Consider the following 51,903-nt stretch of genomic DNA (forward strand, 5'->3'; position numbering starts at 1 on the left):
AAGTATTTACATTTTTTTTTCTGTAACACACGTAATCTCAATTGAAATATATAATCGTAATTGTATAATCGGTTTATGTGGATCGTCCACATTATATTATACGTATGATGTTGTATTGTTTATTGATTCTAAACCAAAACCGTATAATTGAAAATATTAAAAATTAATCAAGTGCATTAATTCACAATAACGGTCTTCTGAATAAGGGCTACACACCCTCATATCTTGATGTGTTTCAGGTAGGAATCAACCCGTCAAATATGGGTCTGTTTTATATCCTGTATTTACAGAACTCGTAGATCTGTTTAAATCATGTGTATTGAATGTATTTAATATATTCATATAGAAGTATTGACATCTTTTTTTCTGTAACACACGTAATCTCAATTGGAATATATAATCGTAAGTGTACGAGCGGATTATGTGGACCGTCCACATAATCTTATACACATTTCATTGTATTGTTTATTGATTATAAACCAAAATTAGGGTTTTAAATTTATCAACTATATTAATTCAAAATAACTGTGTTCTAAGGAAGGACCCAGCGCCAAATATCGACAGATTCAGTAAGGAATCAACCCGTCAAATATGGGTCTGTTTTATATCCTGTATTTACCGAACTCGTAGATCTAATAAAATCATGTGTACAGAAGGTATTGAATATATTCATATAGTAGTATTAACGTCTTTTTTTTCTTTCTGTAACACACGTAATCTCAATTGGAATATATAATCGTAAGTGTACGAGCGGATTATGTGGACCGTCCACATAATCTTATACACATTTCATTGTATTGTTTATTGATTATAAACCAAAATTAGGTTTGAAATTTATCAACTACATTAATTCAAAACAACTGTGTTGAGAGTAAGGACCCAGCACTAAATATCTACAGATTCAGTAAGGAATCAACCCGTCAAATATGGGTCTGTTTTATATCCTGTATTTAAAGAACTCGTAGATCTAATTAAATCATGTGTACTGAAGGTATTGAATATATTCATATAGTAGTATTAACGTCTTTTTTTTCTTTCTGTAACACACGTAATCTCAATTGGAATATATAATCGTAAGTGTACGAGCGGATTATGTGGACCGTCCACATAATCTTATACACATTTCATTGTATTGTTTATTGATTATAAACCAAAATTAGGGTTTGAAATTTATCAACTACATTAATTCAAAACAACTGTGTTGAGAGTAAGGACCCAGCACCAAATATCTACAGATTCAGTAAGGAATCAACCCGTCAAATATGGGTCTGTTTTATATCCTGTATTACCGAACTCGTAGATCTAATTAAATCATGTGTACTGAAGGTATTGAATATATTCATATAGTAGTATTAACGTCTTTTTTCTTTCTGTAACACACGTAATCTCAATTGGAATATATAATCGTAAGTGTACGAGCGGATTATGTGGACCGTCCACATAATCTTATACACATTTCATTGTATTGTTTATTGATTATAAACCAAAATTAGGGTTGAAAATTTATCAACTATATTAATTCAAAATAACTGTGTTCTAAGGAAGGACCCCGCGCCAAATATCGACAGATTCAGTAAGGAATCAACCCGTCAAATATGGGTCTGTTTTATATCCTGTATTTACCGAACTCGTAGATCTAATAAAATCATGTGTACAGAAGGTATTGAATATATTCATATAGTAGTAATAACGTCTTTTTTTTCTTTCTGTAACACACGTAATCTCAATTGGAATATATAATCGTAAGTGTACGAGCGGATTATGTGGACCGTCCACATAATCTTATACACATTTTATTGTATTGTTTATTGATTATAAACCAAAATTAGGTTTGAAATTTATCAACTACATTAATTCAAAACAACTGTGTTGAGAGGAAGGACCCAGCACCAAATATCTACAGATTCAGTAAGGAATCAACCCGTCAAATATGGGTCTGTTTTATATCCTGTATTTACCGAACTCGTAGATCTAATTAAATCATGTGTACTGAAGGTATTGAATATATTCATATAGTAGTATTAACGTCTTTTTTTTTCTTTCTGTAACACACGTAATCTCAATTGGAATATATAATCGTAAGTGTACGAGCGGATTATGTGGACCGTCCACATAATCTTATACACATTTCATTGTATTGTTTATTGATTATAAACCAAAATTAGGGTTTGAAATTTATCAACTACATTAATTCAAAACAACTGTGTTGAGAGTAAGGACCCAGCACCAAATATCTACAGATTCAGTAAGGAATCAACCCGTCAAATATGGGTCTGTTTTATTTCTTGTATTTACCGAACTCGTAGATCTAATTAAATCATGTGTACTGAAGGTATTGAATATATTCATATAGTAGTATTAACGTCTTTTTTCTTTCTGTAACACACGTAATCTCAATTGGAATATATAATCGTAAGTGTACGAGAGGATGATGTGGACCGTCCACATAATCTTATACACATTTCATTGTATTGTTTATTGATTATAAACCAAAATTAGGGTTGAAAATTTATCAACTACATTAATTCAAAATAACTGTGTTGAAAGGAAGGACCCAGCACCAAATATCGATGGATTCAGTAAGGAATCAACCCGTCAAATATGGGTCTGTTTTATTTCTTGTATTTACCGAACTCGTAGATCTGTGTGAATCATGTGTATTGAATGAATTGAATATATTCATATAGTAGTATTAACGTCTTTTTTTTTCCTGTAACACAGGTAATCTCAATTGGAATATATAGTCATAAGTGTACGAGCGGATTATGTGGACCGTCCACATAATCTTATACACATTTCATTGTATTGTTTATTGATTATAAACCAAAATTAGGGTTGAAAATTGATCAACTCTATTAATTCAAAATAACCGTTCTTATGAAAGACCACGCACCAAATATCGACAGATTCAGGAAGGAATCAACCCGTCAAATATGGGTCTGTTTTATAACCTTTAATTACTGAACTCGTAGATCTGTTTAAATCATGTATATAAAGATTTATATTAAAAACAGATAACTTTATCAAAAACAAAAATATATTTTTGCATGTCATACGGTTTACCTTTAGGTTAATATATTCTTAACAAAACTTTATTTGGGAACATTGGGAAGAAAAAAATGTAAGCAATATCAACAACCCTGGTTACATGGGTTAGGATTATTATAGGAAAACCCGCAAGAATAACCCTAATCCTTAAGCCTTAATATTAGTATGATAATACTGTTGACCGTTCACATGACTGTCTTAAAAGCAGCTTGTTAAGAAAGATCACAACCAAAATATTTTCTTTGGTTAATAGAATGTATTTGGATAGTAGTATTAACGTTTTTTTTTTTAGTAACACACGTAATCCCAATCGGAATATATAATCGTAAGTATATGAGCGGATTATGTGGACCGTCCACATCATCTGAGACACACGATATTGTATAACATATTGATTCTTAAGCAAAGCTCATCTTGAATATATTCAGAAATGATCAGCTAATCTTATACCCACTGACAGCCTTCTGAACAAGGGCCAAACCCTCAAATCTCGAAATATTTCAGTTAATCATCACTACGTCAAACAAGGGTCTGTTTATATCCTTTATTTTCCGAAGTTATAGATCTGTCTATATCATGTGTCATTGAGCATAGAAATATTGATATTAAAAATAGATAGCCATATAATATTAAATTTGTGCATGGAAGTCGGTTTACCTACATTGTAATGAAACTTGATCTCAACTTTAATTGGGAACATTGGAAGTAAACCACTCCTGTAAACTGACCTCAATGACTACCGGTGCAAAGTTATGGATGGTATTGCTGCCCCCCCCCCGCACCCTTACCCCCCGACTTAAAAAGCCTGTGAAAATAAAACTTACTACTACCCTTATCCTGTAAGATAATACTCATAACCATTCAAATATTAATTGTTCAAAACGAAGCTGTTAAGAAAATAGTGTGTATTAGGATAGTAGTGTAACGTGAATGGTTTTTATACTCATCCGTAGTAAGCGGTGCACTTAGCTACATAGCCAGCCATGTCATGAATATTTATAGTCAAGTGGTATGTAATTTAGGAGGGTTAAATGCTTATTGATGTGTTTTATAGTCTAATTAAGAGAGTTATGGGTTTAGTAAAACGGTATAATCAGTGAGTTAAATGTCTACAACATATTTGCATATGTTTAGGGGGATAATGTTGTTGTTGTTAATGAAATAGTTAAAGAGATTTTACGTCACATGTTGTATTGTTTTATTGCTTATTATATGTACCAGAGTGTCACCACGGCATCAATTTTTGAAATTAATCTATTATATAAGTTGTATTCACATTTACTAAATATTTGTACCCAGAGATTTTTTATTTTCTTGTTACTGTAATATGGCCTGGTCTCTAGTTACCACGGTTAACCATGCAGGTAAAAACAGAATCTAACCACGACATTTCCGTAAAGGAACATCTGACAGTATTCTCTGCTGTGCTAAAGAGCCCCCGGAATGCAATAGTAGTGTTGAGGTTTTTGTTTAATATTCCACGTCATCCTAATTGAAATATATAATCGTAATTGTATAATCGGTTTATGTGGATCGTCCACAGTATATTATACGTATGATGTCGTATTGTTAATTGATTATAACTAAAATCGTAATTGAAAATATTAAAAATTAATCAACTACATTAATTCACAATAACGGTCTTCTGAATAAGGGCTACACACCCTCATATCTTGATATGTTTCAGGTAGGAATCACCCCGTCAAATATGGGTCTGTTTTATATCCAGTATTTACCGAACTCGTAGATCTGTTTGAATCATGTGTATTGAATGTATTGAATATATTCATATAGAAGTATTAACGTCTTTTTTCTGTAGCACACGTAATCTCAATTGGAATATATAATCGTAAGTGTACGAGCGGATTATGTGGACCGTCCACATAATCTTATACACATTTCATTGTATTGTTTATTGATTATAAACCAAAATTAGGGTTTAAAATTTATCAACTACATTAATTCAAAACAACTGTGTTGAAAGGAAGGACCCAGCACCAAATATCTACAGATTCAGTAAGGAATCAACCCGTCAAATATGGGTCTGTTTTATATCCTGTATTTACCGAACTCGTAGATCTGTTGAAATCATGTGTACTGAATGTATTGAATATATTCATATAGTAGTATTAACGTCTTTTTTTTTCTGTAACACACGTAATCTCAATTGGAATATATAATCGTAAGTGTACGAGCGGATTATGTGGACCGTCCACATAATCTTGTACACATTTCATTGTATTGTTTATTGATTATAAACCAAAATTAGGCAATAAAAATTTATCAACTCTGTAAATTCAAAATAACCGTTCTTAGGAACCACCCCACACCAAATATCGACAGATTCAGTAAGGAATCAACCCGTCAAATATGGGTCTGTTTTATATCCTTTATTTACCGAACTCGTAGATCTGTTTGAATCATGTGTATTGAATGTATTGAATATATTCATATAGTAGTATTAACGTCTTTTTTTTCTGTAACACACGTAATCTCAATTGGAATATATAATCGTAAGTGTACGAGCGGATTATGTGGACCGTCCACATAATCTTATACACATTTCATTATATTGTTTATTGATTATAAACCAAAATTAGGGTTTAAAATTTATGAACAACAATAATTCAAAATAACTGTGTTCAAAGGAAGGACCCCGCACCAAATATCGACAGATTCAGTAAAGAATCAACCCGTCAAATATGGGTCTGTTTTATAACCTTTATTTACCGAACTCGTAGATCTGTTTGAATCATGTGTATTGAATGTATTGAATATATTCATATAGCAGTATTAACGTCTTTTTTTCTGTAACACACGTAATCTCAATTGGAATATATAATCGTAAGTGTACGAGCGGATTATTTGGACCGTCCACATAATCTTATACACATTTCATTGTATTGTTTATTGATTATAAACCAAAATAAGGGCATAAAAATTTATCAACTCTGTTAATTCAAAATAACCGTTCTTAGGAAACACCCCGCACCAAATATCGATAGATTCAGTAAAGAATCAACCCGTCAAATATCGGTCTGTTTTAAAACCAGTATTTAACCGAACTCGTAGATCTGTTTGAATCATGTGTATTGAATGTATTGAATATATTCATATAGTAGTATTAACGTCTTTTTTCTGTAGCACACGTAATCTCAATTGGAATATATAATCGTAAGTGTACGAGCGGATTATGTGGACCGTCCACATAATCTTATACACATTTCATTGTATTGTCTATTGATTATAAACCAAAATTAGGGTTTAAAGTTTATCAACTACATTAATTCAAAATAACTGTGTTGAAAGGAAGGACCCAGCACCAAATATCTACAGATTCAGTAAGGAATCAACCAGTCAAATATCGGTCTGTTTTATATCCTGTATTTACCGAACTCGTAGATCTGATTAAATCATGTGTACTGAATGTATTGAATATATTCATATAGTAGTATTAACGTCTTTTTTTTCTTTCTGTAACACACGTAATCTCAATTGGAATATATAATCGTAAGTGTACGAGCGGATTATGTGGACCGTCCACATAATCTTATACACATTTTATTGTATTGTTTATTGATTATAAACCAAAATTAGGTTTGAAATTTATCAACTACATTAATTCAAAACAACTGTGTTGAGAGGAAGGACCCAGCACCAAATATCTACAGATTCAGTAAGGAATCAACCCGTCAAATATGGGTCTGTTTTATATCCTGTATTTACCGAACTCGTAGATCTAATTAAATCATGTGTACTGAAGGTATTGAATATATTCATATAGTAGTATTAACGTCTTTTTTTTTCTTTCTGTAACACACGTAATCTCAATTGGAATATATAATCGTAAGTGTACGAGCGGATTATGTGGACCGTCCACATAATCTTATACACATTTCATTGTATTGTTTATTGATTATAAACCAAAATTAGGGTTTGAAATTTATCAACTACATTAATTCAAAACAACTGTGTTGAGAGTAAGGACCCAGCACCAAATATCTACAGATTCAGTAAGGAATCAACCCGTCAAATATGGGTCTGTTTTATTTCTTGTATTTACCGAACTCGTAGATCTAATTAAATCATGTGTACTGAAGGTATTGAATATATTCATATAGTAGTATTAACGTCTTTTTTCTTTCTGTAACACACGTAATCTCAATTGGAATATATAATCGTAAGTGTACGAGCGGATTATGTGGACCGTCCACATAATCTTATACACATTTCATTGTATTGTTTATTGATTATAAACCAAAATAAGGGCTTAAAATTTATCAACTACATTAATCCAAAATAACTGTGTTGAAAGGAAGGACCCCGCACCAAATATCGATAGATTCAGTAAGGAATCAACCCGTCAAATATGGGTCTGTTTTATATCCAGTATTTACCGAACTCGTAGATCTGTTTGAATCATGTGTATTGAATGTATTGAATATATTCATATAGTAGTATTAACGTCTTTTTTTCTGTAACACACGTAATCTCAATTGGAATATATAATCGTAAGTGTACGAGCGGATTATGTGGACCGTCCACATAATCTTATACACATTTCATTATATTGTTTATTGATTATAAACCAAAATAAGGGTTTAAAATTTATCAACAACAATAACTCAAAATAACTGTATTCAAAGGAAGGACCCCGCACCAAATATCGACAGATTCAGTAAAGAATCAACCCGTCAAATATGGGTCTCTTTTATAACCTTTATTTACCGAACTCGTAGATCTGTTTGAATCATGTGTATTGAATGTATTGAATATATTCATATAGTAGTATTAACGTCTTTTTTTCTGTAACACACGTAATCTCAATTGGAATATATAATCGTAAGTGTGCGAGCGGATTATGTGGACCGTCCACATAATCTTATACATATTTCATTGTATTGTCTATTGATTATAAACCAAAATGAGGGTTACAAATTTATCAACTACATTAATTCAAAATAACTGTGTTCTTATGAAAGACCCAGCACCAAATATCGACAGATTCAGTAGTGAATCAACCCGTCAAATATGGGTCTGTTTTATATCCTGTATTTACCGAACTCGTAGATCTGTTTGAATCATGTGTACTGAATGTATTGAATTTATTCATATAGTAGTATTAACGCCTTTTTTTCTGTAACACACGTAATCTCAATTGGAATATATAATCGTAAGTGTACGAGCGGATTATGTGGACCGTCCACATAATCTTATACACATTTCATTGTATTGTCTATTGATTATAAACCAAAATTAGGGTTACAAATTTATCAACTACATTAATTCAAAATAACTGTGTTCTTATGAAAGACCCACGCCAAATATCGACAGATTCAGTAGTGAATCAACCCGTCAAATATGGGTCTGTTTTATATCCTGTATTTACCGAACTCGTAGATCTGTTTGAATCATGTGTACTGAATGTATTGAATTTATTCATATAGTAGTATTAACGCCTTTTTTTCTGTAACACACGTAATCTCAATTGGAATATATAATCGTAAGTGTACGAGCGGATTATGTGGACCGTCCACATAATCTTATACACATTTCATTGTATTGTCTATTGATTATAAACCAAAATTAGGGTTACAAATTTATCAACTACATTAATTCAAAATAACTGTGTTCTTATGAAAGACCCACGCCAAATATCGACAGATTCAGTAGTGAATCAACCCGTCAAATATGGGTCTGTTTTATATCCTGTATTTACCGAACTCGTAGATCTGTTTGAATCATGTGTACTGAATGTATTGAATTTATTCATATAGTAGTATTAACGCCTTTTTTTCTGTAACACACGTAATCTCAATTGGAATATATAATCGTAAGTGTACGAGCGGATTATGTGGACCGTCCACATAATCTTATACACATTTCATTGTATTGTCTATTGATTATAAACCAAAATTAGGGTTACAAATTTATCAACTACATTAATTCAAAATAACTGTGTTCTTATGAAAGACCCACGCCAAATATCGACAGATTCAGTAGTGAATCAACCCGTCAAATATGGGTCTGTTTTATATCCTGTATTTACCGAACTCGTAGATCTGTTTGAATCATGTGTACTGAATGTATTGAATTTATTCATATAGTAGTATTAACGCCTTTTTTTCTGTAACACACGTAATCTCAATTGGAATATATAATCGTAAGTGTACGAGCGGATTATGTGGACCGTCCACATAATCTTATACACATTTCATTGTATTGTTTATTGATTATAAACCAAAATTATTGTTACAAATTTATCAACTACATTATTTCAAAATAACTGTGTTCAAAGGAAGGACCCCGCACCAAATATTGACAGATTCAGTAAGGAATCAACCCGCCAAATATGGGTCTGTTTTATATCCTGTATTTACCGAACTCGTAGATCTGTTTGAATCATGTGTACTGAATGTATTGAATATATTCATATAGTAGTATTAACGTCTTTTTTTCTGTAACACACGTAATCTCAATTGGAATATATAATCGTAAGTGTACGAGCGGATTATGTGGACCGTCCACATAATCTTATACACATTTCATTGTATTGTTTATTGATTATAAACCAAAATAAGGGCTTAAAATTTATCAACTACATTAATTCAAAATAACTGTGTTGAAAGGAAGGACCCAGCACCAAATATCGATAGATTCAGTAAAGAATCAACCCGTCAAATATGGGTCTGTTTTATATCCTGTATTTACCGAACTCGTAGATCTGTTTGAATCATGTGTATTGAATGTATTGAATATATTCATATAGTAGTATTAACGTCTTTTTTTCTGTAACACACGTAATCTCAATTGGAATATATAATCGTAAGTGTACGAGCGGATTATGTGGACCGTCCACATAATCTTATACACATTTCATTATATTGTTTATTGATTATAAACCAAAATAAGGGTTTAAAATTTATCAACAACAATAACTCAAAATAACTGTGTTCAAAGGAAGGACCCCGCACCAAATATCGACAGATTCAGTAAAGAATCAACCCGTCAAATATGGGTCTCTTTTATAACCTTTATTTACCGAACTCGTAGATCTGTTTGAATCATGTGTATTGAATGTATTGAATATATTCATATAGTAGTATTAACGTCTTTTTTTCTGTAACACACGTAATCTCAATTGGAATATATAATCGTAAGTGTGCGAGCGGATTATGTGGACCGTCCACATAATCTTATACACATTTCATTGTATTGTCTATTGATTATAAACCAAAATGAGGGTTACAAATTTATCAACTACATTAATTCAAAATAACTGTTCTTAGGAAAGACCCAGCACCAAATATCGACAGATTCAGTAAAGAATCAACCCGTCAAATATGGGTCTGTTTTATATCCTGTATTTACCGAACTCGTAGATCTGTTTGAATCATGTGTATTGAATGTATTGAATATATTCATATAGTAGTATTAACGTCTTTTTTTCTGTAACACACGTAATCTCAATTGGAATATATACTCTTAAGTGTGCGAGCGGATTATGTGGACCGTCCACATAATCTTATACACATTTCATTGTATTGTTTATTGATTATAAACCAAAATTAGGGTTACAAATTTATCAACTACAATAATTCAAAATAACTGTGTTCAATTGAAAGACCCCGCACCAAATATCGACAGATTCAGTAAGGAATCAACCCGTCAAATATGGGTCTGTTTTATATCCTGTATTTACCGAACTCGTAGATCTGTTTAAATCATGTGTACTGAATGAATTGAATATATCCATATAGTAGTATTAACGTAGTTTTCTTTCTGTAACACACGTAATCTCAATTGGAATATATAATCGTAAGTGTACGAGCGGATTATGTGGACCGTCCACATAATCTTCTACACATTTCATTGTATTGTCTATTGATTATAAACCAAAATTAGGGTTACAAATTTATCAACTACATTAATTCAAAATAACTGTGTTCTTATGAAAGACCCACGCCAAATATCGACAGATTCAGTAGTGAATCAACCCGTCAAATATGGGTCTGTTTTATATCCTGTATTTACCGAACTCGTAGATCTGTTTGAATCATGTGTACTGAATGTATTGAATTTATTCATATAGTAGTATTAACGCCTTTTTTTCTGTAACACACGTAATCTCAATTGGAATATATAATCGTAAGTGTACGAGCGGATTATGTGGACCGTCCACATAATCTTATACACATTTCATTGTATTGTTTATTGATTATAAACCAAAATTAGGGTTACAAATTTATCAACTACATTATTTCAAAATAACTGTGTTCAAAGGAAGGACCCAGCACCAAATATTGACAGATTCAGTAAGGAATCAACCCGCCAAATATGGGTCTGTTTTATATCCTGTATTTACCGAACTAGTAGATCTGTTTGAATCATGTGTATTGAATGTATTGAATTGATTCATATAGTAGTATTAACGACTTTTTTTCTGTAACACACGTAATCTCAATTGGAATATATAATCGTAAGTGTACGAGCGGATTATGTGGACCGTCCACATAATCTTATACACATTTCATTGTATTGTTTATTGATTATAAACCAAAATTAGGGTTACAAATTTATCAACTACATTATTTCAAAATAACTGTGTTCAAAGGAAGGACCCCGCACCAAATATTGACAGATTCAGTAAGGAATCAACCCGTCAAATATGGGTCTGTTTTATATCCTGTATTTACCGAACTCGAAGATCTGTTTAAATCATTTGTATTGAATGTATTGAATATATTCATATAGAAGTATTAACGTCTTTTTTTTCTGTAACACACGTAATCTCAATTGGATTATATAATCGTAAGTGTATGAGCGGATTATGTGGACCGTCCACATAATCTTATACACATGATGTGGTATAACATATTGACTCTAAAGCAAAGCTCCTCTTAAATTTATTCAGAAATGATCAGCTAATCTAATTCACACTGACCATAACCATGCTAACCACATATTTCGATAAAACGAATATACTTCATTTTAACTTTGGTAATTGTTTTTTGTGTCATACATATACACTATTATGGCAATAAGTGAGTACATTATAAAGGGTCAAAAGGCTTATACCCATATCATTAACATTTCCCTTACATTGGGTAGATTGCATGGGTATTGTCAGTACTTTATGTCTGTATTTGGTGTGTGGCGATTAGATATGCCTGCTATGTATAATGTATATAAAGTTAGTATACAGGGGGATTATGGGGACTGTCCACATAATAATGTCCACACTATCATGTATACCGACTTTTCTCTCAATAAATAAAATTGCATTTCTGAAGGTATAGATAGCTCCACTCACCATAACAGCAGAAACCACTTAATTTTTACGGGCCTAGCTTGTGTACATCTAGTAGTCCCCGTAACCCTGTCATATGCCAACGTCCACATAACCCAGGTAATATATGTATACATATATATATATATATATATATATATATATATATATATATAACAACCCTGACAATACACCGGCTTTTACGTAGGGGAATCGTGTAGTGGTATGCCTATAATATAAACAAGAACATTTAATGATGAAACCTTTAATTAATATACAATAACAAAATGACTGTCAAATAGCGAAGCGAGAAATTTGGCCGTAGACTAGTTACCATATATGCAGGCCTGGACGGCATACAATGCAAACTGCTGTAAGGTATACAACTAAAGTGTGTATGATAATGTTATAGGCTATGTATATATGCTGATGTGAATTGTCGGAAATCAAGTACAACTACTGTAGTGTCTAGAAATAATGCCAGCATTAAAATACGGCACTAGTCAACTGATTTAAGTGAACCATTAAATGTTACGTGCACATGCCGTGAATATCGAAATCAAGTAAAACGACTTAATCTAGACCAAATGCCAGCATAAATATACTGCACTTGTCAACCGATTTAAGTGAACCATTAAATTATGCGTGCATATGCAATGAATGTCGGAAATCAAGTAGAACGAGTGTATAGACATATAGTACCAGCAAAAATATACTGTACTTATCAACTGATTTAATTGGACCATTAAAAGAATAACGAAGACAGGGATCATATTTAAAAAATATAATAAAACACCCTCCTGAAATTTGTTGTAGAAACAGGGTGGTACTAAATTTCTTGTAAAACAAATAATCAGATTTTTTCTACATAACACTTTTGAGATATTAGCTGTCAAGATGACCTCGCTTTGTACAGAGATACATTTACAACCTCTGTACAAACACTGCACAATATATTCTCGTATTAATAAGAATATATACCGTCGCGTATTAATACGAATATATACGCGTATTAATACGAATATATACGCGTATTAAATCAGACAATAACTGGCATGTCTTATATAGCTTTCACCCACAATTAATACGTGTTTATATTCGAATTAATACGTGTATATATTCGAATTAATACGTGTATATATTCGAATTAATACGTGTATATATTCGAATTAATACGTGTTTATATTCGAATTAATACGTGTATATATTCAAATTAATACGTGTATATATTTGAATTAATCCTCATGTGTATTCGTATGAAGACCTGTTTATTTTCGAATTAATACACGGATATATTATATAACATTTTAAAACCATCCAATGAAAATGTCTTTAAAAATGTTTTAATATGCATTACAAAAGTAAAAACTGAGGATATGTGTAATGCCAACTCCCAATCCAGTTGTTGGGATTATACATTTCCTCAGTTGTTACTGTAAGCATAATATCACATGCTACAGATTTTTCAGCAAAACTCCAGTATTTACTGCGGTATACAGAACTTTACGACTGACAGTAGTTACTGTAATCTCTGTATATGAATCGGCTGACTCCTGATATCTCTGCAGAGGCGGACAGGGGAGGCAGTGGCGGAGCGTCCATACAGGGGCGGATGCCCCCCCCCCTGACGGACTCAAATGGACTGCTGGCGCCCTTTTCAGCTTTTTACCACTTTTTACTTATTCGCGATTATTGACTTTTTATTGCGCTCTCATCTACCTATTGACATTTGTCACATTTTGTTGGTGTAATTTTTTGACTCCTATTTATTCTTCGTTTATCTGCAAATTAGCAAGGCCCGGAAAGGGTCATTTCCGGCGATCTAGGGAGTATCTTTACTCAAAAAAAATATGTACGCTCCGCGCCAACCTGTTGTGGCGCTCCGCTTAGATAGTGTCGAAAGCGCCCCTACAGACCATTCTCGCCCCGACTAATACCCCTAGCTCCGCCACTGCGGGGAGGGCGCGGGTTGGGGCGAAAAGTTCATTCCTAGTAGCAACAATTACCCTCAAATGTAAGGGATATAACATCATTATTTGAGAAGCAAATAATCTTTTGATGATATGTATCCCTGTCTAGCCATAACGCGACCTACAATTTTCTCTCAGATAGTCCAAGTACAGTCTAGGGCTATGATTTTACACCCATCGCGAGCATTGCTATATAATAAGCCCGGGTAAAATATGTTAAGACATATAAATTGACAAATGGCTATTTCATAGCGAGTGGCTGTTGAACATAGACCCGTTCTCATACCAATAACAACAACGTTCTCTTAAAAAATATCCGTGCAATTTGTCAACGTTTGTTTCGAAAATTATCTCGATAATTATGGAACGCCAAAAGGACCACGGTGACATGTACCACTACTAATTCGAAGTGTACTACATCTAAAATGTCGCGTACTACTACTAATTCGAAGTGTACTACATCTAAAATGTCGCGTACTACTACTAATTCGAAGTGTACTACATCTAAAATGTCGCGTACTACTATTACTTCGAAGTGTACTACATCTAAAATGTCGCGTACTACTACTAATTCGAAGTGTACTACATCTAAAATGTCGCGTACTACTACTACTTCGAAGTGTACTACATCTAAAATGTCGCATACTACTACTCATTCGAAGTGTACTACATCTAAAATGTCGTGTAACTACTACTAATTCGAAGTGTACTATATCTTAAAGAACTACTACTAATTCGAAGTGTCTACATCTAAAATGTCGCGTACTACTACTAATTCGAAGTGTACTACATCTAAAATGTCGCGTACTACTACTAATTCGAAGTGTACTACATCTAAAATGTCGCGTACTACTACTAATTCGAAGTGTACTACATCTAAATGTCCCGTACTTCTACTAATTCGAAATGTACTATATCTAAAATGTCGCGTACTACTACTAATTCGAAGTGTACTACATCTAAAATGTCCCGTACTACTACTAATTCGAAGTGTACTATATCTAAAATGTCCCGTACTACTACTAATTCGAAGTGTACTACATCTAAAATGTCCCGTACTACTACTAATTCGAAGTGTACTACATCTAAAATGTCCCGTACTACTACTAATTCGAAGTGTACTACATCTAAAATGTCGCGTACTACTACTAATTCGAAGTGTACTACATCTAAAATGTCGCGTACTACTACTAATTCGAAGTGTACTACATCTAAAATGTCGCGTACTACTACTACTTCGAAGTGTACTACATCTAAAATGTCGCGTACTACTACTAATTCGAAGTGTACTACATCTAAAATGTCGCGTACTACTACTCATTCGAAGTGTACTACATCTAAAATGTCGTGTACTACTACTAATTCGAAGTGTACTATATCTTAAAGAACTACTACTAATTCGAAGTGTCTACATCTAAAATGTCGCGTACTACTACTAATTCGAAGTGTACTACATCTAAAATGTCGCGTACTACTACTAATTCGAAGTGTACTACATCTAAAATGTCGCGTACTACTACTACTTCGAAGTGTACTACATCTAAATGTCCCGTACTTCTACTAATTCGAAGTGTACTATATCTAAAATGGCGCGTACTACTACTAATTCGAAGTGTACTACATCTAAAATGTCCCGTACTACTACTAATTCGAAGTGTACTACATCTAAAATGTCCCGTACTACTACTAATTCGAAGTGTACTATATCTTAAAGAACTACTACTAATTCGAAGTGTCTACATCTAAAATGTCGCGTACTACTACTAATTCGAAGTGTACTACATCTAAAATGTCGCGTACTACTACTAATTCGAAGTGTACTACATCTAAAATGTCCCGTACTACTACTAATTCGAAGTGTACTACATCTAAAATGTCCCGTACTACTACTAATTCGAAGTGTACTACATCTAAAATGTCGCGTACTACTACTAATTCGAAGTGTACTACATCTAAAATGTCGCGTACTACTACTAATTCGAAGTGTACTACATCTAAAATGTCGTGTACTACTACTAATTCGAAGTGTACTACATCTAAAATGTCGCGTACTACTACTAATTCGAAGTGTACTACATCTAAAATGTCGCGTACTACTACTCATTCGAAGTGTACTACATCTAAAATGTCGTGTACTACTACTAATTCGAAGTGTACTATATCTTAAAGAACTACTACTAATTCGAAGTGTCTACATCTAAAATGTCGCGTACTACTACTAATTCGAAGTGTACTACATCTAAAATGTCGCGTACTACTACTAATTCGAAGTGTACTACATCTAAAATGTCGCGTACTACTACTAATTCGAAGTGTACTACATCTAAATGTCCCGTACTTCTACTAATTCGAAGTGTACTATATCTAAAATGGCGCGTACTACTACTAATTCGAAGTGTACTACATCTAAAATGTCCCGTACTACTACTAATTCGAAGTGTACTATATCTAAAATGTCCCGTACTACTACTAATTCGAAGTGTACTATATCTAAAATGTCCCGTACTACTACTAATTCGAAGTGTACTACATCTAAAATGTCGCGTACTACTACTTCGAAGTGTACTACATCTAAAATGTCGCGTACTACTACTACTTCGAAGTGTACTACATCTAAAATGTCGCGTACTACTACTAATTCGAAGTGTACTACATCTAAAATGTCGCGTGCTACTACTAATTCGAAGTGTACTACATCTAAAATGTCGCGTACTACTACTAATTCGAAGTGTACTACATCTAAAATGTCACGTACTACTACTAATTCGAAGTGTACTTCTACTAATTTGAAGTGTACTACATATGAAATGTCACGTACCACTACTAATTTGACATGTACTACTACTAAATTCATGTGTACTACATCTAAATTGTCACGTAATACTACTGATGTCAATACCACTACCTCTAAAACGGAAGCTACTACTACTAGACCAATTAAACGCGAGAAATACACCTGCAATCCTGCATAAGATATAATCATAACAAAATTAAATGTTCAAAATGTCATTTGAAATAGATGAAAAAGTGGAGGAATATGTGAAGATGGGAAAAAAAAATGATATCCTTTGAGGCTCGTATAAATGACAACTAATAAATTTAAAATATGGATTGAACTAACAGGTCTACCTTCAGCTAAACCTAGCCAAGTAAATGAACACCCAAGATGACTGAATATTCCAGTGAGGTAAATTTGCTCCAAGGTAATAAAAACAGTTTAAGAATTTTGACCAAAGGTGACCATATTTGGATATCTGGCATATTTGGGGCCAATACAGCATACGTATTATATTAACTTAAGCCTAGCTTATAGGCCTAATTAAATAAGGTTAGCCTATTTGCTTTTGACAAATGACAGTGAAGTGCTGAAAGTAGGATTTAGCTAATGCCTACATTTTCTCGGTTTATTAGACAAGAAATGTCTTATAAGATCCCCTACATGATTTTAGAGCCTATATGGGTACACTGTGCAGTGATGTCGATTGGGTGCCTTGGCCTCAATATTTGAGAAAGTGGTCAGATGCTGGGGGTACACTCTCGTCCGTCGGATGGGGCGTTAAATGGCGGTCCCGGGAGCAGGAATGGGAACGAATTCACACCCCTGCCTCGTTATCCTCTGAACACTTATCGAAGAGAGAAGGCTTGAAATAAGCCGGTGTTCATCCACGATCTAACAGGGATAGGGTCTCAATTAAGCTACTGTAAAGCTTCCTGATCATTGGATTTCTAAACTAAACAATCTCAACTAATCTCAACTAATCTCAACTAAACTAATGTGACGCTTATATATAAATTGACATTTGTGTCTAAAATTTAATTATGCAAGTGTCGGCAAAAAGAGAACTCACACTGTCTTGATTTACTGCTCAGCAAGTATGCGTAGTACTACAGGCTACCGCAGCATATACATGCATACTTTCTCAAATTTGCGACCTTTACATAGATTACGCAGGTGTATTTCTCGCGTGTAGTCATTGGGTCAATGTTGTCGATAAGTTTGCGTACTTCGGCACATAGATTGTGCATAGCGCCATCGCTCCAATTTAGTAGTAGCAGCTTCCGTTTTAGATGTAGTACACTTCGAATTAGTAGTAGTAGCCTACGCCACATTTTAGATGTAGTACACTTCGAATTAGTAGTAGTACATGTCAAATTAGTAGTAGTATATGTCAAATTAGTAGCGGTACATGTCACTCTGGTCCTTTTGGCGTTCCATAGATAATAGGATATTGATAATGGTTACCATTGGTTTGTTTCGTAAATTCCAGGTTAATGGGAAATTTCATGTATAAAGATTGACCCTTCCAAGTTAACACAGATGTTATTATTGCAATAGCATTGAACACATTGTATACTCTATGTACAGGGAGTGTATCACTAGATTAGCCCACAAAGATTTCTTGATACACTTCCTTTCACAACTTTCAATAACTCTCTGTATTCGCTACAATTGATGTATATGTGTTGTGCAAAAAACAAATAAATAAACGAAGTTGATTCAATTAGTGCCGATATCGTTCAACAATCACACAATACTGTAAGGGGGTCGTCCTCTTCGATCTCATGAGGGAAACCTTCAAAGTCCTTTTTAACTATCATCACCACTGTCCCTGACGATACAGGGACAGTCCCATCGTCGCGTAAAGAACCAACCTTTATGCACTTCAAATAAAAAAAGTCATTAGTGTTATTAATGTCATTACTCGATGCATAATATTCAGAAAAAAAAAACTACTGGTTATCGATCAATAATTTATGGATACTTCTTACAGCGTCAGTTTGAAGAAAATAAAGTTGTAACCATTTACAAGAGTCTGCTGGAAATTAAAAAAAAAATATATGACTATAGCGTTCATTTGGAACAAAGTAATAAGTTAGTCTGCTTTAAGAAGTCTTAATTATTAAAACTCAGGCAAGGTTCCTTTTAAGCACATTTCTATATAGAAATCAAATATAATCCTAACTTATGGTTTTATTTTCACAGCAAAGGACCAAAATGGAGTTCGAGACGGAAGCTTTTAACGCCATCTTTCCATTTTTCCATCTTGGAAAAGTTTCTCCCAATCATGAGCGAACACGCTAGGTGCCTGACAGATGAGCTCTGTGGCTTAATAGAGGGTCCAACAAAGGACATAGTACCCTTCATAACGTTGTGCACCCTTGATACAATATTTGGTAAGCTTGTTTGATACTTCAAAGAGAATTTATGAACAATTCAACCTTTTATGAACATCAGTTGCATGATCATTAAATATTATTATATTTTATGATAAAACACTTGCTCCAAAATCGTGATGATTTATAAACTTGTCAGAATATATAGGTCCCTAGATTTAAATTTACATATGCTGTAAGCCAATACCTTCTATGATTTCTGCCAGCGGCGTAACGATGAGTCTGGGGGCCCCTGGGTCCAGGGAAGGAAGGGCCCCCGGCTGCTGCGGAGAATCAACCGATGTGCGCGCAGCGCACATCACGAGCGCGGAGCGCGAAGTCCTAAAGGCGTGGGTCCAGGGCCCGCCTTAGGGCCCTCTAAGCTCTGGGGTTCTACAAGCTCTCTGGTGCAATATAAGCCGTATATGGAACATTTCGTGGTGATTTTAGCGACTGAGATTTTGGGGAAAATCTGCGTTCATAGACACATTTTTGGTCCGCCTTGTCTGTCATACTGGGAACATGAAAAAATGTGTTGTAAAGATAGAATACATTAAGAGATTGAAAGGACAATAAGACCAAATGACCAATATCCAATTAACATAAACATGTATATTTCCACCCGTGGCGTAACTCCTGTGGACAAATGGTATCCAAGTTCCCGAGAACTTGGAAAGGCTATCAAGTTCCAGTGTGTACCTCAGGCTCTTGAGTCAGTCGTGCGGAAAGAAGGATACGAGATTTGCAGTTGCAGGGGCATATGATTTATGACGAACGTATTCACGCACAGAAAAATATGTCCATTGTCTCGTTTATAGTTTCTTTTCCAACGAAAACGTGCCGTTTCAAAAAAAGGAGAAAAAAAGGGTACCCCTCTTCTAAGTTCTGCACATCAGTGCAGCGGGGCCCCCTTTGGTCGGGGGCCCCTGGGTTTGCCCCGTCCGAGCCCATAGGCGTTACGCCGCTGATTTCTGCGTTGTCAGCAAAAATACCCTGCAGTATTCTCAGTAAATAAGAGCTACTTGGAATTTATGGTAAAACATTTTTTTTTTTTTTTAGCTAGATCGTCACCGTTCTAATGTGATTTTGTTCGTTCATGGTTTAAGTGGATAGGTGTCCAAATAAGCAGGATTTCCTATCAAAATGATGGATCAAATATTGTTTCTATGTGGACTACTAAACATCATTCCTCACTTTACTTTTTTATTCTCGGTTTTCAGAGACTATCATGGGAGTTAAACTACACGCTCAAGCAGGCAAAGGAAGAGAATACTTGCAAGCAGTACACGGGTAAGATTATATATAACATATATATGTATAATATATATATATCATATATCATATAATATATCATGTATCATGTAGTTTCCAATGGTAACAAATACAACATACTCTTGACAGGTTCTACAATATATATATATATATATATATATATATATATATATATATATATATATATATATATATATATATATACTATATGTTGAGACTAGTTGAGACTAGTGGAACACTAGTAGTTGTAACTCGGAGTTTCACGCATTGAGCGATCTTCAGACAACCAACCAACTTTATCAACTTATATATATATATATATATATATATATATATATATATATATATATATATATATATATATATATATATATATATATATGTATATGTATATATATATATATATATATATATATATATATATATATATATATATACATTATAATTTTTTTTAAGCTTGACCGCCATCCACATGAAACGAGTTCAATTTCCGTGGTACTGGAATAACACATTATTTAAATGGTCGCCACTCGGGAAGCAGTGGATGAAGAATTTGAAGATAATACACGAAACAACCAGAAAGGTAGGTTTACTATCATAATTCCTATAGATTGTACAGATTTGCAGATTATGAATGAATGAACATCCGTCCATAAAACGAACCAACGAATCACTGAACGAACATCCATACTATGACGTACGAACGAATGAATAAATACTAACAACATTTGCATCTTATGCTTGAATGAATTCTCCTTTCTAGGTAATTCAAGACAGAAAGAAAGAATTGGAAATTCAACAGAAAGATGAAGTCATAATTGACGACAAGTCCGAAGTGGTCAAGAAGCGTCGCAGGTTGGCTTTCCTGGACCTACTGATAGAATCCCAGCGACAGAACAGCGACCTCACTGACGAAGGAATCCAGGAAGAGGTGGATACATTCATGTTTGGGGTGAGTTCTGCGGTAAACAACAAAGATATAGAAAATCACATGATACTCAGCCCTCCCCCACCGCCCCACCCTCCAGGAGAGAAAGGTAGTTACTTTTTTTGTGGTGTCTGGGATTTTGAAGGATACAGTATATTAAGCATTGAACCATACTTGTATAGACATTACATTGTACTCATAACGCAGACTGTATAGAATCAAGAACAGATCAACTTCAGATATGTCCATGGACACCCGATACTCATAGCTAGTACAGTAACTACTGTTCATGTTCCACAACCGTGCATCAGTAACTACTGCGCTGTGTTCGCAACACGGTAACATGTGTTACAATCGGCATAGTAATTACTGGAAAGCTGTTAGACGTTGAACTACGCGTCTGACAGGTGATAATGTGCAGTACTTTAAAAAAAATAAATAATAATTTTAAATATGTAAATTAAATTTTTAAATTTGCAGTACGAAAAAACTGGATAACAGTAGAATATCCGGCAAGCAGGAAAAGCCCAAAAAATTAGTTCAGTGTGTTCGTTTCTTTTCAGTATTTGACATGATGATATTTTTCGATAGAACCGTTTCAGCTTCATAATACTATCCGAATTAGACAAGAAATTGACAACAAAAACGTGCAGTGTATTTTCATTTTGATAGAATAATATACTCAGTTTCAGGGTTAGTTGATTTATTCTCTGTATATCTTCCGAAGAGGTGAAATTTAGGGGACTTGAATACAATGACACATTAAGACATCAGATAACGTATGGAATAGATTACAGACAAGAAAAGGTAAGATAAGAAACAAGTTAGACCAGAAATGCCAGAATGGGAAAGAAAAGAAAAGAGAGAGGGGACAGATGAGGGTGGAGAAAAGAGAGAGGAGAGATGAAGGGGAGGTGGAGGAGAGAGAAAAGAGAGAGAGGAGAGAGAGAGGAGGGAGATAGGAGGGGGGTGAGAGGGAGGAGAGAGGACCTGCTAATGTACTAGAATCCACTGGTCATGGTCACGTGATCAGAATCCCTATCTACGGTAGGGTTGGGAATGTGTTCTTTGAAATAAAGATTTATTTAAGCTCTGTCTTGGGTCATTTGTCTGAGAAAAGAATACATATATATTATGAGAAAAGAATATATATATATATATATATATTTATATATTTTCTGTTTATTTCTATATTATCACCAGGGCCATGATACAGTGTCTTCCAGCATTGCGTTTGCCTTCTATTTGCTGGCCAAGCACCCTGCAGTACAACAGAAGGTTCACGAGGAGATGGATTTAGTGCTTGGTAGGTTTAGGGAAATTTTTGCATTTCTGTTGCAATCAAATTTTTCTGTAAAGTAACTGCGTAGTTGAAGTTAAATTATGTTTGTGGTTATTGCACCGCGTGTATCTCTTTTTCTGGTGGTAGGTTAAGTTAACTTTTGACGTCTAACGTTGGTACTTTTGTCGGCAAATGTACCAAGGATGCATCCTAGAATGGTGCCTAGGGCTTGTACCGTTCCTTAAAAACATTTGTGGCACCGCCTCCCCCTCTTTCTATGGCGGGCCATCAGTCTCAAATCGTGGGGAATCGACATATACCAATTTCCTTCGACTCATACCAGTTTCCAGCAGCTTAAATTGGTATATGTCAATTTAAATCGGTATATGTCGATTTAAACTGGTATAAGTCGAATTGTATTGGTATATGTCGATTTAAAATGACATATACCGATTTAAGTTGACATATCATCGATTTAAACTGGTATATGTCCATTTAAATTGGTATATGTCGATTTAAATCGATGATATGTCGAATTAAACTGGTATATGTCGATTTAAATCTGTATAAGTCGATTCCCCACGATTTGAGACTGGTGGCCGGCCCGCCATATCTTTCCGGGATATCCTGGCTCCACCGATGTGTAGATTTGAGGTCACGGTTGCCTCAAAATAAATCAGAATATAATTATTTGTTACGTAATTTTTGTTAAAAAAACAAGGTCATCAGAATCTCGTAGAATTGGCTACAGCATCATACAATAATGTAATGTTTGCCAATTGAGAAAATATTTCAACTTAATTTTGTATAAGAAAATATCATTCTAATCATTCTTACTTATATGTCTTTTTTTTCTTTTTCTCAAAGAACACATGAACAGTACTTATAACGAATTGATCTTCCCATGATTTCCACTGATCCCCCAACGGGTGCTGTATTAATGAAAAATGGCTGTTGCAAAAATCCAGCTCTACTCACACAAATTTATTTCTCATTCAAAAACTGATGGTTTGGATGATTTTTTCCCTCCATTTGAAACAGGAAATAATCGCGATAAGAAGATAATGATGGAAGATCTTCAAAAGCTGGAATATCTCGGATATGTGATGAAGGAATGTCAACGCGTACTGACAACTGTCCCCTTTGTTGGACGAAACCTCGAGAGGGACAAACACATGTGTATGTATATCTCCAGAAGTATCATGAAAAGGACAACCTAAGTGCACGATATGCATACTTATAGACTGAGGCAGGCCCTTAGCTAAAGAATGGGGCATGACCCCTCCCCCCCCCCCCTCCGTGAAAAAAAAACATTGTGTCTCCCCGACCCAGTTGTACAACCACAAATCGTGACAATTTACAGGACAAAAATGTCTTGATTCTTCTTTCTTCTTAAACACCCCCCTCCCCCCTCCTCCTCTCTGCTTAGCTAAGATGCCCTATCTACGCACAGGTCTGTACTGAGATGGAAGCTCAATGCGTTGTTTCTGAACACGTTTGCTGTTGTCCCATATGTTATGTTATTGGACTATCAGGTGTTGTTTCGTTGGATAAAACATTTGCAACTTTGTAATACATGATACGAATACGCGTGGAGGTGAGTGGGTGTGGGTGGTGGGGGGGGGGAGTGCTGCTAAGTATAAGTCTCCTTTTCAAATTTACATAAAAACATCAACGGTAAATATAATGAATTACATATATATAATAATAAATAACATTTATATAGAACCTTATAAAAACAATTCTAAGCGCTTAAAATACCATGCTAACAAAAGCTTGCGTTTACACCTGAGTGCAGGATTCCCCCAGACCCCCCTAACTTGGGAGTTGGCCTCAAATAACTCAGGGCCACATCACTCTCTTGAAAATGTCTGGATTCATTGCTTAGATATGTTCTCGGAGTAGATGCTTTCATATATATCGTTTTTTCACGCTACGAAGGATGATATTTACTTTTACGCCTCTCTTACCTGTCCCCTCTCAAATCATGCACTTTCCCATCCTGGCACCTTATAACGAGATCAGCAAAACTACAAGATGAACTATACAGCGAATCCGAAGTATTTAAGTAATAATGATAATAAGTCCTATTATTATCGACGCTGACAACTTTTAAACATATTTTAAGTATAAAACCTGTAAGTCGACAAAGGAAATTGACTGTTTACTATTAATAACATAATATAATCCAATGTCGCAATGTATTGTTTTAATAAAATTTGTGGTCTTGTAGTTTAGTCAAATCTTATCGTGTTATATAATCAATTATGATTCAGGAGCGCATAACACTTTAAAAAAAAGTGGGTATTAATTTACAAGGCTTATCCATTTGAGGGCAACAACATAAGAGTTTTTATTCTGGATTTTTCGGAATCGTTCACCAAATAAGGGAAGCACAAAAAGAAGAAAGGAATGGTCAACCAATTGGTTTGGTATAGAAATGAAAAAAAAAATCAGTGGAATGTTTCTTGATTTTATTGATTTCCATCAGGCGGGACCATTCTGCCAAAAGGTACTCCTGTATGGATGGGATATTACTGGCTTCACCGTGATCCCAAATATTTCCCAGATCCTGAGAAATTTGATCCGGATCGTTTTCTACCGGAAAACTCTAAAAATCGACCACATTTTTCATTCCTGCCGTTTTCTGCTGGACATAGAAACTGCATCGGTAAGTGCCCAAAAATATTTCGTTTTTATTGATCTTATACATGTTTGAGGAAACACAGAGTCAAATATAAGCAATCATAACTAAATAAATACGACAGAGAAGTAGAAGTAGAAGAAAAAATAAGAAATTGTAACTATCCCAAAACAAGAGACGCTGATATTTTTCTCTTTCGGTGATTATTCACAGGACAAAAATTCGCAATTATGGAACAGAAATGTATCATGGCGACAGTTTTGAGACAAGTGAAGATGACTTCAACCCAAACGAGGGACGAATTGGGTTTGGTTGGTGAGCTGGTGCTTCGGGCCTCCAAAGGCATTTACATCAAAATCTCACACCGCGACTGATGGTCAAGACCAGTGGTGACGTCACACTTCAAAGTACAAATTACTCCTCCATTATCATTGCAGAGGTTTTCTTTGTCGGTACATTCATGAATCTACAGTTCGAACCTCATCAGACCAATGAGGTGTTAGATAACCCGCCCCTCCCCCTCTCCCCTACCAGGCACCTCTTTGTAGAGGTTAGTCAATATACCAGTTTTGAAATCCACACATGTTCTTTCCCATCTTCCCTAAGTATCATCTTCGTGAGATTTTATAAGCATTAAGTGATGCCACACTTGAAACAACCGTATATTCAATCGTCAGGCCTAGCGAGAGCGGGAGGGGGGGGGGGGGTCAATTGGTAGATACATGTCGCTAAGTCAGGGGCAGTTATGGGGTCTGGTGAAATATTGATGAAGGATAATGTAGACTCATTTTCGTAATGTACTTACGGAAACTGAAGATTTCAAAAGAGGGTCCAGTGAAGTAATTATCTCCGTAGCCCGACATGGCTCTCGAAATCACTGAAATCCATCACCACTAGCACTAATGTTCATCAACTGGAATGTTATATACGTCACGGTTTAAGTCATCCCTACCTTTATCCAAATATAATGATTATTACCAGGGTGTGAAACACATTACACTTTACCCCTCCTGTACCCGCCTACCCGTCCCACCACCTTATTTGTTTTTGTTGTTTTAGTTGGTTTAATTTCTGTCATTTTGTAACCATAATCCGTTTGAAAAACAAATTGAAGCAAGAGAGGAAAGAAAAGATGAGAGGAACGGGTGATGGGAGGAGGGGTGGGGGAGACGATGGGGCAAGGAGGAGAGCGGAGGACATTTGAGATATTGCAGCAGTTTCAACTTTTAAAACTAACCTTTAAACTAAGTCTTTGTTGTCTATTTTGTTTTATGTTTGTTGTTCAGTTATTTTTACAAGATTCCTTGTTTAATCGTGTCTAAATAAACACAAGGGAAGCCGGCTGGCACACCAGGGGCGGCGGGGCCGACGGGCACAGAGTGACAAGCTTCAATTTGTCTTATAAATTCAAATTCATCCCAGGAAAATACCCCTTTCCGTATCCCTTTTGATTGTTAGAAAGTACCACTCTTGGACTTTTACATTTCAAAAGTGTCCTTCTGTTACTTCAAATGCTTCAATTTTGTTGAAAAAATACACAAACTTGTTATTAAGAAGTTTCCTGTCATTTACAGAATGAAAAGAGAATGAAATTTGAATTTCAAATAACGGAATACTGCCTCTCAATGTTCATACACCCCCTCTCCCCTCTCCCCTCTCTCCTCTCCCCTCTCTCCTCTCCCCTCTCTCCTATCCCCTCTCCCCCTCTCCCCCTCTCATGTCGGCTGATAAGGAGTTGGCAGGGCAGCAACCACCAATGTTGGACTGCGTGAAGTTGAGCTCTTAATTCGTCGAGCGGAGGGGTCTAATGTGTGGGATGAACCATCCCCTGTGAGATACTTAAGTAAAAATGGAGGTTCTTTATACACAAAACGGTTCTATAGTCTGCAATTTTTGAAACAATGTAGACAACTTTTCGACAACTGCACACCTGCGATTAATACATGTTCCTCAGATTTTACGTAATATTCCTCCTGCCAGTGAGGATGGGAGGGGTCAGGGAGGTCCCCCTGATTTTATTCATGGAGGTTAACGCTTTCCAGAAGTACACGTGGATGTAGGCGTCTACTGCCGAATGACATTCTCTTAACAAAATTAACCTAATTCATTCTAAACACTCCATGGGAGTGACTACGACTTCCAAGACACGACAAAGAGCTAAATTAGTGTCAAATGGACTTCCGATCTATGGATTGCAGATTCGGGTCCTGGCCAGATCAGTACGTTATGTCACTTGGGCAACGCACTTTATCTCCATAACATCTCTTTTTCTAGGGGTATTGTTAATACTGTTAAGTGCCCTGCTTGTTTGAATTGTGCACACTTTATGACCAGAGTTCAGTGTTGTAAAAGTCGTACGAGAAGGCCTTGCCTTGCCACAAGACTGTAAATCTTCTACTTTACTTCAAACTCTAAACAAACATTGTCCTTTACATCACTGATTCGAAGGGCCAGGGCGGCCATTTTGTAGTCATGTGAGGTGCCTTAGTGACACTATAGAGATCACAACGATTACGTTTCAGTTGGTTTTCTTTTATTTTTTTTAAAGATGAATGTAAACTGTGTTGTTGATAAAAGTAATGTCGAAGAATAGTTCATTTATACCTGAGGATATCAACATTGACAAAACTGCTCATAACTGTATAAAGATGAATAATGGATGTAATAAAGAGAAGTGCACAATAATTTGAAGAACAGATATTTCGATGGATGTCATATTTAGACTTGTTCAAGCATCAAATCTCCTCATTAAAACTATAATAGTTTGATATAATGTCATAGATTTTACTGAGGTCGTGTGGGTGAGTTGGTCCTAATCAACAAAGGGTCTATCATCTACAGATCACCCGGGTATTCAACCATTTTATTTTGTTGAGACAACCACAATTTTTCACCTGTATTATCTTGGCGACCCTCAATTGACTGATGTTGTGGGATGGGGAATGGATATTCAGGGAGCAAGCAGGCTTCTTACCCTTCAAAATTCATACCCTCTCGTTTTGTAAATTCTTACCTATGATTAAAGGTGATTTGCTGCAAAAACGTTTGAAGTAATTTGTGTTCAAGATGTTTTCCACAATTCCTCGGGAACCTCCAAAAGCTTTTGGCGACCCCCATTTTGAGTACCAGGATTCTACCACATAGCCTAATGTAGTTTGAGCTTGAATCTCTGTTAACATATTAGCAATTATATAAATACGGTTACCAAACATCCAGACTTTTCCTGACGTGTCCATGTTTTCTATCTTTCGAGCGAAAGAAAACATAAACGAAACGAATTGTTCAGGCAGGGCGTATAACGTTGCAATTCATAAAAAAAAAGGAAACTTGTTGGAAGGTGATGTGCCATTCCAATTTGAGCAAAGCAAGGCAATAAATTCCCAATAGTCAAAATCCTTCACAAATTATGTTTTTACAAATCATTTGGAAAGTTTCGTTACCACTCCCCATGCAGGTCGATAAAGGAAAGAGGGTGGTCCCCATCCCCCTCTCCCTCACCATGTCACAACAACTTGTTCTCCTCACGTCAGATCAGATGTGGTAACGCTTTTCTAGAAATTAAATTTCAGATCGAATGAGAACAATTTTCCAGAATCTAATGTAGCAACAAGGAGTGACCCTTTGTCATCTTCTTCTAATATACTCAAACAATATGAATCTTTGTTGACTGGTTTTGATGAAACTCTCCGGTGACCAACTTGGCTATATTTTAACACGACGCATTGCCTTCCATCTGCTCTATATCGAACCCACAGGATATATATAAATCCGCTTTTATCTTTGCACACACTGATCGGTATCCAATCGGGCTCATCTGGGTCTGGTGATGACAAAAAATACTGTTTTCCGTACAGCCTACCTCCTCCTTCCTCCTTGGTGACTGAAAGAGCTGTTTTCTTCTCATAATCACAGACCAAGAGTGCATTGCTAACCACCGCCATATCAAATAGAGACCTGACCAGATATGGTAGTTTCATAGTGTGACAAAACTTCAATTTATAATCAAATACAAACACTTTTCTGCAGTTCGTACCAACGAGGATTTGCTCCTTGACGAGATCAGTGGCTACACAGCGTACACACATATCGTCATACCAATTGGTCGTAATATCAGGGATGGTCTTCTTTGTATATAATCCATTGCGGACATCGTACATACCTATTTCACAAGGTGCCGCAACGGTTGCAACCTTAGAATGTGGCAGAATGGCACAGTATCGATGGGGATGATGTGGGTACCTGTCATTAGACCTACTCCTAAACGTATCCTGCCGTAACAGTTCTCGCCTACTCCTAAACGTATCCTGCCGTAACAGTTCTCCGTTTTGATTTAGAACAGTAACATGTGATTGGTCATCTGAGGCCAAACCAGAGACAACTATCCTTCCGCCATGGCCAGTTGTGATTCCGTTGACTAACCATTCTTCAGGGTTGAATCCTTTGATATTGATGACGGTCTTACCTCCTACTGCCATTGTTACATCAAGGAGGGTCTACAAGGAACCTCCTTGGTTACATCATAAGAGAACAGTTACGGTAGAAGAGATCTGAAAGAAAGCATTGATTCTTAAGTTATGGCGGCTATAATCAACAACAGACAGTGGCGGAATAAACAACAAGAATTACCACGCAACAACAAAAAGAAACAGCAACAGCAACGAATACAATAATAATTGCAACAGCGAATTCGACAAAAAAAAGAAGAAAAAACGAGATGCCAACACTTAGCAAAGCAAAACACTATGGAATGAAGCAACACTGATGACGAAAAGGCATCGACATCAATAACGACGACAGAAACGTAAAAATAGATGGTGAAAACATTAACAACGACAACGACGATGGCGTAACGACGTCAGACGACCATAATGAAGTGGGGTGCACAGGATTCTGAGGTGGGGCGAATTCAAAATTACTTCCAACTGATTACTAAGGTAAGGGGATGAATCTTTATTATGGAAGGGTCATATGGCGTATGTAGGATAGTTTAATGAAGGGCTACTGCCATGGGGTCACTGAAACCGACTCTCATATGTAGGGGTCCCCCCCCCTCCGAAAAAAGTAAACGTCAAATTGTGCGCTCTGAGACATATTTAGACTATGAACTAGATCTGTATTTAAGTAACCTTACACGCAAGGGTTCAGTACGTTGCATGAGGTTGACGTCAGGGATGGGGGAGGGTTTACCCATAGTAATGGTTCAATTTATTCCCGTTGTATGCATAAGCGCCCGTCAGCTATTTTCCCCGACTGACGATTGGAGGTTGGGCAGTAACGACCATCCCTATACCTGTGTGCAAGACACTACAATAATGATAACAAAGACATCAAACCAAACACTACAGATATTAACCAAACCAACAACGATGACAACAAAAACGTTCATAATAACGGCAACGGCGACGAAGACATCTGTGACGGTTGTAATAGATCCCAACGACGACAACAACGATAACAAAAAATATGTAGAAGTATGTCGTCGATAAAGAATACGAACTAAATGACAAAGACACGAGACAAGACTGAAAAACAATACAGTTAATAGCAATAGCTTCAGCGATGACGATGACAACGGTGGCAATGCCAACGGTGCCAATGTCAACGGTGACAATGCCAACGTTGACAATTAAAACGGTGACAATGCCAACGTTGACAATGAAAACGGTGACAATGCCAACGTTGACAATAAAAACGGTGACAATGCCAACGTTGACAATGAAAACGGTGACAATGCCAACGTTGACAATGAAAACGGTGACAATGCCAACGTTGACAATAAAAACGGTGACAATGCCAACGTTGACAATGAAAACGGTGACAATGCCAACGTTGACAATAAAAACGGTGACAATGCCAACGTTGACAATGAAAACGGTGACAATGCCAACGTTGACAATGAAAACGGTGACAATGCCAATGATGACAGATGACAAAGGATATTGCTAGCCCAGCAAACAGCGGCGATAAGAATAGCAGTACCGCCATCTCCAATGAGAATAGTGAAGACGACAATAATGACAACGAAACGGGACAAGATAGAAAAGCACAATAGTCACTGGCGATAACATCAGCGATGGCAACGTGGACGGGTGACAATGACAAAGCCGACGGCAGCGGTGAGTTTAAGAACAGCAAACAGCAAACAGCAACGATAACAACAGGAATATTACCATCGTCACTAAGGATAGTCAAGACGACAATAATTAGACAGGATACCAAATACTATAGATAATGACAACAGCAACAGCTACAACAACAGCAACAACAACAGCGACAGCAACAGCGACAGCAACAGCAACATCTACAGCAACACCTACAGCAACAGCTACAGCTACAGCAACAGCAACAGTGAAGACAACCCAATTTAGAAAGAGAGTCACGATAAAATAGCGAGGATGACGACAGACAACTCTGCAAATCATGTGACAAATATACACAACAAAAAACGGTACCAGCAACTGTGACGACAGTGTTGACAATAAACAAGAATAATAGGCAGTTGTTTTCCTCATAGAACCAAAAGCTGATGTAACGAGAAACATCAACTTCAATTTAATAAAATAGAAACGTAAATATTTTTCAAGTAATTCTTAAAAGGTACTTGAAGATTGTAGAAATGAAAATTTACTTTGATGTGAATGATACTAAGGCACGTTGTTTATTTGTCGGCTGTGGTACCCTCATATAAATCTACAATATTTAATGCGGCAATGTCAAGAAGACTTACCTATCTATTTTACGTAGCCATTATGTCCATAACCCTTGTTGTTCAATTCATATACAGCGAGTGCACATCTTAGTTTATATATATACAAAATATATACGATCTGTTGTACTTTACCCAATGGCTCTGTATATGCTCTTCTTATGCAAACATAGAGATAGACTTTGATATTACAAAACTCTGTATCGCTTTGTGTTTGCTTATAATCTTCAATCTCTATTCAAAAGAAAATAATTAACATACAGGATATAACACAAATTTCTTGCATTGATATCATGTTGTGTAGGCTTGGAACTTAAAATACTAAGAATTAGTATCTTTAATGCCAAGGGAAACCGGGAGCGGGGATGGTAGGTGGTTGGTTGGGGGAGTCACTGAGGGAAATTTTGTGAAAACGTTAGCTTCAAAAGTGCCCCTTTCATAACTGCAAAGTGCACCAATTTCGTGGAAGTTCCATGTTTTACCGAAACCGGTAAGGAAGGTCGTAATTCCACTGTAGGCGTTTTGTCACCTGTATCGAACAACACTAGTTCTGTTTTGGTTACATTTTTTGCCATACTCTAGAGATCAAACATGATGCTAACCAACTCGAAATCATTTGTGATTCCTAAAGCCGGATCTCGAAAGAGATACTTCTAAGGGACTTAATGTTAATGAAATGGAGGTAAACGACAAAGGCAAATGAATATATATAATTGAAATCGTAGTGAGTTGGAAAATCAAGAACAGTGAAAAAAACTTCCAACCTCCACCGGGAATCGAACCCGGGCCTCCCGCTTTAGGCCTATATGCGGACACCCTAACCACTAGGCTTTGGACGCTGATTGTATGTCCAGAGGTTCGAAACCGGTGTTTTTATCGACAATTCCGAATCCTAGACCGAGCCCTTGTGACCGGAATCCGGTTCCGGCTTATCCGAGACCGAGCCCTTGTGACCGGAATCCGGTTCCGGCTTATCCGAGACGAGACCTGTGTTGAATACTATATATACAACCTTGTTAAGTAACCTTCAGTTTTTAACACACCAATTTTTAACACACCAATTTTCAATATCTTAATTTTCAATCCAGACTCTTTCCGGACTCATTTAAAGAATTCCTTATACTAATGAGTTCTATGATTCGTGTGTTCATGATTGTTTTAATAAGCTACTTATTACATAACGAGCCAAGCAAGAATTGTTTTAAGGTGCTACATATTTTTTATTGTCCACTATACTCCATAACATAACCAAGAGACCGGAGTCGCCAGTGCGACTATAAGTGGTGGCGATATACACTAATGCAACAATACAATGTTCATACATACACTATGATGAAGTGGATGAAAGTTTAATACTTATTTACTGAATGTCGTATTGAGATAAAACAGCTATATAGATTGAAAACAGTAAATAAAATGATGTTAATACACATACGGCTGTTTACTTAATTGATAAACATCAGTTTGAGACCCTTCCCGAGTTGAGTAAACTTTATTAATCTGATCGAAGCTGGTTGATCCAAAAGCGTGTGTAAAGGAGGGGGCAGGGGGTCCATCCCCAAACCTCCATCTGTCGGGTAAACACGTGTAGTCGTTTCCCCCCTTCAAATGCAAAAGTATTTATCAGCACAAATTTGCATTAAGACCTAATTAGACATAATTTAGTGTGTAAATAATGTGCCTCCGAATGCACAACTTGACTTCTTAAATTTGGAATTTGTTCCGGGATTGGACTCAATCACCCCCTATACATCCATTCATCCATTCATCACACAGGCACATCCTTTTATGTTATTTTCTTATTCTGCAAGAGCAGGCGCGTAAAGGCTCATGCTCTTACCGAAGCATCCGGGGACCCCGCCCCCACCCCCTCCTCCCCTCCAACTTTGAAATCCTGCATGTGTACATTAATTGGGTGATCCTTCAAAAAAAAAACTGCATCTCGAGGAACACAAATCTGTTATGAAAAGTTGTTTTAAATTTTGTAGAATTGAAGCACACCGTTCAAAATATTATTCTTAATTATCAAAATATTATTATTATTTTTTAAATGCACCAAAGAGCCACATAAGTGTGACAACTATAGGGATGTCTGAAAATCAGGGGAACATCTCAAAGGAAGATTATTAGGAACATAAATGGGCGTAATATAGTAATAAATGTATATATATCATATCGTATTACATGGCAATTCATGTTACATCCATGCTTTGCCATATTTTACCGATTTTGTAACCGCTTTTCAATTAACACTGATTTCAAGTGATATTTACTATCAAATGCCCCCCCCCCCCCCCACACACACACACATTTGGACAAAGAGTAGTGTCGTGGCTCTATTTGGTTAGGGCTTACACATCTCAGGATTCATATCATCGAATATTAGAAGTTTAGTTCTATGAAAAGTGACCGAGATTTTTCACATCGGTAGACCTGAAACTTTGTCTGTTTGTCGCGACGAGCGAAACTTGAGATTGAAACCACAAGCTGTGTGCGGATAACGGTGCGGCCTGTACATATTTGTTGTTTAGTTGTATAAAGATGGTGTTTCAAAGACGGTGCCCGTTCCCTAATATTGGGGAAATGAAATAGGGAGCATATTCCGTGGCAGCGCATCCCATGTTACCTTGTTGTTGAGTGATACAGGAGTTTACTCCACAGTAAGAACACTGGGTACACGGTAATTACATAATACGCTCCGACCAGAATTCACCCGATTACCAGATGCAGATCCACCTAGCAACCGAGGTAACTTTCGTGAGGACTCCAACGAACAACCACTGATATTTTTTGATGCCTTCATCACTTTAGTCACCACTTACATGGGACCTATTCTAAGTCTGACAATACATGCGCATGTGTGAGGTCCTGAAAACATAATTAAAGTGGTTTGACTTGTCATCCTTGTTTCAAATTTCATAGAAATATATTCTTGTAGACCTAGCAAAACATTTAAACTGACACAGTCCCATTGAAAGTGTGTCACGGGTGGCATTACAAGTCATTGGTGGTTTAACATACTGGTGTATGACGACTTTTGGCCAAATTTGCGCTAAGCTCACTACACGAACTCGGATCTGGACTGTGCCTTATTAGTTAGTTATTTAAAATAATAATAATGGCGTATGAGAAAATGCACCTTTTTGTCCGGGGACATTTTGGAACATGGTTCCTATAGGCCTATATCTGAGGCCCTGTGGTCATTCCTTGACCGACTTTGGTGCAATATAATGTGCTCATTTCGAAGTAAATTTATTCACAGATTGTTAGTTGTCATGGGTTTGAACAAATGAAGGGTATTCTATACTGAAACATAGGACAAAATGGGGCTGGGGGTTCCAGTTCGCCACATCATTTGTCAACTTGCACTGGGTTCTAATGTTCATGTCAATTGGAATCATTAATGAAAGAAATAATCCACCAAGAATGAAGGTCGCATGAACTTTATTGCAGATTTCCTGAGTGACAAATTTGTAATTTTCTCCCGATATCACGCAACTGGATGGCTGCTATTCAGCCTGGAGGGTGCCATCTCCAGCGATCTTGCATGTATTGAAATCTGGAAATTTTCTTGGTACGCTGTGCGCCAACTGATGGTGGCGCTCCGCACAGATAGTACTTACGGCTGGAATACTCGAATCGATTACGTCCCCCTACATTTCAAATCGGATCGACGCCTCTGTACGATCCTGTTATCTTTTACAAACGCAGTGCCACAGTAAGTTGCACGATGGGGGGGGGGGGGGGAGGGGGAACGTGCGCAACTATCGGTGCCACGTCATCGTGTACAAAAGATTCACAAAGTCGAAGGTCACAAATACAGTTTTCCTTTTTGAAATTGGTATTTCCTAAAATATTTGGAGCTCATCTAACTTCCATTTCTCTGGCTATGGGCCTGAATAATTCGGCAAAATTGTCGGTCGTTAATGTAAATATTTTTGTTTACGGTTAAAAGTTTATCACATTGTACAAGTAATCGAGAAACTTGTAAGAAAATTCTCTCTATAAGGAAGAACCTATTTACGTACGAAAAAGGAAAAAGGAAAACTTCCGTTATTTCACTTGACGTGCTAACTTGAATCTGAGGAATACTCGCATCTGTCTTACATTGTGACTACGGTATTTCTGAAGTACTCCTGAAGTAAAAAAAATAATAATAATAAAAACAATAATAAAAAAAATGATCATAATAATCATAATAATCATAATCATAATCATCATCATCATCATCATCATCATCATCATCATCATCATCATCATCATCATCATCATCATCATCATCATCATCATCATCATCATCATCATCATCATCATCATCATAATCATCATCATGATCATAATCATAATCATCATCATGATCATAATCATCATAATAACAACAGACAATATTCTTAGCCATAAAAAGAACACATGAAATCAAAGTAACGCAAACTTTAGATATTTTAACTAGGCATATTCCTAAGCAATAGTATCAGTTGACATATATATATATATATATATTGTGATTTATGAACAGGAGAGGTCCGTTTCAGATTTTTTTTGTTGTCCGTCATGATCACGTGGTTCTTTTCACAGACGTATATAAAGGGTCATGATATGTAAACTTTCACAATTTTAATAGCCAGTCGTTAAAATATGTACTTTTGAAATGAAGCGTTGGTTAAAAAAAAATATGAGATGGAATGTGAAAAGAGGTGACCCTTCTCATAAACCATTGTAATCCTACTTTTAAATTGCCTCATGAAATTTAAACATTGTATCGTAAAACCTCCCAGGGCTTGACATTTTATTTATTGATTCTGATCGCAAGCTACCTGTTGTAAATAGTTCATGAAACAAAATATCGAGTATTCATCCGTTTTTTTCAAGTGCTCACTTGTTTTGAACTGGTGATGTTTTTTATTTTATTTTTATTTTACTCTTTGTACAGTACTTTTGATATCTACACAAGAACGTCTTTTTTTTTCTTTGTTTACATGGGAGTGTGAGGAAGATATGACATTTCTCATAAACCTTTAGAATCCTACTTTTAATGTGCTTCCTGAACTTTGAACATTTTAAATCCTCCCTGGGCCTGGCACTTAATTATTGATTCTGATCGCGAGGAGTATCGGATTTAGGTATAAGCTAAACAGCTTAGGGCCTCACATTCCGTATGGGCCTTAAAAAATTCCAATTTCAGATTTGTATTCTTTGGTGGGGGTGGTGGTGGGATGGTGGGGTTAGTGGGGATTGGTAGAGTGATTGAGTGGTCTAGGTGTGACCTCATGCACTGCGATCCCCATCAGTCACGGAGTGAAATCTTGATATGGATTCCTTTCGAGGCTCGCAGTATCAGTTCATTCACCAAACCCAATTCTTCGAATGTCTGAGTGGATGTCATTTTCACTTTTCTCAAAACTGATGCCATCATAGCTTTCTGCTCCATCAGTGCAAATTTTTGTCCTGTGAATATCAAAAACAAAATCAATAAGCAAGAGTGATTTATGATCACGAAAGGAAAAAAATACATTAAAGGGTGTGAAGACTCGCGCAAAAAGAAACGTCTAATGCCGGTAATCTGACCTAGTTTCGAATGAGGTGTAACAGAAGTGTTAGACACCACCATCGATCCCAAATAATACACACACACAGCTTGCTTGTATCGGTAATTAGACACTAGTGTACAGTCAGTACATACAGCTGCGGTCAATACCCACAGCACAGTGTACGAACGATACAGCGATTGACATCTCAGGTCCAGCTAAAGATAACAAGGTATCACGTTCCTTTACTGTACAGTCTGCATTTTGTAGCGACACGAACAAAACGTCACTTGCAAGTAACGGAAAGTTAACTTTTTCAGATGGCCGCAAGCGGTTTGAGGCGAGTCTTCAATGCCTTTAATGACAGAAAGGGGAACAACTTACGGTTCTTCTATGCGTATTATATATTAATAATATTAATAATAGTAATATATATTAATAATACGATTTTAAGTGATACGTGATTAAAAACATCATAATTTACAGTCACAACCCACCACAATAAAGATATCGTGGATTATTAATGATCCCACGCAACTTGACATAGCTTTTCTCTAAAAGTAACATTTACGCTCCACAAGAACCAAAAATATGATGGGTTATAAAGGCTTCCTAGTAAAACATACCATCACCGCTCCCTCTAAGGTTGTTTTTTAATTTTCAAACCTACCAGAGGAAAGCCATAAAATCTTCACGATTACGTTCCAGCAAAACAAAGACATCGTGTTGTAAATGCCCTCTAGCAACAACTACATCCCTCCCACCAAAATGTTTACCCCATAAACTAATTTGTTGTAACCCACCAGAACAAAGACATCATGAGATCGATATATAATGGTTCCCTAGCAACACCTTCATATCTCCCTGTTCTTCTTATTATTTTTATTTTATTTTTTTACATTAACAAAATACCAGAACACAGCCATTATGGGATACATATGCTTCCGACAGTAACATCTTAATAGCTTCCTCTGGAATCGTCCCAATTGTAGTAAAGAAGAACCAACAAAATGCTTATAATGTACATGCACGTATTAATGAATATTGATTTAAGCTTTAAGAATCACGGTACGAAGCATTTACTGAGATAACAATTTGTTTTTGAAAACAACATCATCAAACCAAAATGACCGTTTCAACGAGTAACCGCCTAAAACGGTATAAATTCTGAAATGTTGACGTTTCACACATTTTCCAATTACCTCGACAAAGCGTCAAATATGTAAATAAAACTGATGAAGAAATAAGCGTAGGCTATAGCTCTCTGACTGAGTATCACATTCTTTGAATCAACTATAAAACCTATTTGATTTTCTCAACATATTAAAAAAAAACTAGAAGCATGATGAGTCAGTATAGTACATCGAAGTATTAACTTAAACTGATAAATTTTACCAACAAAGTAATTTTCTTCTTCTATTTCTGACGTAGGCAGGACGCAAGAATCATTAACTTTATGTACACCGATGTGTGTGTGTTTTGTTCTTGTTAGTACATTAGCCTTGAATTTCTTTTAAAAAAAAAAACTGTCATATCAGCTTGAAATATATATAAGACGAAAATTATGATGATTCCTTTGGTTGACTAAACAGGCAGTTGTAACATGACGAAAACACTCACCGATACAGTTTCTGTGTCCAGCAGAAAATGGCAAGAACGTAAAGTTCGGTCGATCTTGAGAATTTGCTGGTAGAAAACGATCAGGGTCAAATTTCTCAGGATTAGGGAAATATTTGGGATCACGATGAAGCCAGTAGTATCCCATCCATACAGGAGTACCTTTTGGTAGAATGGTCCCGCCTGGTGGAATTTAATGTAAGAGAAGCAAGGAATTGCAGAAAATATACTCTTTTCGTTGTGGAAAATATAATCATAATCTTTTATGTCAATATATTAAAATGATCAAATATAACTGTCGTTAAAAGACCTGTTACTGATAATCTTTATACCGTTATTATTGAAGATGACTTTGTTAGAAAATCCACTGCAGAGAGATTCGAACCACTGATAGTCAAAATGGAAAATTAATCAGCAAGCTGCATATTTGTTCGTTGTTTGTTTATTCCCTTTACTTTGCTGTAGTTGTTTTTGTTGAAGGGGCTGGATGATAAATACCGGCTTTATGCTAAGTTATATATACGTACACATATGTTTATCACTCTCGAGGTTTCGTCCAACATAGGGGACAGTTGTCAGTACCCGTTGACATTCCTTCATCACATATCCGAGATATTCCAGCTTTTGAAGATCTTCCATCATTATCTTCTTGTCGCGATCATTTCCTGTTTCAAATGGAGGGGAAAAAAAAAACCCATCAAAGTTTGAATGAGAAATAAAATGTGTGGGTAGAGCTGGATTTTGGCAACAGCCATTTTTCATTAACACACCGACCGTGCACATAGGTGTAGGAGCCCAATTTGATTTGGGGGGGGGGGCTGTAACGACTTGCCCGAAAAGTATAACCAAACTTTTTCGCGCGCTCTGCGCACGTTCAACATGTTAATTTGCACATCATATAGGCATGCATTGGTTATTACATCGCATGCCAATTTGCACACAATCATTTGCCGTTTTATTACCCTTCCATATTGGTTATCATTTTGGGGAAGTCGTTACAATAATAATTATAATAATAATAATATCAGTTTAACCATTGAAAAACACATTGCAATTTATTTTTCTTCCAGGAGGTGCCCGAAAATATTCTCAGCATACTGTCCGAATTTTCACAAAAATATTTGGTTGGGGGCGGCAGAAGCCAGCCCCCCCCCCCCGCCTCCTACGACTATGCCCGTGCATGACTAGCTAGATTAGAGTAGACCCTAAAGTATTAAAGTAGTAGTTATTGATCTCTGTGTATCCACCCATCGTGCATAAGTAGGGGGACTTTATGTTAGAAGTTATACGGGCGCAGTAACGTGACGTCACCAACAGAATGAAGTAGCTTAGAATTAGCAATAATTCTTGAGGAGCTGCTTAAATCACGTGACACCTTCTCTACGGAATTCTTTCTTTGTATCGTATGTGTTCTTCACTCACCCTCAAAGTTTGAACACAAACACACATATAGATAGATGTCAATTTGGGGGTGGGGGGGGGGGGGAGATACATTACATGAAAACAAAATAATGCGGCAGGTACATTATGTTTAAGACGTAAGTTGTATTATGATGTGATGTACAGTGAGGTAACTGACCCAACACTAAATCCAACTCCTCGTGAACTTTCCGTTGTACTTCAGGGTTTCTGGCCAGTAAGTAGAAGGCCAACGCAACGGTGGAAGAGATTGTATCGTGCCCCTGGAGTTTAAAAAGAAAAAATATAGCAACCCCTGTCAGAATAATATATACATAATTCAATAGTGAGGCCACGTGTTGGATACCGGGACAGAACTCTGTAATGTGACTGTTTCACATTACAATTATTATCTTTGATTGCAGTAGAATTCAGCTGTTCTGTGATGGCTGTCTGTATGTTATTCTCACTACATAACACATACTGAAATATATTTATTTACTTGTAGCAGTATAATCTGCGAACATTGCCAGTACTCTAACGTAAAACACTCTGGATCTCGTCTCCCACTATCTACTAAGTGAGTTAATAATACTGTATCCTTGAACAACTCTCAACTCAGTGTTTTTGGTTACTGTAACTGTAACACTTCAAAGCTCACCGCATCTATCAGTTAATAGCCATATCTTTAGTTTCTCTATTTTTCTCGAACACGACGGAACTCACCTCAAACATGAATGTATCAACCTCTTCCTGGATTCCTTCGTCAGTGAGGTCGCTGTTCTGTCGCTGAGCTTCTATCAGTAGGTCCAGGAAAGCCAACTTGCGACGCTTCCGGACCTCTTGGGACATATCATCAATGGTGACGTCATCGGTACTTCGCATATTTTCCAATTCTTTCTTTCTGTCCGCTATTACCTAAAACAAAGGCAAAGGGAAGAAAGGAACCAAAAAAAAAAAAAACCACGAGACGATGGATTGTGCCTTCATGTGTAACAAATGGTCGTTATGAATTATTAGATAAGCTGGACGGTTCAAATGAAAACAAAAAACTGTTACCTTTTTCGTTGTATATTGTAGCGTTTTTAATGCTTTCATCCACTCCCTCCCAACGGATGTGCATCTAAAGAAAGTGTCATTCCAATACCATGGACATTGAGTTCGCTGAGTAAAAATGGTGCCCAACCTATGTGAAAGAAATATTATACATATATACATATATAATATAAATATATATATCCCACCCGGCCCCCTCCCCGTTACCCGCGTGATATACAACTTACTTGTGCAATAGATGTTATGTAAAATTATACGTTTTGCAAAACTGAAAAACAAAACAACTTATTATGATTCATGTCCTTCCTTGTCTGTAGCAAGTTTTTATCGAGAAGCAGTGCAGGAATATATGTATGTTATTGCGCACTGTACCCCCTCCCCCTCCCGCTCCCCAACCCCTCCCGCTCTCCTCCCCTACCCCTACCCCTCCCCTCCCCTCGCCCTCCCCTTCCCCCTCCCCTCCCTTCCCCTCCCTTCCCCTCCCTCCCCTCCCCATCCCGATTTAAGACACCAGTGCCAGTCGCTCTTCTCGGGCAGACCTGCTTTAACATGGGGTACTCGATAATGCTATATCGAAACAACTATACATCTGTTCCACGTTTACTCACTAGAAAATTTGCACACAAAGGTTGGCATCATAGGTATAATATTGTTACCTCTTCAAAGGATAACACTCGCTATTTGGGTAATATGTAAAGTAAAGTAAAGTAAAGTAAAGTAAAGTAAAAAAACAAACTTATAACGTGGATTAATAAAAAAATGGTGCAATAATGTTTGTCGACATAAAGCCATGAGAGTTTAGTAATACGTGGTTTGAGATATAAAGTAAATATATTTTCAAGTTGTATGAACTTCTAAAGTATCTTACTTGTGTACCGCCTCCATGTACTCTTGTCCTTGTCCTTTCTGAGATCGAAGGTCCACTCCCATGATAGTTTCTGAAAAGTAAAAATCAAACAATGACTTTCTTTAGAACATTGAAAATAAAGTTCAAACATCTTCCAACGAAATCGAATTTAAAGTCTCCTCAATGTCAATAAAGTGTTTGCCCTTTCGGGCTTTTGGATTATGATTTCATATTAAGGGTTTCACCTGGTATTCATTTTGTGAGGTGACCGCCTCTTTGTGGTTTTTTTTTCTCTCCTCCTTTTGCGACAGCCTCGCAAAAATATTACCGACATCGCCGCCTCACAGAGTAGGAATTAAAAAAGGTCAATGTGTGTAATCCAATTTTTTTATCCCATGCCATCATTTGACATTGACAAATTTGGTTGTGAACAATACATTATTGTAACAAATAGAAGTTCTTCTGGCTATTTAACATAGAATTTAATTTGTTTTTATCTACTTTATTGTTAGCATGCATGATTTACATTAGGATATTTATCACACTTTGTCCGGGTTGACCATGAATAAATGAGACCACATTCATTACATGACACCAGTGGTTCACTCCTTTGTTGATTGGGGAGGGGGAGGGGGAGGGGAGGGGGAGGGGAGGGGAGGAGGAGGGGGAGGGGAGGGGGTTGGGAACCGTTACATACAGTGCCCTCTCTTCCTGGCCACGATGTCTTTGTGTCCTACCTATGTGAAACGGATATTAAGGTGGAATGTAGACAAAATTGTAGTCAACATACTTCATAGCTTCCATATAGCTATTCCGGTCGTTAATATCTTCAGTTTTTTTTTTTTTATTATATGCTTTATCGCTCGAGTGCTCCTTACATATCAACATATTATCCTGTCATGGTCTTTTGTTTGGAAGAAAAGTAACCCTGGATAAAGCCCGGACACGACACACACAAAAAAAATTCCCCCTCTTGAGCCTCCAGATGTCGCCTGACATAGAAACTGTAGCTGTGAAATCATGATAACGATATTTACGGCAATTGGATATCACAGGTCCCTTGGAAAGGTAATAAATACTACACATGATAAGGTGAAAGGTTGATCTATAGTGAATTCACATGATCACATGATCTTAACCTAAAGGAACATAAATCTCAGGTTATATGACCATAAACAGCTGCCCAATACAGAACAAAGGTAGAAAAACATGTATGCATTACACCGTTGCAAAATGTCATGTTAGACGACATATTGTTTTATAAGAACTTATTCACACATAGACAGCATATATAGCAGAACCTATGGTAGCATACACCCATAAAAAGCCCCATTGACTTACACACTAAATCACAAAAGTAATGTGGTCTCTTAGTCTAGATAGAAGTTCTCACTAGCTCACGCGCAGTTTTTTTGTTTGTTATTAGAGCCTCAAGTTTTCGTCACTTGCAAACAAACCTCTCCAGTCAGTAGTAAACAATTTTCGTACGCTGCTCCTTGGTAGGTTTAAAGGGGTCTAAACTTGCTTCAATTGACCCAATTTTTAGCACCACATGTACTTCCATTCATGGATGCTCTTCAACATGTAAGCCTACCAATTGTCAGAGCTGATGCAACAACGCCTTTTCCATCCTCTCTATCGCTATCTTACTAATTTCTTTTGGTAATGGAAAATGTGGAATGATTTGATCTTTCATGTTGCACCCGCCAAGTTGTACATCATTCACTGATTATACATTATACAAAGAAATTGTTAACATTTTTCTCAAGTGTATCAGACAAACGAATAAACGATGCTGGTGGCGCATTTCAAAGTCTTACCAAATATTGTATCCAGAGAAGTCATCGTTATAATTGGAATGATATCCATTGCTGGACTATCCGATAAACCACATAGTCTGTCTGATAAACGCTGAGCGTGCTCGATCATGGTAGGGAGAAACTTTTCCAAGATGGAAAAATGAAAAGATGGAGTTAAAAGCTTCCGTCTTGAGACCCATTTCGGACCTTTGCTGCATGGAAGAACAATAGGTCTATATTGATGAATTTTAATTGAATATGAATTAAGATTATCGCAGCTGAATGGGATACAGTATAACTGACTATGCATTGTTATAAGTTATTTGTGGATACGTCGTTAAGTAAAATATAATACTAAAATTGTGACAAAATCCGCAGATGTTTTGTAAAGAGAAGTATTCTCACGTCGCCGGGCAGACCACGATTAAAGCCACATGCAAACAAAAAGACTGAACCGAATGATGTCATTTATTATTCACTTATAAGAGGTTATCATTTTATTGGCTATAATTTTGACTATGATATGCTCATCGCAACAACCGTGCTTCTCCATACAACAGAGAAAGATCAAAAGAAAAACCAGCCGTCTGATAGCAGTCTCAAAGGATATATGCTACTCTTATCTATGTCCATATCTGTCCATCTATGTCCATGCATGTCCATCTATGTCCATCCATGTCCATCATGTCTATGCTACTATTGTCCATGTCCATATATGTCCATATATGTCCATATATGTCCATTGATGTCCATATATGTCCATATATTTCCATACATGTCCATCCATGTCCATCATGTCTATGCTACGATCGTCTATGTCCATCTATGTCCATTGATGTCCATCTATGTCCATCTATATCCATCCATGTCCATCCATGTCCATCATCTATGCTACTATTGTTCATGTCGGTCTTGGAATCTACGCCTATAGTCTGCTACTAACTTTTAATATTTTACCTCATAAGCAGCCCATCATGCAGCCAGTCTTTCAACAAGTAATACTGGAACGCTTTCAAGTCTACACTAGTGTCACGAAGCACATTCTGCAAGAAAATATAACGTAGTAAAAATCAAGTCATTTCGAGTTTTAACTATTGTAGCGATTGACCATTGACGGAATTATGTAAAAATGGAATGCAGTCAATAATGTAAACAATGTAACTATGCGGTGTGATATAATGTAACATCACATCACATCAAATCGCATCGCATCGTACTGTATCATGACCCACTCAATCGATTATTACATACAACCTGTAAAGTCATTCTTTAGTAAAACCTTATACTTACAAATCCATTTTCGATCAAACCCCAACAATGAAACTGAATTGTTACAAGTGGAAGCCAGGCTTCCATTAGTTACCTCCTCATCTCTCTCATTGTAAACTATTAGCATAGGAGTCCATCCCATATACACAACAAACTGAATTGTTACATGTGGAAACGAGGCTTCCATTAGTTACCTCCAAATCCCTCTCATTGTAAACTATTAGCATAGAAGTCCATCCCATGTACATCACAAACTGAATTGTTACAAGTGAAAACGAGGCTTCCATTAGTTACCTCCAAATCCCTCTCATTGTAAACTTTTAGCATAGGAGTCCATCATATGTGCATCACAAACTGAATTGTCACAAGTGGAAGCGAGGCTTCCATTAGTTACCTCCACATCCCTCTCATTGTAAACTTTTAGCATAGGAGTCCATCATATGTGCATCACAAACTGAATTGTTACAAGTGGAAACGAGGCTTCCATTAGTTACCTCCAAATCCCTCTCATTGTAAACTATTAGCATAGAAGTCCATCCCATGTACATCACAAACTGAATTGTTACAAGTGAAAACGAGGCTTCCATTAGTTACCTCCAAATCCCTCTCATTGTAAACTATTAGCATAGAAGTCCATCCCATGTACATCACAAACTGAATTGTTACAAGTGAAAACGAGGCTTCCATTAGTTACCTCCAAATCCCTCTCATTGTAAACTTTTAGCATAGGAGTCCATCATATGTGCATCACAAACTGAATTGTCACAAGTGGAAGCGAGGCTTCCATTAGTTACCTCCAAATCCCTCTCATTGTAAACTATTAGCATAGGAGTCCATCCCATATACATAACAAACTGAATTGTTACAAGTGAAAACGAGGCTTCCATTAGTTACCTCTAAATCCCTCTCATTGTAAACTATTAGCATAGGAGTCCATCCCATGTATATCACAAAGCTTCCAGAATCGCGAAACTCCTCTGCCCATTTCGTTATTGCCTTAAAGAAGTCTGAAAAATAAAAAAATAAAATAAACGAAAAATAAAGAAGTATACTTGATTAAGATGGTGATGATCATTATTTTGTATCTATAAAATGTATCTCTAATGTAACTAAAATGGGGAAGGTTCTAGGGGAAGTTCCCTAGGGCAGTGAGCATATGAAACAAGGGTGCTTATATGCAAAATGGTGCTATATTTGGTGACTTTTAAGCCAGTCAAAAACTTTGATTGAGAAGTATAAATCAACCAAATGGCTATTTGTCACATTTGAGATATCAATGTATATACAAGAAAAAATTGCGTTTTTTAAGACCAGTCTTCCCGATAGCCGGATACAGAAATCAATACCAAAAAAAAAAAAAAAGACTTGGTTGGTAAGGAACCTTCAGAAATAACCAAAAAAATAAATTTATGATTGACAATACACATTATTGGCGGAGCATATACTACACCTGTTGTGGCGTGCTTGTCCATTTTATATGTATATAGGAAAGGGGAACGTCCTGACCCGTCTCGAGTGCTACTGCAGGATGGTATTAGATTTGGATTAATAGCGGATTTGATGTTTAAAAAAGCTTCTATTTACTTTGGACAGATTTTGTTTAAATTACATGTCAATCAGATAAACACAGAAAGATTGCGATACAGACGGCGCCAATTGCCTCATGGGGTTGTGAAGGGTTTCTATAGTTTCAGTTCGAGGATCAAGATGTACGCTTGTTTAGCCCCATGACCGCCGCGGATGGAGCACAGAGGTGGTATATAGAGCAATTTATGACCCTGTCCGCCGCTAAACTTTACCTGTTACACGTGCTTTACGCAGTAGATAAGCAGCTTGTTGAAGATGTTCTTCCTTCTCATTTATATTCTATAAACCAGACAAGATTATTTATTTCACGTCTCATCAAATTGTCTCTTCTCTATTAATTCATGTCAGATACAATATTGACTTTGTTATCCACAAATAATTTTCTAAACCATGTATATCTGGATCTAGATAACTCCCCACATCCTTTAGTTTATGTTAAGGTACCACATCTTAGTGTACATCCGCTGAAACAAAAGAGAGCTTAAATGACCTAATAAGTAATGCTTGGTTTTAGCATATTATCAGTGATCATCAATGTTTGTTCTGCCGTAATGTGAAAAGAGCATAATTAAAAGTACAGATGGTGTGAAAATATGGAGGATTGAAGGTGATATAAACCATTATAGAAAATCTTTGGATAAATGTTGATATTACTCCGAGCGAGCAGACGGAAGGGTTGGGGTTCAGTATGCTAAAGTTGCTCCTCTTTTCTAAACGGTCATGATATGTCAATTGGCAAGTTCCATGACAGGCCAAGACCTCAGCTTCTCATGTGATGGGTAGGATATGTCAGTTGAAAACTTCTATCTATGCTTTGGCAGGTCTTGAAAGTGACGAGTTTAGTGTGTAAGTCAATGGAACAATTAATTGTGGTGCGACACTTTAAGAGTCGACTAACCTTCATTGTTGCTTCCAAGCTGTAGAAGGTTCCCGATAATAGGAAGCGGTGTAGGTCCCTTGATGTGTCGCAATTTGTACCGCCAAGAGTAATATTTCCATAAAGCAAAGATAAGTAAAGTAACACCGCTGACACCTATCAGCTGGAATCCTCCTTTAACTGTTAACATCATGATGTCGGTGTGCAATGTGTGACTGTTCTAGTTGTGTGCAATGTTTTTATACGTAAAACTCCCTAAGCACCCACGTCATCGAATGTGCATTCTGCCGAACAATGTTGTTCAGAAAGTCATAACTTGAGATAGGAATACACTAGAGAACTTCCCATAGCCTGATTTTTTTTTTATACAGAAAACAGCCTGCACCAATAAACCAAATTTTTCAACAGTTTTTTGACAATTTTACCCCTTTTTTCAAAAAAATAAATATATATTATGAGACCAGCAAGGACCTTCAATCAACTAAGCAAAACAGTTAAATTAGCTAAGACATAACAGGACTGAGCCATTGTATTACATGTAGGTCAACAAGTTTAGGGGGTAATTGATAAAGATAAATAAACTTGAAAAAATTACGATAATCAAGTATTTGAAAAGAGTATTTGGAGTTTCAGTACGGTGGCATAATAAGGACATAGGGGGAACAGGGGTCCCCAAATCTCAAATTTTTGACATATGCAAAGTCGGCAGTGGCTATGGAACGTGGATCGCGAATTCGGTAATTACTATTACGGTTAGATTCGTGTAACACGGCAGCATACAGAAACGTTGTTTTCAAAGCCGAAGCCAAAGTGAATTAATCGGATCACACATCCGGAGTCTATGTATGCTAAATTATTCAATACCGCCCTCATTTGCTTTCGGGGAACATTTGATATTGTAGTTTTGATTACCATATTTGTCATTGTTTTCGTCCGTCCGTCCGTCCGTCCGTCCGTCCGTCCGTCCGTCCGTCCGTCCGTCCGTCCGTCCGTCCGTCCGTCCGTCCGTCCGTCCGTCCGTCCGTCCGTCCGTCCGTCCGTCCGTCCGTCCGTCCGTCCGTCCGTCCGTCCGTCCGTCCGTCCGTCCGTCCGTCCGTCCGTCCGTCCGTCGGTCCGTCCGTCCGTCCGTCCGTTCGTCCGTCCGTCCGTTCGTTCGTTCGTTCGTTCGGAAATGAGGAGGATATAAATTTATTTAAAAGGATTTTGAGACATTCTTTGTTACACGTGGATATTACTCCAATTGAGAACACGGAAAAGGTGGGCTTCAACATATTATCCTTGCTCCTCGTCTAGCTCAAAATCAAAACGGTCATGCGCGTGGGTAAATTTGCATATGACATGATTGGCCCAGCAATCAGGACATGCCAGTTGTAAACTTCTATCTATGCTCTAGCGACTTTGCGACGTGACGGGTCTAAAAGGTCAAGGTGATGAGTAGGCTATATTTGCAATGTCAAATATGATAGATCAATCTATCAGATATAATATCGTGGGTAGCACAGGTCAGTGGAAAAATTTCTACTTATGCTACACAGCAGAGGTTCTCTAACTGGGGTGCATGACCCCCCCCCCAGGGGTTGCGTGAGTCCATCCCAGGGGGCTCGTGAGACGTTTCTGAAAGTCAAAACTAGAGTACTTTTTGTTGAGCTAACATCTGATATGTCATATAATTTATTAATGTACAAAAGTCGTACCTATCGACAAACTCTTTTTCGCGTTCCATACGCAAAATGGTTGACATAGTAGTACCGTACCGCGCATGTGATACTTGATCTTTTACAAGGGCGTAGGAACCGGGGGGCTGGGGGGCGCCAGCCCCCCCAGTGAAAAATGTGGAGGGGCGGAAGTATCATTCCGCCCCCCCCCCCGGTTCGCAAGTCAGAAAACCCCTTTTTCATTTCCAAATGAGAAAAAAATCTCATTTGGAGCACCAAATTGCATCTTAGGCCAGGTGAAAATACAAAATTAAGTTTACAAAATGGAGTGGGTGTTGAAGTGTGCTATATTGCACCAAATTGCATCTGAGGCCACCTGGAAATGCAAAAAATTCCAAAGGGGAGGGGACACCCCCTCCCCTTAGACCCCTCCCCCAGGCCGGCCATCAGTCTTCAGCCCCCCCACTCAAAAGTACCTTCCTACGCCACTGATCTTTTACGAAGCACTAATATAATAATGACTCAGATCGTGTCTCGAAAAGTTCGGGGCTCGTGGACAACTCTGACATCCACATAGGCTTCGTAGGGGGATAAAATTAGGCAAACCCTGCTCTACAGCGACTTTGCGAAGTGATGAGTTTAATGTGTTAAGTCTATTTAACAATCAAAGTGGTACGTACGACACCCAGATGTCGGCGTTTTTGTGTGTGTTGAAGTTGCATGCTCAAGGGCACAACGGCTTACTGAGGCAAGAGTTCAATACACAGTGGAGTTATATAGCAGCTTAAAAAGCGCAATCAAGATAAGAAATTCTTCACCGTAATAGCCTAAGTTGACACTTTTTGAGAAAACATGTTCAGTTAACAAGATAATATGAAGGTGGAGGAGAGGGGGGGGGCTGGATGATGAAGAAGGAGGGAGTGATGGATGATGGTGGGAGGGGAAGGTTTAGTTGTTGCCTTCTTGGATGTTGAGACCACGTGGTTGAATGGTGCGAAGGCGTTCATTAATTACGCTCGTATCGGAGTATCGTCAGTGTAACAGTTTGCCGCCAAGTAATGATATGCAGCAAAACTACAGATAAAGATCTTAAACATTTTGACGGCACTCACACGTTTCCATATTTATTTTGTCCAATGTAAAGCTGGCGACCAATCTGAAACTGGCCGCCTATTCAGATTTCGTATTCTGGTGATATGCCATGAGTTCGAGGAGCGAGTCCAAATTTATAGCAAGAAGTAGGAAAGTTGAAGAATGTACAGGAAAATTTGAAATTAATATATATAGTACTGAGGAATTTTGAGATAAACTATCTCAGCATGTTGACTTTATTCGAGAAAATAATTTGAGAAATATGTCTAAATAAGTCTCAACAGTCGAAATATGAGGAAAAGGTTAAAAGTTTCACATAAAAAATTCGAGAGAAGAAGGTGTTAGGAATATAAAGGAAAAAAAGCAGCATTTTTGGGAGGATTGAAATAGTCGAAATTATGACATAAAATGTGTCCTTGAAATTGTCTATGACCCATCTGGGCCACCGTAGCATCTACAGAAGTTAGTTTCTGCTGACTTAGTTCCCTAAATTGGCCCCCAGATCTTTGCCCCTGCACCCCCACTTTTCCAGCCCACATAATGATTGGGGGTGGGGGGGGGGAGGTTTCCCAACCACCCTCACGACGGAAGGTGGATTTACCTTTACCAAATGTGTAAAATGACCCCTTTATATTCGACTTTATTTATTATTTTGTTTGTTACGACAAACCATATTCGACTCACGAATTTCCACACGACGAATGTACGGCTAGCTTCAGAAAGTGCAGCAAATATCTGAACTGGCCATATATTCGGTTGCACATTTAGCAGCACAGTGGCTGGAATCTTTCATCACGCAGCTGCATCTCTGTTAATTACTGAAGTCGATAAAAAAAATAGTCACAAAACATTCAAATACCAGTACAGCTTTACCATTAACACCTTCTT

General features: G+C 36.9%; 2 protein-coding genes across 4 annotated transcripts; one reads left to right on the forward strand and one right to left on the reverse strand.

The window, feature by feature from the left end:
* Positions 1–19,277: 19,277 nt before the first annotated feature.
* On the forward strand, positions 19,278–27,386 carry LOC139985109 (cytochrome P450 4C1-like). The gene is made up of 8 exons (XM_071999309.1): positions 19,278–19,482; positions 20,682–20,751; positions 21,190–21,316; positions 21,497–21,685; positions 22,865–22,967; positions 23,985–24,122; positions 25,435–25,614; positions 25,801–27,386. The coding sequence occupies exons 1-8, from the start codon at positions 19,374–19,376 to the stop codon at positions 25,959–25,961; spliced, it is 1,077 nt and encodes a 358-aa protein (XP_071855410.1). The 5' UTR covers positions 19,278–19,373; the 3' UTR covers positions 25,962–27,386.
* Positions 27,387–35,720: 8,334 nt separating this feature from the next.
* Positions 35,721–48,501, reverse strand: LOC139985171 (cytochrome P450 4V2-like). 3 transcript variants are annotated; one of them, XM_071999428.1, is made up of 11 exons: positions 48,290–48,501; positions 46,699–46,811; positions 45,493–45,578; positions 44,557–44,747; positions 42,758–42,827; positions 41,893–42,019; positions 41,560–41,751; positions 41,015–41,117; positions 39,963–40,100; positions 39,439–39,618; positions 35,721–37,738 (listed from the first exon to the last, which is right to left on the reverse strand). In XM_071999428.1, exons 1-11 carry the CDS (start codon positions 48,459–48,461, stop codon positions 37,578–37,580), a joined length of 1,533 nt encoding a protein of 510 aa, XP_071855529.1. In that variant the 5' UTR covers positions 48,462–48,501; the 3' UTR covers positions 35,721–37,577. The 3 variants fall into 3 exon arrangements, with proteins under 3 accessions (XP_071855529.1, XP_071855532.1, XP_071855530.1); XM_071999431.1 differs by lacking the exons at positions 46,699–46,811; positions 48,290–48,501 and adding an exon at positions 46,599–46,666; XM_071999429.1 differs by lacking the exons at positions 46,699–46,811; positions 48,290–48,501 and adding an exon at positions 45,999–46,133.
* Between the last annotated feature and the right edge of the window lie 3,402 nt (positions 48,502–51,903).

Source organism: Apostichopus japonicus, chromosome 17 (assembly GCF_037975245.1).
Source record: "Apostichopus japonicus isolate 1M-3 chromosome 17, ASM3797524v1, whole genome shotgun sequence".
Classification (NCBI taxonomy): domain Eukaryota; kingdom Metazoa; phylum Echinodermata; class Holothuroidea; order Aspidochirotida; family Stichopodidae; genus Apostichopus; species Apostichopus japonicus.

Coding starts and splice junctions, on each gene's coding strand:
- LOC139985109 (XM_071999309.1), top strand. CDS start 19,374: ATGAGCGAACACGCTAGGTGCCTGACAGATGAGCTCTGTGGCTTAATA. Junction 20,752..21,189: donor TACTTGCAAGCAGTACACGG/GTAAGATTATAT, acceptor ATTTTTTTTAAG/CTTGACCGCCATCCACATGA. Junction 22,968..23,984: donor GGAGATGGATTTAGTGCTTG/GTAGGTTTAGGG, acceptor CATTTGAAACAG/GAAATAATCGCGATAAGAAG.
- LOC139985171 (XM_071999428.1), bottom strand. CDS start 48,461: ATGATGTTAACAGTTAAAGGAGGATTCCAGCTGATAGGTGTCAGCGGT. Junction 46,812..48,289: donor GCTTGGAAGCAACAATGAAG/GTTAGTCGACTC, acceptor TTTATTTTTCAG/ACTTCTTTAAGGCAATAACG. Junction 42,020..42,757: donor TACATGGAGGCGGTACACAA/GTAAGATACTTT, acceptor TCTTTCACATAG/GTTGGGCACCATTTTTACTC.